The sequence below is a fragment of the Silene latifolia genome, chromosome 2 (genome assembly GCF_048544455.1).
Source record: "Silene latifolia isolate original U9 population chromosome 2, ASM4854445v1, whole genome shotgun sequence".
Taxonomy (NCBI): Eukaryota; Viridiplantae; Streptophyta; class Magnoliopsida; order Caryophyllales; family Caryophyllaceae; genus Silene; species Silene latifolia.
In genome coordinates this window covers 41066627-41137572 of record NC_133527.1, presented here as the reverse complement: position 1 = coordinate 41137572, position 70946 = coordinate 41066627, and the positions used below count along the sequence as shown (strand labels likewise).

The 70946-nt window shown below is 38.3% G+C and overlaps 7 protein-coding genes and 1 long non-coding RNA gene across 8 annotated transcripts; 2 read left to right on the top strand and 6 right to left on the bottom strand.

Annotated features, from left to right (window-relative positions):
- The first annotated feature begins 5517 nt into the window (after positions 1-5517).
- On the top strand, positions 5518-7098 carry LOC141629392 (protein RRP6-like 1). The gene has a single exon (XM_074442405.1). It carries the CDS (start codon positions 5606-5608, stop codon positions 6977-6979), a length of 1374 nt encoding a protein of 457 aa, XP_074298506.1. The 5' UTR covers positions 5518-5605; the 3' UTR covers positions 6980-7098.
- A 30218-nt stretch (positions 7099-37316) lies between these two features.
- Positions 37317-64503, top strand: LOC141642647 (uncharacterized). The gene is made up of 10 exons (XR_012543373.1): positions 37317-37403; positions 37886-37945; positions 42767-42843; positions 46935-47022; positions 47265-47338; positions 52202-52249; positions 52815-53053; positions 56653-58221; positions 59048-59205; positions 64305-64503. It is a non-coding gene; the product is annotated as an uncharacterized LOC141642647 (long non-coding RNA).
- On the bottom strand, positions 38650-41873 carry LOC141626744 (cysteine-rich receptor-like protein kinase 10). Its single transcript, XM_074440411.1, has 7 exons — positions 40887-41873; positions 40484-40600; positions 40175-40308; positions 39879-40089; positions 39534-39771; positions 39209-39359; positions 38650-39114 (listed from the first exon to the last, which is right to left on the bottom strand). The coding sequence occupies exons 1-7, from the start codon at positions 41605-41607 to the stop codon at positions 38815-38817; spliced, it is 1872 nt and encodes a 623-aa protein (XP_074296512.1). The 5' UTR covers positions 41608-41873; the 3' UTR covers positions 38650-38814.
- LOC141626732 (cysteine-rich receptor-like protein kinase 19) lies at positions 42851-46887 on the bottom strand. The gene has a single exon (XM_074440405.1). It carries the CDS (start codon positions 46885-46887, stop codon positions 46084-46086), a length of 804 nt encoding a protein of 267 aa, XP_074296506.1. The 3' UTR covers positions 42851-46083.
- Positions 47366-52045, bottom strand: LOC141642645 (cysteine-rich repeat secretory protein 1-like). Its single transcript, XM_074451503.1, has 2 exons — positions 50105-52045; positions 47366-50023 (listed from the first exon to the last, which is right to left on the bottom strand). Exon 1 carries the CDS (start codon positions 51996-51998, stop codon positions 51261-51263), a length of 738 nt encoding a protein of 245 aa, XP_074307604.1. The 5' UTR covers positions 51999-52045; the 3' UTR covers positions 47366-50023; positions 50105-51260.
- On the bottom strand, positions 55244-56157 carry LOC141626722 (cysteine-rich repeat secretory protein 1-like). Its single transcript, XM_074440396.1, has one exon. The coding sequence runs from the start codon at positions 56048-56050 to the stop codon at positions 55244-55246; it is 807 nt and encodes a 268-aa protein (XP_074296497.1). The 5' UTR covers positions 56051-56157.
- Positions 56731-62117, bottom strand: LOC141642646 (cysteine-rich receptor-like protein kinase 8). The gene is made up of 8 exons (XM_074451504.1): positions 60087-62117; positions 59039-59228; positions 58790-58924; positions 58291-58409; positions 58001-58211; positions 57636-57873; positions 57403-57553; positions 56731-57113 (listed from the first exon to the last, which is right to left on the bottom strand). Exons 1-8 carry the CDS (start codon positions 60732-60734, stop codon positions 56850-56852), a joined length of 1956 nt encoding a protein of 651 aa, XP_074307605.1. The 5' UTR covers positions 60735-62117; the 3' UTR covers positions 56731-56849.
- On the bottom strand, positions 63818-67196 carry LOC141642644 (cysteine-rich receptor-like protein kinase 7). The gene is made up of 7 exons (XM_074451502.1): positions 66107-67196; positions 65875-66009; positions 65587-65705; positions 65303-65513; positions 64993-65230; positions 64757-64907; positions 63818-64503 (listed from the first exon to the last, which is right to left on the bottom strand). The coding sequence occupies exons 1-7, from the start codon at positions 66948-66950 to the stop codon at positions 64171-64173; spliced, it is 2031 nt and encodes a 676-aa protein (XP_074307603.1). The 5' UTR covers positions 66951-67196; the 3' UTR covers positions 63818-64170.
- Between the last annotated feature and the right edge of the window lie 3750 nt (positions 67197-70946).

Sequence of the window (70946 nt, the reverse complement as noted above, 5' to 3'; positions counted from 1 at the left end):
AGGCTGTACTTCTCCTTAAGCCACTTGTTATCCGACAACCCATGAGATTCAACTACTGTTGTCCACCTTTCCTAAAATTCAGGCGGCTCCACATCTGCGCTCCAAACACATCGGTTTATCTTCTTCAGAAACTCAGTATCTTTACATATTACAGGCCCGACCTTCTCAGGCAACTTTTTTAGTATGTGCCACATGCAATATCTATGTTGCACCTTGTCTTTCTAGGCTAATTTCATTCCTTCTTCTATCCCCGCATCTTCATCAGTTATCATACAAACTGGATGACGACCCTCCATAGCCTCTACGAATTTCGTAAATAGCCAAGCAAAGGAGTCCTTGCTCTCATTAATAATAAGTCCAGCCCCAAAGGTCACGCATCTCTTATGATTATCCACCCTCGTGAAAGGGCCAAATATCATCCTATACTTGTTTTTTCTAAAGGTCGTATCAAAAGAGGTCATGTCCCCGAATAGAAAATAGTTTTTAATACTAATAGGGTCAGCCCAAAACACATGTGACAATCGACCTATCTCGTCTACCTCAAAATCAAAATAAAAAGATGGACACATGTGTTTTATCTTCATAAAATGCTCAATAAGCATTTGAGCATCCCCCTCTGATAAATAATTTTTGATATCTCTAGAAAAGTTCTTAAAGTCTTCCAATGACGCACCCACATTCCTATAACCTCTAACATACTCCTTGAACAACCTATACGACTTAAATGGACCTATGTTATTTTTGGAGTTGTCAATTATCATTTTTTTGTGAACTACATTCAACTCTCTCGTTTGTGTCAAATGTACCATTGTTGATGGTGTTTGTGGCATATGATTATGACCTTCATGAAAACCATAAATTTGGTATTTACCCATATCAGGACCTTCCTCCAAAATTCGCTTAAATTTAATACAAGAAGGACATTCTATCCTAGTTCTTTGCCTTCGGTGGTTTTTCTCTTTCGCTTCACATACTCCAGCCTTATTACACACAACTTTTTTATGCTTAACGACACCATTTTTAGACTTTTGTGAGCTTAATCAAACCCACATTCTTTTTCATATGCTTCATAAAACTCAACACCTAGTTCAAGCTTATCGAATAGCATACCAATAACAGGCTTAAGATGGATGAGACACTCAAAAACCCGATTCGTGTTGCTTGAAGGATGTAATACCACTTAAATTTTTAACTGGTTTGATTTTTTTAAATTCGAACTTCGGGGACAAAGTTCTTTTCAGGGAGTAAGATTGTAATACTCCAAATATTATTATATTTTATATGTATATTTACATTAATATTCTTTATTCCAAAAATTTAGGAAATTCTTTGAGATTTCCTTTGTCTTAATTTTATATTAACTTGGAAAACAAAATAAAAAAAAAAACTTTTGATTTGACGGACTCCTTTATATATGTTTCCTTTATTTATAATTCTATAGGCCAAACCCTACTAATCTCATCTTAATTCTTATATATACCGTCTTAACTTGACTCATCTGATTTCTATGTCGCCTCTTTAGTTCCCCAATTCTTAACACACAAATTTATCTACACCAAATCCTATTACCTTGGCTCATACTTCTTCATGCAATTATGCCATTCTTAAATTTGTCATGTTACTCAATTTATTTATTGGTGAGTATCATTCCAAGTCCTTGCCAGTTAGCCTTCTTCCAACGTTTTGGATTTTCAATAAGTATTTTCGGGTTTGCAATTAGTTGCTATTTGGATTCAAGAATGATAATTTCTTTGTGAGCCTTTGAATCTATCTAATAAAAGGTAACACGATTCTACCGATCCTATTATCATATTATTGTTTGGGGTTTCTTGATTATGTGTTATTTATTTGTATTCATCAACTTTGATGATCAAGCTGATTATTTGTAATAATTGTCATAATTAATTTTATTAGTAGTAATAATATTTTGTTTTCTATACTATTTCTATTTTATTGGTGCGACGGGTTAAGACGTTGAGTGCGTATTAAACTTGGGTGTAACATGTTTATAAGAATTGTCTTGCTGTAAGCTTGGTTAATGGTGGGGTAATTAGAAGCAGCCTAGTAGCTTGCTTAAGGCAAATTGTATTACCGTGTAAAGTAAGCATGCACATTGATGGGAAATTGGATAATAAGGTGTACTATAATTTGTAAGCGTCTGTGGTTGTTTCAGTTTGATGAATTGGACTTTGCTTTTCGTATCAGAATTGTTTCGGATTCGGGTGTTGTGTTTTTATTGTCGTTTGCTTTGACCTTGACTCGTGGGTGAGTAGCTTAAAGTTTTGTACTTTTAAGTGTTGAGCAGTTCCTTTAATGGAATATTTGACAATATCGATATTGAAATTGAGATGGAAATTGGTTACTGGTATTGAGTTATGAGTTATGGGGCCTTTGAGCCGAGTTATGTTTACGGTCCAGAGTGACCATGGTTATTGAGTTATTTGAGTTTGAAATCGATATTGAGATGGAAATATTATTTCGCGGTCTTATCCGCCAGTTCACTCACCCTTTGTCTTTGTCTTAGGTTCGACGATGAGAATACGATATCTGGTTACTATGGAGTATTATATTATGAGACGGAGTAATGAGTGAGATGGAGTAATGAGTTGAGATTGAGTTAATGATTAGGATGAGAGTGTCTATTATATTAAAGAGTAAGTTTGAGTTTGAGATTAGTTTATGGGGAGTGTTTTTATTATTATCCGTGTTTTTTTTTATTTTTACATGTCTGTGTTTCCACGCCATGAACAAAAAACTATTCTGCTTATATTGAGGTATTATCTGTTACTCGGCTTTTCGGCTGACGTGTTTTCTCCCTTTTGGGCTACTCGTCATGGGGTAGTTCCTTTCTGTCTTCTGGTTTTGCTTTCAGGTCTTCCGCTGCTGTTCAAAAGGATTTTTATTTCAAGAGAAGATTTTTATTAAAGATTTTGTAAAGTTTTATTTGGTTTCATTTTGTATTATTTCACTTTTAAAAGGATTTTGTAATAGAGACTTTGTATATTAATTATAATATCTCTGTATTTCGGCCAGTTTTGTATGTAAAAGTTAGTTTTAATTTAGCCGAAAATCAGGGGTGTTACAAAGAACCTTCTGCTGCCTCCTCGTCCTCTGCCTCCTCTACTATGATATCTGCATATGTGGTGCAATTAAAGTAAGAAAGATTAGGGATACAAAAGAAGATGAATTACACTCTCACAAATTTGTGTTACATGATAATCCAAGTACACTCCCCCTGACCATAAACATTCTATTACAGCACCGTTCTAACCTTATTTGATGCACATTGAACCTTATTTCATGCACATTTAACCTTATTTCATGCATGTACAGAGGACGGGTATCCTAAAACTAAGCCTAATTGCATAAAAAAAAAAGCTGAAAACATCAAGCAACTATCAGTTGGACAACCAAGAATTGGGATGGCTACCAGCTTTTTTACAATAATAACTAAGACAACCATGAAACTCATAACTTTAGGATGAACAGAATTGTACCTTCAACAAATTCGAAAGTCACAACTTCATCCACATCATGTTCAACTGCTATTGCAAATATTTCTAATATAGGCTGACATGCATTAGCTTCAACAGTCACTCCTTCATTTGTAATGACATTTGAAGAAGTTTGTGATAGTATTGAGCAGTTGTCATTGTCATTATTGCTGCAACAAGAAATGTCAAAAATTAAATAAGCAACAATACAACAGTATAGTTAATAAAATTGAGTTTCTGATTTTAACAAATGTAGGCAATTTCACAATTTCGCCAACCCAAATTTCTCAATTAAGCCAATTTGATTCACAAAAATCACACTTTGATGCGCCTAAACAAGAATTTGATGCACATAAACAGGAATTTGGATGCACATAAACAAGGATTTGATGCACATAAACGGTCTCCAACCCTAATTTCTCATTTTCCCCAATTTAATTCATGAAACCCTAAATTCAGAAGCATAATTTATCAATCCAGAAACTTAATACACGAATCAAACCCTAATTTCATGATTTCAACAAATTTCTCAAATCCTCTAACCCTAATTTCTCAGTTCCCCCAATTTAATTGACGAAACCCTAAATTCAGAAGCATAATTCATCAATTCAGAAATCTAATCGATGAATCAATCCCTAATTTCACGAACAATCTAATTTAATCGACTAATTCAACTAATTTCACAACAAATAATCATTAAGAACGAAATTTACCTCGAATTTAAAGGCTTCATTGATTGAAGCAGCGTCGAAAAGTTGATTGTCGAAGAATTTATCGTTCGATTGTAGAGAAAGTTAAGGTTTGATTATGGAAGAGGCGATGGCGGAAGGTTTTGATAGTCGACGAGATGGATTGAAGAGAGAGAAAGAATGATGAGAGAGAAGCCGAATTAGACAATGACTGAGATGACGCGGGTTTGGGGGAGACGCGCGAAAAAAGTTTGGTGTTTGGTTCAGTTAATCTATGTGTATTATTAGATCCAAGGGTTGTTAAGTGGTTCTCATGGTTCTCATTATATGGGTGGTTCTCACTGGATCCCGACCCAAAGATTATATCCATCTATAACTTATCATGTCCACACAAATAGTATATGCTAAAAATATCAAGCACTATTATAGGAAATATTTCTAGGCGGGAAAAGTTGGAGTTTCGCCTATTCATATAGTAAATAGGGGATTAGAAATCAGTACCAAAATATTAACATTTTTCCACGATAGGTATCAAGTCGCCTTAAACCCCCATCTTAACTTACTCGAAAAAGTTCAAAAAGTCATCATTCAAGTACAAATATCCACTCATTATCACATTATTTAAAACCTCTTAAATCTTAAATGTATTTTCATTAAGTTTTTCATAATTTTTTCAAATATCCCACTCGTTATCACATTATCACTTGTCTAATATAATTTTTTCATTATCACATCATAAAAACTTATCTCTTAGTAGTTATCTTTATGTTTTGTTTTTATAAATACAATAACTCTTCCAAATATATTTTTCTTGATGGATTTAATGGTCTAAGTATTATAACTTTCTCAAAATGTTTTTCTTTAAGTAAATGTAACGCATTGTGAGACACTCACTATAATCATCTATACATATCAAAATATTTCAATAATATAATGGAAAGTATACTCAATTTAAAGCATTTTTCGCAATAAAGGTAATGTTTTACATTTTAGAATTTTTATCAAAACTTTTTTTTATATAAATTTACAATAAATCACCGTAATTGCTATTTGTAATTTTATAATACATTTATTAAACTCTAAAAAAGAAAAAAGAATGATAATAAATAATGAATAAAACTTACCAAAAAGAAAAAAGGAAAGATAATCAAAATAGTATGAAAAAGGAAGGAGGTAAAATAATAGGAAATTGAAGGGATGTGATTTTGGAAAGTACTTGAGCATTACGTTTCTAACTCTAACCTCACTCTTCAGTCTTCAACCACACTATATAATTCCCATGTATCCCCAACATATTTCCATCTGAAATTATTACTTCTCTGTTGATAAAAAATAGTCCCAATTCCCTTCAAAAAAAAAAAAAAAAAAATAGTCCCAATTACTCCGAAAACTAAAATTGTTGGTGATTTTACAGTTTGAATCATGACTATTCCGTTCCATCTTCCCAATTTATCAAAACCCCAAATTGAATACAATTTCCATATTGATAATCTTAAGCCCTTTTCTCACACTCTTCTACCCGTTTCCCGTGACGGGTCAAGACCCATCCACCCCGTCGAAGTTTTCGACCCTCTCGACTTCATTACTTGCCCCGATTCTGACTTCGACTCGATTATTAGACCACCATTGCCTATGGTGTCCACTCCTTTCAAGCTTGTTGATACCGTGGAAGACTTGGGTTACTTGGTCTCCAAGTTGAGTCGAGTTGATGTGTTTGCGGTCGATTTGGAGCATAATTCATATCGTTCTTATCAAGGTATGACTTGCCTAATGCAAATTTCGACCCGGTTTGAGGATTTTGTTGTGGACACATTAAAACTCAGGGAACATGTGGGTGAATACTTGCGGGACATATTTATGGACCCGACTAAGAAGAAAGTGATACATGGGTCCGATAACGATATTATGTGGTTACAACGTGATTTTAGTATTTATGTAGTGAACCTGTTTGATACGATGAGAGCATCACAAGTTTTACAATTGGAAAGGAATTCACTTGCGTTCCTACTTAAGTACTATTGTGGTATTGAGTCTAATAAGGAGTACCAATCGTCGGATTGGCGTATCCGACCCCTTCCCGTCGATATGTTAAAATACGCTAGAGAAGACACACATTATCTCTTGTTCATATATGATTCGATGAGGAAGGAACTAGGTTCGATTGGGTCCGACCCGTTGATGATAGAGGTTTACAAGAGAAGCTATGATGTTTGTAAGAGATTGTATTGTATGGAGGTCTTTGATAGAGAGACATCATACTTGTCCTTGTACGGGTTGTCGGATGCGTGTCTCGACGAGGAACAATTGGGGCTCGTAGCGGGGTTGTATGAGTGGAGGGATAAAGTGAGTAGGGAGGAGGATGAGAGTTGTGGGTATGTTCTGCCAAATAAGATGATGTTGGAGATTGCTAAAAGAAAGCCAATTAATAAGCATGAGTTGCTAGAGATTGTGGGATACAGTAAGGAGTATGTTTTAAGAGATGTTGACTTTATTATTGACTTTATATGGAGGTCAACGCAGGTCAATCTTCATAAGTTTAAGGTGGTGGCAAAGCTTCTGAAAGAAAAAGTCAATCCTAGTGTAATTGTTTCTACTATTGAAAGGTGGAGGAAGATACGAGCACGGGAACAGCACGTCTTTCCGGCATCCATCACCATGCCTGGGGTTCAATATGCTGCTAATTGTGCTCCTCCGGCTCAAGTATTCTCTTATGCTCGTCGCCCTTGTGTGTATCCGTATCGACTTCCCTCTGCTGCTGCTTATGTAAATGGCCCATTTGTGGTTCACTGCTTATAAATGAACATGGGGCGTTGTAGTTCACTGATTGATTACAAATGTATTATACCTGATTGTAGTTCATTCATTGTTTCGTTGATGAACATAACCATTATTATTGTTTATTGATTCAATCTTCAGCATTTGCTTTTTTATATTTTGTTTCATTGGTCTTCTATTGCATTTATAAATTTATAAATCAGTTAGACGAATATATCCGTCGACCACCATGTTGCATGTGTTATGCTTAAAAATGGGTAGATATTTGATCCGTTTATAACTATAAATGGATATCTCTTGTCTATAATGAGAATTTGTGGAAGTTTAATAACCGGGGTGTAGGTCAGTGGCGGATCCAGGATTAGAGTGAAGGGGGGGCACAATAAGAAAAAAAATTTACGGCAACATTTATACATTAAATTCAAATATCGTCAATACATAGTAAATTCTAAGCTACACTAACACTTATACATTAAATTGCGGACAACATTTATACATTAAATTCAAAAAAAATTTGAGGTTCTAATAACAATGGAGAAGAGGTCGATGTGGTTTTTTGTGACTTCCGACTCCACAAGTATTGTAAGCTATTAAGAAGCCATGGTTTCCCTATATTTAGTGATGTGTACTCTGGCTTTCAGTGATTCAGATACTGATATATAGGCATTAGGACTACTCACCAAGTAACACAAATCATTAATCATTCCAGCGCACTTTTACCTCACTTGTGCAGTTGTGGGGATCCTGGAAACTTCTTCGGAGATTGCCCATTCCAAGACTACTCCCGGAGTCATAACAAGGACACTTACAGCTAGTGATGGAGTTGGGTAATAAGCTTGGAATAGAAATTGCACTTTGCAATATGGGGGTGCTATTAATCCCTTAAACTCATCCACCAGTATAAACTTCTTCGGAATAGAAATTGCACTTTACAAGAAGTAGCCTGATAAACGTTTGGCCTTTCTTAGGAGGATGTAGTCATGTATCTCAACTCATCCACCAGTATTGCCCCATAAACCAGACTATGTGCACTAATAAGAAGCCATGGTTTCCCTATATTTAGTTGAATTTGGGGAACAAATTAATCGAATTAATCAAAACTAATAACTAATAGGAACAAATTTGGGATTTAGGGTTTGGGGAACAAATTAATCAAAACTAATAAGAATAAATTAATTGAATTTGGGGAACAAATTAATCGAATTAATCGAATTAATCAAAACTAATACTCCCTCCATTCAACTCCACACTACCATTATCTATTTTGTACACTATTCATAGTTAAACATTCAATTTCAATTTTCTCCCAATACATAAGTGAAAATATATTCATGTGTGATCTTGTTTTATTCGTCTTTACGAGTACATTAAAAATATCTAACTTTTATATTTTTCGCAAATACGTAGCTAACGATATTTAGCGCGTAAAAGACGCGTTGGCAAACGTGAAAAAAGAAAGTGGTAGTGTGGAGTTGAATGGAGGGAGTAACTAATAAGAACAAATTTGGGATTTAGGGTTTGGGGAACAAATTAATCAAAACTAATAACTAATAAGAACAACTTTGGGATTTAGGGTTTGGGGAACAAATTAATCAAACTGGTAAGAACAAATTCATAAATTTGGGGAACAAATTAAACGAATTAATCAAAACTAATACCTAATAAGAACAAATTAATTGAATTAATCAACAATCAACAACAAATAATCGAATTAATAAGATTATAAGAAATTAAGAGAAGTAAGAACTGAGATTCTGAGAACACATACCGAGTAGCAGGCGAGTAGTAGTACCGCGAGTGGTGGAGTGTCGACACTTAGACGCCGGGCGACGGCCGGCGGCACACGGCAGTGGTGGTTGTCTTTATCGTTCTATTGTGTTTGTGTTCTTTATGAGTTTATGTTTATTGTTGTTTTGCCTGTTTCTGTTTGTGTGGTTCACTGGTTTGTGTTTATCGTTTTTTCCAATTTTTTTTTTTTCGCACGTGAGGGCACGTGCCCTCACTTCCTACCCCTGGATTTGGGGGAAGAAAATTGAGTGACTTACTAAGAATTTGCGGAACGATTGAGCGTTGCAGGTGATGCGAGGTGGAGGAATTGTGGAGCAGTGGGGGACGTTCAGTGGTTCAGGTGTACACGTCTAGTTGTTTTATTTTACTGCATTACTTTTCCGGAAAATTCACTTAACTAGTTTGACGTTTTTAAGATCGGTACATATACTCTCGTGGTTTCATTTTTGTGCACATTACTACTTTTAAACCCGTTCAAATTACACGGATTGGTTTTTTAAAGTCTTGTATCAAAGTTGGTAGATAGTACGCGGCAATTCCTATTTAATTGAACCCATATTTAATAATTTCAATTCATCTTTTGCAATTAGTAAAGAAACAAATTTTGAAGACTTGACTCCATCGACATGTTTTATACTTCCTCCCATTCACTTCAAAGGTAACATGGACCCACTTTTCCTCTCACAAAAAGTGGGTCCATGTTACCTTTGAAATGGATGGGAGGAAGTATAAAAAATGGGCCTGTATGTGTCTATTAGACCTGTCAAATTTTGACTTGACTCAATAGACCTGTTTTATGTAGGCAGACCCGTAAATGTTGACATATAACTCAATTGAACAAACCCGATATGACTTCTTAATTTAGTGTTGAAACCTGATCAAATTGGGTCGAATCGTTCAATCAAATGTTTCAACTCGAGAAAATATACTAATATGTTGATAAAATTAAATTTACCTTTGACATCAATGGATGCATCATTAAAGTTCAATATATACTTGTTAATTTTGTGTCGGTATTGTGATATTTTCCCCTATTGATAAATGAGAAAAAATAAAAGAAGGAGAAGAAAACTTTGTTCACTTGTATTTGACTTTAAACTGAGTTGTATTTTTCTTGATCTATATTCTGACCCGACCTAAGACTCGACCCACTCAATCTGTTTGATAGGTATTGTTATGCTATCGTTAGAACCTAGGCTCGACCCGCTCAATCTATTTGGTATGGGGTGCAAACCTGATGCACCAAGTTGTAATACAAAAATATACTTATATTTATTGTTAAACTTATAGGCTTGGAACGGGCTGGGATTTAGGCGGACCCATGTCGGGCATGTTTGATAGGTATAACTAGAGTTGGCATTGGGCCGTGCTGGGCCGGCTCGCGTGCCGGCCTATCGTGCCTTCCCCAAAAAATGGCCGCCCAGACACGGATATTGGGCTGGCCGTGTCGTGCCGTTCCTGACCCACTCACCCAAATCCCCGCCGCGGCCCGCTCCTGGCACGCCCAGTTTCGTGCTCGGGCCGTGCCTGGCCCATGGGCTAATCGTGCTTAGCACGTGGGCCGGCCCAATAACCTTAGTATATTTTTTCTAAATACTCTTTTATTTATATAAATAATGAATATTAACGATTTAAATATATATTTTATTAAATATTAATGTACTTGATGTCTTGAACTCTTGATTAGTTGATTACTTGTATTTTTAATGTACTAGATTTAATTAAATAATTAAAAAATGGAATTTAATTAAATAATTAAGAAACGGACCAAATTAGGGGTGATGTTTATAATTTACTCATTTACGATACTAAATTTCGAATGGGACAACTAATTTGAAATTAAATTTTGAGAAAAAAAAAAAGAATAATAAAAGCGAAATAGAAATAGTCATTATTAGCATAAACGTTGGGCCATTATTATTTCTTTGCAGAAATGGCCCATAGTCAAAGTCATCAGAATAAAGCTATTACAAATTGTTTAATAAGACCGTCTCTTAACATAAGACCAATCCATTAAACAAATAAGCCCAATACCTATGAAAACAAAAAGTCCCGCCATTAACTGCTCATCAGTCAACACACCCTTGTTCGTTCTATTCATCTTTGCAGCCAAAATTACACCACCACCGCCTCTAAACCATCCTCGGAAATCATTTTTTGATAATTTGGTATCATCTGCATCGACAGTCTTCACGCATCTCCTCCCCATAGATATTCATCTTTTAAGTCATGAGTTTTGAACTTTAAAAATTAAGTTGTCAAACTACTTTGTTTTAGAACTAAAATCCTAGATTAATAATTGAAATTAAGCAAAACTCTTAAAACAGTAAGTTATCAAACTAAATTTACTGGTCATTTATTTAAAACTCCTACTCTATAAAAGTTTGGCAGACCCCAACTTCTAATAAATCAAGGAAAATTGGTTTCATCAAAATTTATGCAACTTTCAAATTAAAACTTCAGATTTGAAGTTAAAACTATTAGTTATCAAACTAAATGTATTGGCCAATAAAAAAGATCGGAGTGTAATTTTGAAGTTTAAAGGCTGAAATTTTCAATTTAAAAGCATGAATTATCAAGTTAAAACAATCAATTATCAAAAGTTAGAAGTTCGAATTTCGATCTTAAAATTAATTTTTCAAATCAAAAATCTAAACCTGCTTATCGGTGAGACGGTGACCTCGCTACTATCGACTTTCTACTCCTTTATTGTAGATTGATCGGATTAAGGAGAAGCGGTTGGACGAAAGCACGATGGAGGGATCGGCGGTAGTAGGTTTTGGTCGAAGAGCACGAGTGGGGTATCAATGGTGGTGGCATCGGCGGCAGAGAGTGGTGGACGAGGATGAGGGTGATGGAGAAGGTGGATTGTGTAGTTTTGTGAGACTCTCAGTCTCTGAGTTTCCTACTCCGTATATCATTTTGTCAGTCAACTCTTTTTTTATGGGTTAATCTCTCCTATTGGCCCGTAATATGCTATAGGACGGTCTTATAGGAGAGTTGCTGATGAGAAAAACTACACACTCACCAAATCACCATTAACCTAAATCAATCAAAACATGATTTACGCAGCTCCTATATTTCTCTCACTTTGTCTATCTTCCTGATCAATTTCATAAATGCCCAAACGGCCAACACCATCAAAATCTCACCTCATATAAGTACAAATCTAAATATACCCTATCGAGCATCATATCTATCTCACATCTCTTTATCGAGGTTCATACATGAATCAAGTGTAGATTTTATTAAAGGATTTTAGAAAAAAGAAGCGTAAATTGATCTCAGACGATAATCCAAAGTTTCCAATTAATGCTTCGCATTATTTTATGTCAATGTTGCATTAACACTTTTTTTTCCCAACCGTTTATTTTTCTATGCAATCACTTTTTGTGTCCTTTTTAATTCTAATTCTAATAATTATGAATCCTAAAAATTTATTTATGGTATTTTTCTGTAATTTTAACATTTTTTTCAGAAATTATTTCGGTGAAACTTTACTCGTATACTCTTTCTTGGTGTCCATTTATTTTAATTTTTAAAAATATTGCTGTTAATTTGGTTATTAAAAATATTGATACTATTCTGATACTTATACTATATACAATAATTTTATAGGAAAATACATCTATATTTTTATCCCTTTTAAAACATTTTTCATTTCTCGACTTAAGTAAGGCTTCTCCTTTCTTTTTTTTCTTCTTTTTTTAAAATTTAATTAGTTATAAATATTATTTGATTTTTTTTTGTTGAATATCAAATTATTTAAATTTAATTCTTTGAAATATTTGTTTAATTATAATGATTTGAAATTGATTTTTTATATTTAATATTTGTATGTCTATTAAATGTAAGTCGTATAATTGTAATTGAACAAATGGATGAAATCATGTATTGAAGGCTGTCTAATTAAATTGTATGCAGAACGTGCACCCTGAAATTTAGGAATGAAAAAATTTGTTTTCACTAATTGACTTACAATACAATTCAGCAGCACTGTAGTTGTTCTTTTAATAAAGAAAATACATTTATACCCCTCCTCTACTTTTCTATTAGATGGACGTCATTATAATTTATAACGCCATTATAGGCATATAGCTCATTGAAGGACCTAATTGGCTAATTTGTTTGTTTATTTAAAACACTCCATCACCTCCCCATCGACAACCGACTAACCACCCGGGTATGGCCCTCCTTCTTAATCTATCCATTTCGACTTCATTATTCAGTCATCATCTCGTCACTACCTTATCACTACTTGTTTATTTATTATTCTCTCTGTCCCGATCATTTGTTTATCGATTTCTGTGGACAGCGGGCCGCCCACGGGGGCGCTTGGCGAAGGGGCTCGAAAACAAGCGTTTGCATTTTGTATGGAGTCGCCACCAATTTTTATGGGAAATTGGAACCGTTCGAATACCTCATGTCATGTCAAGACATAAAGTAGTGACATGAACACTAAGCAATCGTTACCCTTAGCATTCTATGTCTAGAATGACTCTCGTGGATGCCAATGAACACGGGTGCTCACGGAGATCTGGAGTAAGGGGTGAGGGTACGTATTAGGAAGCTCTTTTGATCGAACACCTAATCCCGCCCGCCTCGATAGCGGCCTCTACTAATGATTAGGGAAGTTATTCGTACTTGATATATCGTCGGCTATATGCATGCAATGCAACATCCATTAGATTAATCCTAGCATGTGAGAATTAACTAAGTCGGTGAACAATTAGTTAGACATACAATTTGGTCGAAGTAGGATTTAATGTTGAATTACATGTGAAAGCATACAAGAAATGAAAGGGATACAATAACTATGAATTACAATAATGAAAATTACAATAATGAAAATTACAATAATTACATTGAGACAGGTGATTTATGTCGAAAATACCTTTAAAACGGATAATTTGAGAAAAAGAAATAAAAGAATAAAAGGATAAAATTAATGAAATAGACGAACAGAAATTAGCGATATTACGGATAATAGTTAGTTAATTACGTAAGCTAATTAAACTAGGTCAAGGCAGAAACGGAATTCAGGGACAGAAATCACCCTGAACAGGAGCAGCAGCAGACACTGCGCCCTTTGGAAGAGGCGCAGCGATTCTTTGCGTCTCTGTTCCAAGGGTGAGTTCTGGCGTGAAGCCGAACCGCAAATCGTTAATATTAATTGGTAAATTAATGGATTGATTATGATTTTTGACTCGGATGAAAGTGATTTAATGGATTATTTTACATATGAATATGTCATAAAACAGTAGAACATGGATGAGACGGAATTAAACGGATTAATTATGTGAAGGGTCGATGTTAATTAATGAACAAACTAACAAACGATTAACTGATTAAACTAAGCATGATGAATTGAGGACGAATTAGTGAACAAACAGGTGAAAATATATCAACAACGAATTCCAGTAACTCAATATGAACGAATTGAACCCCTAAAACCCGAAACTTGAATTTAATGACGAAAACCCGCAAATATGAATTATAAGGGATTTAAGTCGGACTTGATGACTAATTAAGCATGAATGATGAATTATATACAATACACATATGATTTATAAATTACCGTGATGAAGAATTAAAGAACAAAACGAAAGGAACAATTTTGATACGAATTGCGAGAGGACGGAAGAAGAAGAAAAGAAGCGAGAATCTGCGGCAGCCTCACGAAGAGGCGCAGCGGCCGCGCTCCTTCGAAGAGGCGCAGCGATTCTTTGCGTCTTTTCTCGACGTCCCGTCTCACGGAAATCCGCAAAAACGAGTTTTAAAGACGGTTTTTAGAAATCGATTTTAATGGTGTTTCCGACATAAATCTTACAATTGTTATACAATAATAAAATACAATAAATAAAGAGAATTATACACCCTCAGACTTACATGTTGACGAAACGAGAAGGACTAAGAAGATCGATTAGTGAATGCTCGACGCGAATGCAAGGAAAGAGTGCCCTCGTGAGAGGAAAACGATTTAACAAGATTGATTAATTAGATTGATTGAGTGTAGTGGTCAAATTGGTCGGTCATGCAACGGAGAGGTTGGTACCCGGAAAGATCCGAGCTTACGTGGTCGGAAGTCCAAGCACGTAGGCGCGAATTAGTAAGAACGAAGTCTAGAATGCAAAGGGAGAAGAGAAGGGCGGACACTCGCGTGAGAAATATGAGGAACGAAAGCTCCTATTTATACTAATCACGTGAAGGAATAGGGTTTCGGAGACTCTTTGGAAGTGAATCTCGGAAAGATATAAAAAAGATACGTAAATCATGCAAAGAAGGGCCTGGGAAGAGGCGCAGCAGCCCATGCGTCTCTTGGAAGAGGCGCGACTGTTGTTGCGTCTATTCCCGTGAGGCTTCCTCCCGTTTAAGAAAGATTTCCGTGTTTAAGTTATGGTAGGACGGATTTAATTCGATTATCTTTTGAATATTACGGGATATTGTTTGCCAAAAGATAAAATTTGATAAATATGGAATAGAAATATCCGAACATTCCAACATTCGACTCGGGATTTAACTCGCTATCGAAAAATGGAGACGGTTTTTGACCCGGACTCCAAATGTACTCTAATTATTGCCAAAACGACCGTATCGGCACGTAGATGACAACTAAGAGGTTGACATTTAATATTTGAGCAATCACTTGACGATAATCTTACGATCTGTCACAAATCGTTCCGCGAATCAAACATGCGGCCCAATCATCACCGGGTGGTTTGCGAGGGTGCGAAACGAGGTGTCTACAGAGCCCCCACTTTGACTGAGGCTTGGACAAGGCGAAAGTCAAAGTATAGCCATCAGGTCAATCGAAGATTACAACCTGACGACTATGGCGACGCGAGGCGGCTCAAGGGGTCTGAGCCAAGGACCTGTCGTCGGGAACATTTTAGAGTCTGTCGACTATCGGGGAGGGTCGTTTAAAGTCCATTAGACTACGTAAGGAAGCTCGCCAGCCATAAGAAGAGATCATACCTGAGTCTTAATCGAACTTCGGGGAATAAGAGATATTGAAAAACAAAGGACGTCGGTAGAAACTGGGGGGGAATCGCTTGCGTTGGTCTCAAGCGAACTCTGGCGAAATTTGGAAGTTGAATCTGCTTGCGTCGGTCTCAAGCAAACTCTTGTTGGGGAACATATCGACGACTAGGGACATCTTGATCGTCGTAGGGGAACCTTGAGTGAGCAGTACTGCAAAATACTACTGCGCCGGATAAAATGGTTTGAGCAATACTGCGAAATACTGCTGCGCGGGATAAAATGAATTTGGACAATACTGCGAAATACTGTCGCACTGGATGAAATGCGGGCCGGAACGAAAGGAAATCGTCGAAACGGACCAAAGTGACAAAATGCCATCGAGGAAGAGGCGCACCAAAGATGGGCCCACGAATAACGAACTCATAACGGATTTTTGAAAATCCATATGGAGGGAAACAAAGGAAGAGGCGCAGCAAGAGCTGCGTCTCTTGGAAGAGGCGCAGCACCTGCTGCGTCTGTTCCCCAATTTGGCAATTCTGCGTAAAAACGCGAAAGTCAGAAGGTTTATGTTCATTTTATTCGAAACATAAATCACTCAATTCTCTCTCAAATCTTCACCATTTTCGTCGAGGTTGGATTCAAAAGCTTGCTTGGAATATGACTAATCGAGGTATGTGCTTTAATCTTGCGTTAATCTTCCACATTTGTCGAATTTTGAGCCGCGAACATTAGGGTTTTCGACCCTTTTGATCGAAAATTTGGGGCTTTTCCCCCAAATGGATTCGTCATGCCAAATTGATACTAGAAATGAGTAGTAGGCAATGTTAGGAACATAACCACGTATTTACTTCGAATTTTCATCAAGTTTTGAGCCCTTGAGCGAATTTTGAGACTAGTTTCACGACTAGATCATAAATTGCTTCGAAAATGGCCTTAGGATTGCCCATTGGTGATGAAATTTGATATTTGGGACCCTTGGATGAGGGGTAAACTTTCTACCATCTCGGAAGCTTGGTTTGTGACAACTTTTGCAGGACACCTTTTAGGGCATAATCGCCGTTATAGCGAAATGCTGCCGAATTTTCGACTCGAACCCGGAACTAGGCCTTGACTCGGACTTGACTTGACCCAATTCATCACATGAGTGATTGATTTGGTGGGAATATGGCCAAGGATGGCCAGAAAGGGGCGATTTCCGGGCCTTGAAGGCTCGAAATACTACTTAACAAAGGCTTGTCATCATGTGATGCGGCCTAAATTTACTTTAATCGTTGCAGGTGACGATGCTTCTACTTCCGGGAGAGATCCCATGGATGTAGATGCCGCTGTTGTTGAGGAGGCTTTGGAGCAGGCCTTCACCGCTGCGGTGATGGCTGCTGCAGAGGAGGTTCCCGAGGAGGAGGCCGCTGATGAGGAGGAGATTCCGAGACGGGCCCACCTCGGACGAGGGGGTCGTCACCGAGAGGAGCTCCGCGTGGGGCCGAGACTCGGGAGAGTAGGCACCTTGTGTGGGCTGCAGAGGGTCACTTGTCCTACAGGACGGTGAAGAGCTTGGTAAATAGGAATTCCCTAACTCATTACCTATTCCTTTCATTCTTTTGTTCAAATCTCTTTTTTATTTCAAAACTAAAGATAGCTTTGTTTCAAATCATAATAGGAGGCCGGGAACATCCGGTCGTTCTCGGGGTATACGACAGCGATGGAGCATTACGAGCGGCTGTCGGTGGAGGAGAGGGCCATGATTGATCGCGGAGCGTTTGGTCCTCTTGTTCAGGTCTGGAGGGATATCGTGAAGAGGAAGTTGCGGGCCAACCTTAGCCTGGTCCGCGCTTTCTTGGATCGATTCTGGGACACGACTTCCACGTTTCACCTGTCTTTTGGTGAGGTGGGGGTCACCTTGGAGGACTACGGCATGATTTCTCGTCCGCAGGTGTGGGACGAGGAGATGACGTGGCGGAGACGGCATGAGGGCGGACTCGGCCGAGGCGAGGAGGTTGATCGGCCGGAACCCGTCGCCGAAGGTGTTGCGGTGCGGGTTTGGTACCCAGTACCTATGTTCGAGATTACTTTGCGGGAAGACCCCAGACGGTGGTGATTGATTGAGGGAGACGGCTCCTCCTCCTTGTACAAATGGCCCGAGCGAGAGGGCTCGTCTGTGGCTTTGGTGGTTCTTGTCTTCGATCTACCTCGGAGACAAGGGTGAGAGGTCGACGAAGCTTCTTCCCTTTCTTTCGACTGAGTTCCCTAGGGCGCCGGGACCGGGTCATCTTGCTGGTTTTGCGGTCCTCATCCGCTTTATGAGGGCCATGGTTCGTCCGGAGTTGATGGAGAAGGGGACTTCTCCCGGCGCCGTCGGACACAGGCTCTTGTTGGAGGTATGAACCTTCCTTTAGATTAACGTAATTCCTTTCCTTCATCAAAGATTGAAAGATCGTCATTGACTATTCTGTTTTATAGGCGTGGGTGTACTCCTACTTTCCGGGCCTCGCGCCCAAGAGGACGGAGCCGTTGGAGAAGGCATATCCCGTGGTGAGGGATTGGGTGATGTGTTGGACGAAGAGCAAGCGTTCTTCTCACAACGTCTACCGGCGGGATGTGAACGCCCTTCACCGAGCGGCGTGAGTATCCCATTCGTATTCATTCATATTTTTGTCCTTTGCTTTAAATTGATCATAGGAATGACCTTTGCCTTCATATTGTCGCAAAGATGGGTGCCCCGGACCTTGGGCGGAGTATCTTTGGAGCGCCTCCTTTTGTTCTTTGAGGTCCTTCGACCTAGGAGCTCGAGTCGGCCGTTGTTGTGGACGTCGATGGGTCTGTGTGGTATCCGGGCGAGCGTTTGGCTCGTCGGTGCTTTCGGGCGCGTTGACGGTTCCCGTCGATCCTCCTAGACGATGTTCGGAGCCTACGAGGCCGAGAGGGAGGCGGACTGGCCGGTGCCGATGGCGACGACCTTCTTCTCCCCGGCGAGGATTACTCGGCGTTCCTTTACGGGAGGTTGGCGTGCGGCCGGTAGTGGTGAGTATCCTTTACTTTTCTTTGATTGACTTCGGGAATTACGACGAAAGATCGTCGATTAATGAGAGTTATTTGTCTTTTCAGGAGGTTGAGGCAGCGGGCATCGAGCCCCCAGTGTATCCCGAGACCCTCGAGTACACTGACGCGACCGGGAGGACGACGATCTCCGAGTTGCGTGACTTTGACGTAGCTGTGAGGGATGCTAGCCTAGATGACTGGCGGAGATCGATTCGGAGGGTGAGCCTTCATTTTGCATAGTTTTCGTGTAAGAACACATTTGATTGAATTTGTTTAATTTACTGAGAATTCTTTTGAAATGCAGGTCGCGCCATCTCGGTTCGTGGCACTATGGAGGGTGGCCAACCGGCTACGAGCTACGGCCATTGAGGCACTCGTCGGCGGTCGAGGTCGTCAGGTATGAACCTTGTTTGATTTCTTTTGATTTTTGATTTCCAATTTTGATTGAGTTGATTGATAGGAGCCAATTCGTTGCTGTTTGCAGGGTGACCGCGAGTCGGGACGAGAGTTGGCTCAGGCTCGGGAGGAGACGGCTCGCCTGTCTAGGGAGCTCGAGTTTCGGGATGCCGAGATCGCTGCTCTTATGGCGAGGGTTGCCGAGCTTGAGGGCGCCCAGCAGTAGCTTGTGTAGTTTTGTACATCTGATTTTGAAACCTTTTTGGACTTGGTTTGGGGCGCGAGCCCCCAGTTTACTTGGTCTTTTCGACTTGTTTGGGGCGAAGCCCCCAGTTTGCTTGTACATTTGTACCTTGTTCGGGGCGTAAGCCCCCAGTTTGCTTGTACATTTGCTTTTTGTTGCATATACGACGGCCTGAGTGCCTTTGCTGCTGGGTTGTGTTGTTTGTACCTGCAGGTTAGTTCTTGAACAGGTTTGGTAGACAACGGTTTACGCCGTCATGCTGCCGGAATTTACATAGAAAAATCACGCAACACATACATTTTATATACACGTAAGGCCTTTAATTAGTGCAAAATGAGACTCAAAAGGACTAAAATGCAAAAAATTTGTCGGAAATGACCGGACGGTAGGGAGGGCTACCCCCTAAAAAAAGAGAAAAAGAGAAATCTATAAGTTAGAAAATGGAGAAATATAAATATTGAAATTTTATTAAAATGAAAATAAAGAGAAAAGAAAAAATGTCAAAAAGAAATGATTTAAAGTGTGCTGAAATGGCGGAAGTGTCGATGTCGCCTCGAAATACGTGCCCGCGAATTTAGGAAACCTGAAGCATGGTAAATTTCTCGGATTTACCAAAATAAAATCCCGTAGGAATAGGAAATTATTCGTTATAGAATTAGGAAAGATCCAAACACGGAAATCACGAAGTGAGTGCTGGGAAGAGGCGCGAGCATGAGTGCGTCCCTTTGAAGAGGCGCAGTGTGCCGCGCCTGTTCCCAAGCAGTCGATTCGACGGATTTTTGGAAACAAAGAATTGGTATAAATAGAAGCGTCGACGAAGCTTTAAATCATATAATTCTGCCGTCTCTTCTTCGTCGCCTCACATAAAATTCTCAAAACAAATTCTCAAGAGAAAATTATCATCATGAATACTTTGGAGATCCGCTTGAAGGAATGGACTAATGAGTTTTCGAACATTGAGAAACATGATATGGGTGCTTATAACCTCGGGTCTTTGTTGAGCTTGAAACTCATTAAGGTTGTAAGACCGTTCTTGGATGCTTGCCTTGATTATTGGGATTCAAATTATCATGTTTTTGCGTTCCCAGGAGGTGATATTTGTCCTTTTCCGGAGGAAATTGCTGCTATTGGCGGGTGGGACCCTGAACATTTACCTGCCATCCCTTCTACTGTTCAAGGATATAAGAGCAAGTTTAGAGATTTGCTTGGACTGACCAGACTCGAGGTGGATCGTCTTGTTACTTCGAAGGGCGTGCGGATGTTGGATTTTATAGATCGATTCATCAATAGGGCCGACCCTACTGTCTCCTATGTTGCTAGAAGGAGAGCATTTGGCTTCTGTTTGCTTCATGTATATGTCTTTCAGGGACATGTTGACGAAGAACTGCGAGGTGATCCCCGTCTATTGAATCTTATTGAGCAAATGGAGCTGCGCAGGAGCCCAGCTTGTCTATGCTTAGGGGAGATTATCTTGGGCTTGGACAATAGGAAATCCAACCACGATATTCCATTTTTGGCGAGTCCCGTCATCCAACAGGTAAAAGACACCTTCTTTTTTTTCGTTTTTTTTTTTTTTTTTTTTTTTTTTTTTTTTTTTTTTTTTTTTTTTTTTTTTTTTTGCGGGTGTCTAATACCTGTTTTGGTAGGTTTGGCTTATGGAACGGCTCCGATTGCTCGAGCCTCCTGTTCATGCACTTTCCTATCATGCCCGTATGATTTCGATGAGGACGAGGTTGTACATGGTGGATTTCACTCGGTGCCGTGACTATTGGAAGAACAAGTCAAGACTGATGATGGCCCTTTGATCGGGTGGGTTGTACCGTGGTGGCACCTCAAGTCTCACACGGAGTGTCTTCTTTGGATCCTACTAGGTCCGTGCGCATTCCTGGATTGGAGTTTATGGTATGCATCTTTCCCGAGAGGTTGATGAGGCAAGTCGGGTTGAAGCGGATGATCCCTAGGCTTGACACCGTCCCGAGATCGCTATGGCGTTGACTACCGAGAGCCGAAGAGAGTGGGCTATGAAATGGGCCCAAAGAAACATGTGGTTCCTGAGTTTCTCCGCCAATGCTTTGTGGGTGTCGGATTCCTATCTGAGGTGGAGAAAGGCTGCAACTTCGGAAGAGCGCGAAAGACTGAGGAAGCGTGAGCCCGTTGACTACAAAGTGCGCGAGGGAGAGAAAGAGAGAGAGAAGCATCTGACTGAAGGAGAAGAAGAAGCCGGCTTCCAAGTCATTCATCCTTCGAAGAAATCGAAGACTACTCCTATCGCAGAGATGGTGGTTGGCAAGAACGGAAGAGTCAGGCCTCGAGAAAGACCGTTGGTGATTAGGTCTGAACTGGTGCAAGAGCGCCCGGCTCGAGGTCGTGACAAGAAATATGACAAGAACGACAAGGGCAAGGGAAAGATGGAGGAATAGCCCAAGTCTTATTATTATTATTTGATTATTATTATTATTGTTGTAATAAAAAGGAGGGATTTTTAGAATCCTAGCCTATCTATTTTTATTATTTGTCGTACTATTTTTATTAGAAAATGGATGAATGAAATAAAAAGGTTAAATGGTTATGAAACCGTTGGTATTTTCTATTATTATCCTTGTCGAATTTCAAATGCAATGCAAATGTCCTTCTATTTACATTTTAAATATAACGGTGGGTTGAATCCCGTGAAGGATTGCCTACGTATTCACTTAAAAAAAGCGAAATCAAACCCTTGCGCGTAGTTCGAGTAAATGTAAAAGAATAATTGTTCGAAGCAAGAGCTTGTAATGAATATAGAAAATAAGCATGAGCTTTTGCTTACTCTGGAGGTGCGAATTTAGTTTGTTTGATGATATGAGGATGACAAGTTTGCCAAGATGCTAGAGCATAGTGACATTCAAATAGGCCAGGGGCCGTTTATTTAGTGCCACAAGAGCGACACGTGGGTTTACGCGAGGCGCGTTTCTGTTCTATCCTAGGCATAGTATCGTTTCGATTGGTCGAGATTTGTGGGGTTTGAAAACTCGTTCCCATCTAGGTCTGTGATTCTAACCGCACCCCCGGGGAGTATGGATTTGACTAGATATGGTCCGGCCCAATTAGGCTTGAATTTTCCCCTCGGGTCGACAGGTAAAAGAGCTCTAACCGATTTGAGTACTAAGTCTCCTTCTTTGATGTTTCTTGGCCTAACTCTTTTGTTGAAAGCTCGTTTGATATGTGCTTGATATGTTTGGACATTATGTAAGGCACGTAGCCTACGCTCATCCAGGAGGATGAGTTCTTCGTATCTATCTTTTTTCCAATCGGCTTCCGGGATTTGACTTTCTAGTAGAATACGCAGGGATGGTATTTCTAGCTCAACTGGTTGTACGGCTTCCATGCCGTAGGTCAAATAGAAAGGAGTAGCCCCAGTGGGTGTCCTGACGGATGTTCGATACCCCCACAAAGCGAAGGGTATTTTGCTTGGCCAATCTCTATAATTGTCAGTCATTTTCTTGAGAATTGTGACGACATTCTTGTTAGCCGCCTCTACTGCACCGTTAGTCTGTGGTCTATAGGGCGATGAGTGATGATGCTTGATCTTGTACTTGGCTAGCAATTGTTCGGTTTCGGCTTGGAAGTGTGACCCATTATCGCTGATGATCTCATGTGGGCAACCATATCGACAGATGATGTTGTTCTGTATGAACTTTGCCACATTTTTAGCTGTAAGAGCGGTGTAGGAAGCCGCTTCTACCCACTTGGTGAAGTAGTCAATTGCTACTAGGATGAAACAGTGACCTCCTGTTCCTGCTGGGTTTATTTTCCCAATTATGTCAATTCCCCATGCGGAGAATGGCCAAGGAGATGTCATCGTATAGAGCAACGAAGGAGGGACATGTTGTACGTTCCCGAAGATTTGACAGTTGTGGCAATGCCTCACATATTTGATGCAATCGGATTCCATTGTGGTCCAATAGTACCCTAGACGTGCGATTTTCTTTGCCATCATGGGTCCGCTCATGTGAGGACCGCATTCTCCATCGTGGACTTCTTCCATCACCTTTCGTGCCTGTGAATGATCAAGGCAACGTAGGACTACACCAAGAGGTGTTCTTTTGTACAATTCTCCTTGCATTAAGATGTATTGGGAAGCTAGTAGGCGTATAGCTCGTTGTCCCCTTTTGTCCATATTTGGTGGATAGGTACCATTAAGCTTGAAATTCAGGATTGCTTGGAACCAGGGTTCTTGTGCGATTTCTTCTTCATTGGTAATTTGATGGACATACGCTGGCTCCGACCGTCGTTCGATACACAAAGGCATTTCCATCATGTAATCGGGCATGTTTATCAAAGATGCAAGCTTCGCAAGAGCGTCCGCAAATTGATTTTCTTCTCGAGGTAGGTGTAAGTAGGTTACATGATCGAAGAATTGAGCCACTTGGTCTATTCTAGCCTGATAGGGTGCTAGGCTTTCACTTCGGATTTTCCAGGATCCCGTAACTTGGTTGATGATTAGTGACGAATCTCCATGCACTCGGAGGTTTTTGATGCCTAAGCTTACTGCCGCTTGTAGTCCAATGAGACAAGCTTCATACTCTGCAGCGTTGTTTGTCACTTCGAAGTCGAGTTTGACAAATGACGGTGTATGCTCACCTTCAGGAGAAATGAGCAACACTCCTATCCCAAATCCTCTTAGGTTTGATGCTCCATCAAAGTATAGATCCCAAGAGTCTACATCGGTTTGAAGTATATCCTCGTCGGTAAATGACCAAGTATCTATGGTTTGTGCGTCGTTGATGGGATTTTCTGCGAAGAATTCGGCGACGGCGCGACCCTTTATTACTTTCAGTGGCACATATTTGAGGTCAAATTCTGAGAGCATCATGGTCCATCTTGCCAGACGTCCGTTGAGAACGGGTTTCTCGAAGAGGTATTTGACTGGATCCATTTTGGAGAATATCTTGACAGAGTAGCTAAGCATGTAGTGACGTAGCTTCTTTGTTGCCCACACAAGAGCGAGGCATGTCTTTTCGAGTTGTGAGTATTTGCACTCGTATTCCAAGAACTTCTTACTTAGATAGTAAATAGCTCTTTCTTCACTTCCTACGGTTTGGGCTAGCATAGCACCCAGGGCAGTTTCAGTTACTGTGAGATATAAACCAAGAGGTTGATCTCGTTGTGGTGGCATGAGCACTGGTGGTTTAGCCAATATCTCCTTGATTACTCACAAACGCCTTTTGACGATCGTCGTCCCACATGGTGTGCTCTGTTTTCTTGAGTTTCTTGAAGATAGGCTCGCAAATCATCGTAAGTTTCGATATGAATCGACTTATGTATTGCACTTTTCCCAGGAATCCTCTGACTTCTTTTTCTGTTTGAGGTTGTGGCATTTCGATCAGAGCTTTGATTTTGGAAGGATCTATTTCTATGCCTCGTTGGCTAACGACGTATCCTAGGAGTTTGCCAGACATTACCCCAAATGCGCATTTCTGAGGATTGAGTCTCATGTTGTACTTCCGTAGCCTTGCGAAGAACTTGCGAAGGTTCGCGATATGTCCCTCTATTTCCTTGGATTTGACGATCATGTCATCCACATATACCTCGACTTCTTTATGCATCATGTCATGTAGGAGTGTAGTCGCGGTGCGTTGGTATGTAGCTCCGGCGTTGATCAATCCGAACGGCATTACTGTATAGCAATAGGTTCCCCATTGGGTGACGAACGCGGTCTTATGCATGTCTTCCATGGCCATTTTGATTTGGTTGTAACCCGCATATCCATCCATGAAGGATAGTAATGCGTGGTCTCGCAGATTTGTCTACCAATATGTCAATGTGAGGTAGAGGGAAGTCGTCTTTTGGGCTTGCTTTGTTCAAATCCCTAAAGTCAACACAAACTCGGATTCTCCCATCCTTTTTGGGTACGGGTACTATGTTAGCTACCCAATCAGAATACTCGGAAACTTTGATGAACCCGGCTTTGAATTGCTTGTCAACTTCTTCCTTAATCTTTAGAGCCCATTCTGTTCTCATTCGTCAAGCTTTTGTTTCACGGTTTGAAACCTGGCTTAATCGGAATCCTATGTTCGGCGATATCCCCGTCGATCCCTGGCATGTCTTTGTAGGACCAAGCGAAAACGTCTTTGAATTCATTTAGGAGGTCTATGAAGTCGGCCCGTTCGGTAGAGCTCAAGGTAGTCCCTATCCTAAGTTCTTTGGGTTCTAGTTCGGTTCCTACATTGATGGGTTCGGTGTCCTCAATTACAGGTCCCCCTTCCCCTTCCCGTAGTATTTCTTTGGCTACGTAGGGAGGTATTTCGGTCGAGTCTGGGTTTTGGTCATCCTCGGTATCATCATAAACAGAATTGCACTCAAGATAACGCAAAGAGTAAGCAGAAACTGATTTATTCATATTAAGATTTGAGTAAAGTTGAAACAAATGAGCCAACCGATCGATGGATAGTGGCGGCAAAGGGACATGAATGGGGCATTTCCCGAACTACTGTGACTACTTGAAAATAAGCTAGGAGAAACGAAGGGAGTGGGGATGACGACAGAGTAGAATCTCTAATGACTTCTCTAGACACGACTCGACTCCGACTCCGACTCTGATTCGAACTCGTCGTCTTCTGGTTCTTCTTTGAACATCTCTCCTTCTCCAGTGGTGAGCTTGAAGAGTCTTCCTTGATTGTTGGTCCATTTGATTGATTTCCTCCACCCTTTCTGTTGCTTTGTGTCGATTTCCGTGATCAAGGCGGTGGGGTTGAAGCGATCGTCTTGAAGTATCGTAGTAATGATCTCATCTGCGCGCCCTAACAAATCGGTCCTCTCCAAATAGGAGGCTAACAGCTTGTTCGTCTAAGCAAGGTGCTTGACGGGTTTTGACGGTAGGAACCGTTTCTGGAGGGATGAAGTAGCAATCGTGAAAGATCTCGATTCCGGCTAACTTCTTCTCGAGGTAATGCCAAGGTTCGGGAAATCCATGAAAGAGTTCCGAACTTCCTTCTTGAACGAAGTATCCATTCAAGGTAGGGAGATATGGCCTCATTTGGACTCCTACATACTTGCGGTTTTGGACTTGGGCGAGCATTTCGAGAACCTCTTCTGTTGTGGGTTTGTACCCTAGTCCAAGTGGTATTCTTGATGAGTTGCCTTTCTTGTATGGCGCGAAGGTGTTCTTCCGAACTGGGTTCAAAGGCATTCCAGGGAAGTATACCTGGTTTTTGAGTATGTGGTTGACCACCAAGTTAGAGTAGGGATTATAGTATAAGGGTGCCAACTCACTTTCTATGACATTTACACTTTGGAAGCCCCCAAGTTCGTATATGGGATCCGCAAGGACTTGATTATTTGATTGCTTCTCGATTATGGCCTTGATGGGTGACGAAGTGATCGTCACAACCTTGCCATTTAGTGGGATCTTGATCTTTTGATGAAGGGTGGATGTTCTTTGCTTTGGAAGCATGAATCCAAGGCCTTCCCATAAGTATGTTGAATGAAGCTTCGATGTCCACTATTTGGAAGTTGACCTTTCGTTCGATTGGTCCCGTTGCTATGGTTAGGTTAGCAAGTCCTACCACTTTTCGTCGTGTACCGTCATATGCGCGTACACCTTGATTTGTAGGAGTCCAGTCCGACTCTTTCATGCCTAGTTTGTATGCCGTTTTGAGGGGTATGACATTGACCGCGAGCCATCATCTACCAAGGTCATTGGCACATTCTTCTTTAGACAGATGACGGTGATGTATAGAGCAAGGTTGTGACTAGCGCCAAAAGGTGGCAAGTCTTCATCCGAGAAAGTAATAGGATTACTTAGCTTCGGTGATTCTTGGAAGACCAAGTTGACTACATCTTCGGGAGTAGAGTTATGTGCTACATTCAATTTGGCTAAAGCTTGCAGTAAAGCTTGGCGGTGCGGAAATGAGCTTGCCACTAGTTGCCGACGAAAGATCAGCCTTGGTTCTTTGTAATTGCTTGAGCAAATGATCAGTGGGGTCATCTTCGTTGTCATTTGGTGTGATGACATTGGTTGGACCGTTTTGAGTGGTGTTTTGGTATGGACGACCCGAACGAGTTAGGTGATCCACATCTTGGTCTTTGCCATTTTGGACTATCTCTCTGACTACGGAGTTTTCAATGAGATACTCGTCCTCATCATCATCGGCCCAAACCCCGTTGATTGCGGCTAGTTCTCTCATTCTTATGATGTCACTTTCTAGTTGTATGATTTGATCGACTAGCTTGTCGACCACGATGACTACTTCTTGCATAGTAGCATTTTGAGAGAAGATCAATGGTACACGTTCTTTAGGCGTTGCATTGGGATTGCGCAAGGTTGTTACCATGTTTTCTAGTTCCCACACTTGCCTATCTACACTCCTTGCCCATGCGATGAAGTCGGAAATGGTAGGGGAGATGGTAGAGTAGAGTCTTTCTTTCTCAATTGCATGAATTTCATTTTCGGTGGGAGAAATGAGATGTGAGCAATCTAAGGTAGATTCATCACTTGTAATCACTAGAACTCCAAGAGGATTCTGAGTGTTGTTGGGCTTACCTCCTGGTGGAATTGGAAGTCGACCGTCTTCAATCATATCCTGAAGCACGTGTTTCAACTTGTAGCATTTTTCTGTGTCGTGCCCCTTGCCCCTATGGTATTCACAGTAGGAATTTTCATCCCAAAACTTGGACTTCCTTTCGGGTTCGGGAGTAGGTCCGATGGGTTGGAGTTTGCCTTGCTTCATTAGCCTTTTTAGAGCATTGGAGTATGTGTCCCCAAGATTTGTGAACTTCCTTGGCGGGCTAGTTTTCTTGGATGGCTCGAGAAGGTTAACTTCGTCGGTCTTGCTAGTAGAGCCGTATGAACGACTTGTGGACCCTTGGTATCCTCGACCTACCGTTTTGGACAAGAGTCCTTTGCGGATGTCATCTTCAATTCGTGTCCCTAATACGGTTAAGTCCTTGAAAGTCTTGATATTTTGATATCTCAAATGGTTGGCATATATGGGCTTGAGATTGTCCACGAACTTCTCTACAAGAGTAGCCTCATCCGGGCGTTCAACTAATTGAGTACTAGTCTTCCTCCACCTACTTAGGAAGTCGGTGAATCCTTCCTTGTCATTCTGGGTAAGAACCTCTAGAGTGCGCATATTAACTTGGATCTCGGCATTATCCGCGTATTGTTTTGAGAATTCGATCGCGGCGTCCTCCCAAGTAGCGACCTTTTTGTGGTCTAAAGTGTAGAACCATTGCTTTGGGATGGTGTCAAGAGATGAAGGAAAGATCCTTAAGAACATCTCGGGTTTGATGCCTTTGATAGACATGTAGTCCTTGAAAGCTCGGATGTGGTTCAAAGGGTTCTCGTGCCCCTTGAACTTAGGGATATCCGTCATGCTAAAGTTAGTTGGCAACTTGGAATTGACGGCTTCATACTTACGATTGTTCTCTCTGTAAATGTCATCCCCCTTAAGGTACATCAATTGCTCCTCTAGGTATTGGAGTCTTTTCTCACCATGCGGTTGTTCCTAGGACAGGATTCTCATCTTTAGACTCGTCATCGGAAAATTGTAGTACTTCACCTTTAATGGGAGGCAACTTTCCCTCTACATCAAAGATACGGCCTTCGATAAGCTCAAGGCGGTCATAGGTTTGTTCTTGGGTAATTTGCATTTGGGCTATCGCGGCTAGGATTCGATCATTACTTTCTTGAATTTGCTGGAGGTTCGTATCATCACTTGACCCAGGCATCTTGGAAACTGGACAAGAGATCGGCGACGAATCAAAACACGATCGACCATTCTATCACACTTGCTAAAAGATTTGACTCATGAAGTGGGTGTGTGCCACTTGTGTTGAGTGAGTTTTGAAGAAAGACAAGGTCTTTGAAAATGTGTGTCCTAGTCAACTGTAGTGTAGTTGTAGGAGTGGACTCGAAGTGAGATTTTGAAATGGGCTTGTGGCCCGAATTTTGACTTGACAAACGGACAGAGTTTTGACCGGATTTTGCGCTAATTAAAGGCCTACTTTTTCGAAATTTTTGATTGAAATTTGGGTTTTGATTTTTTTGAAAATTCGTCATGGTTTTGTTTAGAAGTGGTGATCACGTAGGGTTTACACATTTATACGGGCATTATAACGGGATCTTTGAGTGCATTTAGAAGGGTTTTGGTTTAAAGGGTAGGTTGCCATACCGAACCATCAAACCCGAAGTCTGTGGAGAGGCTCGTGCCAAACAAGAGTAAGGCCGATTCCTAGTCCATTTCCTCAAGTAGTGAAGGCCCTTGATACAAACAAGAGTAAGCATCATGGTATGGATGACGTCAATCGCTATCCATCCTTAGGCCCAAATAAGAATTAGGACCGTTTAGACGGGACGATTGGTCGAATGGGTTGGGTTGGGCCTAGGAAGGCCGAATTAAACGGTCTAGGAAGACCGAGTTATGAAAACCGACAATTGTCTTGTACAAACTTATTCCCTAACCTTGTTCGAGTTTCACCCTTTTGACTACACGTAAGTGTATTATCCCCAGCGGAGTCGCCAAACTGTGGACAGCGGGCCGCCCACGGGGGCGCTTGGCGAAGGGGCTCGAAAACAAGCGTTTGCATTTTGTATGGAGTCGCCACCAATTTTTATGGGAAATTGGAACCGTTCGAATACCTCATGTCATGTCAAGACATAAAGTAGTGACATGAACACTAAGCAATCGTTACCCTTAGCATTCTATGTCTAGAATGACTCTCGTGGATGCCAATGAACACGGGTGCTCACGGAGATCTGGAGTAAGGGGTGAGGGTACGTATTAGGAAGCTCTTTTGATCGAACACCTAATCCCGCCCGCCTCGATAGCGGCCTCTACTAATGATTAGGGAAGTTATTCGTACTTGATATATCGTCGGCTATATGCATGCAATGCAACATCCATTAGATTAATCCTAGCATGTGAGAATTAACTAAGTCGGTGAACAATTAGTTAGACATACAATTTGGTCGAAGTAGGATTTAATGTTGAATTACATGTGAAAGCATACAAGAAATGAAAGGGATACAATAACTATGAATTACAATAATGAAAATTACAATAATGAAAATTACAATAATTACATTGAGACAGGTGATTTATGTCGAAAATACCTTTAAAACGGATAATTTGAGAAAAAGAAATAAAAGAATAAAAGGATAAAATTAATGAAATAGACGAACAGAAATTAGCGATATTACGGATAATAGTTAGTTAATTACGTAAGCTAATTAAACTAGGTCAAGGCGAAACGGAATTCGGGGACGAAATCACCCTGAACAGCAGCGCAGAGACATGCGCCCTTTGGAAGAGGCGCGCGCGATTCTTTGCGTCTGTTCCAAGGGTGAGTTCTGGCAATGTGAGTTTTAACCGCAAATCGTTAATATTAATTGGTAAATTAATGGATTGATTATGATTTTTGACTCGGATGAAAGTGATTTAATGGATTATTTTACATATGAATATGTCATAAAACAGTAGAACATGGATGAGACGGAATTAAACGGATTAATTATGTGAAGGGTCGATGTTAATTAATGAACAAACTAACAAACGATTAACTGATTAAACTAAGCATGATGAATTGAGGACGAATTAGTGAACAAACAGGTGAAAATATATCAACAACGAATTCCAGTAACTCAATATGAACGAATTGAACCCCTAAAACCCGAAACTTGAATTTAATGACGAAAACCCGCAAATATGAATTATAAGGGATTTAAGTCGGACTTGATGACTAATTAAGCATGAATGATGAATTATATACAATACACATATGATTTATAAATTACCGTGATGAAGAATTAAAGAACAAAACGAAAGGAACAATTTTGATACGAATTGCAGAGGACGGAAGAAGAAGAAAAGAAGCAGGAACTGCGGCAGCCTCACGAAGAGGCGCAGCAGGCGCTGCGCTCCTTCGAAGAGGCGCAGCAGTTGCTGCGTCTTTTCTCGACGCCGTCTCATCGGAAATCCGCAAAAACGAGTTTTAAAGACGGTTTTTAGAAATCGATTTTAATGGTGTTTCCGACATAAATCTTACAATTGTTATACAATAATAAAATACAATAAATAAAGAGAATTATACACCCTCAGACTTACATGTTGACGAAACGAGAAGGACTAAGAAGATCGATTAGTGAATGCTCGATGCGAATGCAAGGAAAGAGTGCCCTCGTGAGAGGAAAACGATTTAACAAGATTGATTAATTAGATTGATTGAGTGTAGTGGTCAAATTGGTCGGTCATGCAACGGAGAGGTTGGTACCCGGAAAGATCCGAGCTTACGTGGTCGGAAGTCCAAGCACGTAGGCGCCAATTAGTAAGAACGAAGTCTAGAATGCAAAGGGAGAAGAGAAGGGCGGACACTCGCGTGAGAAATATGAGGAACGAAAGCTCCTATTTATACTAATCACGTGAAGGAATAGGGTTTCGGAGACTCTTTGGAAGTGAATCTCGGAAAGATATAAAAAAGATACGTAAATCATGCAAAGAAGGGCCTGGGAAGAGGCGCAGCAGCCCATCTGCGTCTCTTGGAAGAGGCGCAAAGACTGCTGCGTCTATTCCCGAGAGGCTTCCTCCCGTTTAAGAAAGATTTCCGTGTTTAAGTTATGGTAGGACGGATTTAATTCGATTATCTTTTGAATATTACGGGATATTATTTGCCAAAAGATAAAATTTGATAAATATGGAATAGAAATATCCTAACATTCCGAACATTCGACTCGGGATTTAACAAATATCGAAAAAATGGAGACGGTTTTTGACCGGACTCAAATGTACTCTAATTATTGCCAAAACGACCGTATCGGCACGTAGATGACAACTAAGAGGTTGACATTTAATATTTGAGCAATCACTTGACGATAATCTTACGAACTGTCACAAATCGTTCCGCGAATCAAACATGCGGCCCAATCATCACCGGGTGGTTTGCGAGGGGTGCAGAAACGAGGTGTCTACAATTTCATATATGAGTGTTTCATTTATTTATTTATCTTTCTATATTAAGAATGGACTGTCTGTTTAGCTTCCCTAACAACTCCTCCCTAACAACTCCTCCAAGCCTATTTCATCACCATAAAAATGGCTGCATCCGTACTTATTTTAATGAAATCGCTTGTAAATTCATTAGCGTGATTGAAAGATTACAAGATTTGAAATGTTCATCGTCTAGGTAAATGATAGAAATATTACAAATAGTTTTAATAAATGTCTTGAACTTTCTGAATGAATTATCTTCATACACTTTGCTAAGTCCTAACGGAATTCTAAAAAGAAATAGCAAACTTGCGTTGCCTTCTACAGGTCTACTGACCCAACAACCACTCAAGGGGGATCAAATGCTTTGATCAGTCATAGGAATGACACGATCCTTGGAGAACCTGACGTAAGAAGCATTGCAGTAATCAAGACTATCCAACATCGCGGAATTAAGACATAAACCTTGAATATATATATATATATATACATAAATAGGATCTCGTGCGAACCTAAAGTTCGGTGCGAACCGTACGAACTGACTTAAAAACCAAAACACACACAAACACGCGCTCACAATTCCTCACCTCACCTAAACTTTACAACACTCCCTGACATTAATTATTCCCAACTACTTTCCCTCTCACCCCGACACACAGACCTCCTCGCCGGAGTTCACCGGAAAAGCTTGCCGGCACATCAACCGTCGGTAGCCTTATGTAGTCGCCGGAGTTCACCGAAGAAGCTTGCCGGCACACCACGAAAGCACCACTTTCACCTCCCTCTCATTCATGAATGCCACAACGCACCACCTCTTACCACCACCACCATACCATCGTCGGAGATCCGGTATCAGTCTCGCCGGTGAAGCACCATTACTCCTCGATCAAATATCGCTCTTACCCAAAGTCGACGGTGCTCTTTAGCCACCCTTCTAATTTCGAAAATTTTGTAATTTGTCTTAGATCTACATGAAACGAAGTTGATTTTAAGAAAAAAAATCGTAATAATGGCACATTCGAAAGATTTTGAGTCAGAAAATGCCCTCGGTTGAAGATGAGTCAACTAGTGTGGTGGTGGTGACAGTGACGGCGTTCCGGACTTGGGTGGTGGAGAAACGGGATGCGTGATGGATTTACGAAGCCAAACGTGGTTGTCGGTCGGAATGGGCTGGTCAGGAGTCGCGGCCACGACTCTTAGTGGTCGGAGTAGTCGCCGGTGTAGGCATTTCTCGCCGGCAAGGAACTGATGGTGGTATGCGTTTCAGAGGAGTTTTGGTACGTTAATTCATTATCCAGATACTTCTTCAAATTAACAATGGGGGTCCTGGTGGTGGCGGCGACGGTGGTGATGCTGGTGATGGGTGACTAGAGGTGGCCGTTGTGTGAAAGTGGTGGTGGCGACGGAGTAGTGGTGGTGGTTGTGGCAGTGGTGGGGGTAATGACGCCGGTGTTGTTTATGGCATGGTGGTGGTAGTGGTGTTCGTTGGGGTCAGCTTGGTGGCGGCAGTGGTGGGGACAGTGGGGGTGGCGGGGCTTTGCGGATCATAGTGGGGCGGTAGATACACATAATACTAGCCCGGATACACATGGTATTAGTACGGGATACATGTGTATCTAGTAGTTATACCATGTGTATATGAGGGTAGTAGTATGTGTATCCGGAAGTTATAACTTGTGTATCTAGAAGTATTATACTGTATTGTGTTCCTGAGTAGTTCGTACGGTTCGCACCGTACTTTAGTTCGCACAGGACCCCGACCCTATATATATATATATATATATATATATATATATATATATATATATATATATATATATATATATATATATATATATATATATATATATATATGCGAATGGATAGGGGTTCACACATTATTTATAAGTAATTACAAACTCCCAAGATAGATGGAGTTCAAACATTTATAATACGTACAAGCCACAGTTGCAAAGAATCATATCTACATTGTAAAAACGTACTACAGTATTAGTATTATATATAGTTCCGGAAAAAGAAAAAAAAAAAACAATTGATTCTTCTATGGACTTTTCTATCTCACCTACTAGATGACACGAGCTGACCTTGTCTTCCTCTGCTCGTAATCAAGGTCATCGGTAGGCAACTCAAAACGACATACCGGGCAAGTGTTCCTAATCCCGAGCCAAGGGATGATACAATCCCCATGGTAGAGATGGGAACAAGGCAACTTCTTTCCCTCCTCTCGAAATTGGCAAAGTGTTTTAGCCTTCAGACTGAATAGGCCATCTGAAATGAGAATTTGTGAAGATACAAGCCATGACTGACTTCCCTGCCCACCAAGGATACTTCATTTATTAATCTACTCCATTCAACTAAGGAATAACTCATTTGCTCTCAACAAAACATTAAAAATGGGCACAACGCCACTCGGAAATATATTGTGTTCACTCGTATTTAGGCTTGACATAGATAAACCAATCAATCAATACTCATACAAAACGAGTGGCACAAGTGTTTTTACCCTTGGCGTTATCATTCCCCAAAGTAAAAAATTTGGATTGCATCATACATACGAAAAACAAGAGCAGGTAATAAATTCGCAATAATATCAAAGCTAAATTAAGCAGTCAGAAAAGTAAATATAACAGAATCATAACAGAAAAAAATATAGCACCACGAACAAGAGAGTTGATGAAACTAGTTGTGGAGGTCCATGATGCTCTTAACTTTGGGAGCGTAAAGAGAGTAAACAACGGCTTGACGCTTGGCTATTTCAAGTCGGGAACGAGCATCGAAACGGCGAAGAGAGATAGGCAAGGGTCATCTAGGGTTTTGTTTAGACGAAAAGCATCCACGGTTCTACGCTTGACATACTCCCGATGTTGTAGTCCGAATTTGCGAGTTGTTCTTTAGAAGTGATCGGTAAAGGGTGATTACTTCGGCGTGTGGCGAAGCCATGGTTTTGGAAATCACGGCAAAACGCCAACAATATAGCAAAGAAACTCGTTAATGCTAAAAATTGATCGATCATTACAAAACATAGCATCAAAAAATTACGAATACTAACGGAAAATCTAAAACCACCAGATGAAGATTTCATGTTTTGAAAAAGAATCAATCTAAAATGAAGCATAACATATACGGAGTATTAAGTTTCTTTGAAATTGGTAAAACAAGATGAAATTAGGGTTCTAAAATGATAAATTTTGAAATTAGGGTTTATAAAATTGGGGGTAGGAGTTGAACTAACAAATAATTAAAATTCACAGCAGAAATAGACCATAAGGAATTAAAAGAAAACAATTGATAGATGGAAAATAGCAATCTAGGTTAGAAAATTGGGGATTTGGGCAGTGGCTGATCCAGGATTTGAGTGAAGGGGGGACACAATAAGAAAAAAAAATTGCGGCAACATTTATACATTAAATTCAAATATCGTCGATACATAGTAAATTCTAAGCTACACTAACACTTATACATTAAATTGCGGACAACATTTATACATTAAATTCAAAAAAATTTTGAGGTTCTAATAACAATGGAGAAGAGGTCGATGTGGTTTTTTGTGACTTCCGACTCCACAAGTATTGTAAGCTATTAAGAAGCCATGGTTTCCCTATATTTAGTGATGTGTACTCTGGCTTTCGGTGATTCGAATCGATATATAGGCATTAGGACTACTCACCAAGTAATACACAAATCATTAATCATTCCAAATAAGCACTTTTACCTCACTTGTGCGATTTGTGGGGATCCTGAAACTTCTTCTGAGATTGCCCATTCCAAGACTACTCCCGAGCCCCGAGTCATAACAAGGACACTTACAAATAGTGATGGAGTTGGGTAATAAGCTTGGAATAGAAATTGCACTTTGCAATATGGGGGTGCTATTAATCCCTTAAACTCATCCACCAGTATAAACTTCTTCGAAATAGAAATTGCACTTTACAAGAAGTAGCCTGATAAACGTTTGGCCTTTCTTAGGAGGATGTAGTCATGTATCTCAACTCATCCACCAGTATTGCCCCATAAATCAGACTATGTGCACTAATAAGAAGCCATGGTTTCCCTATATTTAGTTGAATTTGGGGAACAAATTAATCGAATTAATCAAAACTAATAACTAATAGGAACAAATTTGGGATTTAGGGTTTGGGGAACAAATTAATCAAAACTAATAAGAACAAATTAATTGAATTTGGGGAACAAATTAATCGAATTAATCGAATTAATCAAAACTAATAACTAATAAGAACAAATTTGGGATTTAGGGTTTGGGGAACAAATTAATCAAAACTAGTGTTTGGTTCACGCGTGGGTATGTGTTTGGAATCGGGAATCATACCTGGGTGGTATCGGGTTGGAACTTGATACCTCATACCTTGTGTTTGGTTCAATTTTGGGGGTATGGGGTTAGAAACTAATCAAAGCTAAAAACTCTTCAAAATACAATATTTTTAATAATAATTTTTATACTATTAAATCATGTAGAGAAAATTTAATCAAATAAATATATAAAATGATTTTTTACAATTGCTTTTATCACTTTTTAATATTTGTAATTTGATACTATGGGTATCAATCTCATACCCACCCCCCTCCCTGGGTATGAGAAACCCATTCCTCATGGGTTTGAGGTATGAGTATCAAACCTTCAATTTTGTCAACCAAACACATTGTATGAATTTGGTTCATTCCAAACCCATACCTCATACCTATATTGGGTGAACCAAACACCCCCTAATAACTAACAAGAACAACTTTGGGATTTAGGGTTTGGGGAACAAATTAATCAAACTGGTAAGAACAAATTCATAAATTTGGGGAACAAATTAAACGAATTAATCAAAACTAATACCTAATAAGAACAAATTAATTGAATTAATCAACAATCAACAACAAATAATCGAATTAATAAGATTATAAGAAATTAAGAGAAGTAAGAACTGAGATTCTGAGAACACATACCGAGTAGCAGGCGAGTAGTAGTACCGCGAGTGGTGGAGTGTCAGACACTTAGACGCCAGGCAGACGGCCGGCGGCACTGCGGCAGGTGGTGGTTGTCTTTATCGTTCTATTGTGTTTGTGTTCTTTATGAGTTTATGTTTATTGTTGTTTTGCCTGTTTCTGTTTGTGAGGTTCACTGGTTTGTGTTTATCGTTTTTTCCAATTTTTTTTTTTTTTTTTGCACGTGAGGCACGTGCCCTCCCCCCCCCCCCCCCAATCCGCCCCTGGTGTAGGTCATCAAAAGATGATGAGCATGGAAGCAAAGAACTACTAATGAATCATGATGGTAAAAGTAGTTTACAATTTTACATCGTTGAAGCGTCAAAAATGAACAAGTTTAACGAAATGTGTTGCAGTAAGACTGTAAGAGGGTAACTTAAAAATATCATCTTTGTTGCTCAATGCACATGATGGTCACAATGCGCACCAGGTGTTCGACATAATGCTTGTATGAGAATCGGGTCTTTGATTCTCTTACGTTTAACCTCCCAAGTTGATGGATTGATTCATAGTATGCGCGTTCACCAGGTGATCGACATGATGGTCACAATGAGCTAATCAAGGTTGTGTCAGAACTCACATGTAATGGTATGCTTCTCTTTCTTCATCACCTTGATTTATTTATACTTGACATATCATCATAACCAAACAAGATTGTTGTGGCACTCAGTGTATATGTATTATGCCTCTCATCTTGCCTCGGATACTGCCCACATTTCTGATTTTGAAAATGCTGTTCAATTTTCAGATTTTCTAATTCATCCAATTTTGTGATTTTTACAATGATTCAGTATTGTGTCCACTCTATTTTCTTATATCTGCTATTTTAGATGTGTAACTGAAATACATCGACCGGTTTTGTCACCTTTTACTGTGTTGTTTGGAAACATGTATACAGTATACATAGCAACTAGAATAGCATTAATAACCAGCGTTCGTCATTGTAGCCGGCACCCAATTCCCGCCAACATTTTAGTCTCAAGAGATATGTCGTTGTTTACCTAAAGAAAGCAGATATCTATCTTGTGGAAACTCCAAACATTCCCAAGTAGTGAAGCTTCTTTTTTTTTTTTTTTTTTTTAAATTGCTTTGAACTTTAACGAGCTCGTAGAGTCGTAGCCTAAAGGTTCAAGATACTACCAATTTTCCGATGTCTTTTTTCTCGGGATGTTAATATTTGTCTTACTAAAATCCATATATATTATATTGTCTTACTGAAATCAATATATATTATATTCCATAAAATAATTAAAAAAATCCACACCCAAAATCCTTTAGCTACGCCAAGACTCTTGAAACAAAGGGTCAAACCGAACAATCAAAGAATGATAGTTTATCAGCCTTAAAGGTAAGCATTAACTGAACTGCAATGCATCTTTTTAAAAACTCAAAAGCTTTGCAGCTTCCAATGTTTCACCAAAATATCAACAGAACCTTTGAATCTGCTTTCCCTGCCTTCATCGAGGCGATAACTCAGTGATCAATTCTTGTGCCCGAAGACCTTGACTTTCATATGAAACAATTCGTCTTTCTGGTCTATAAGGAAAAGATGGAGGGCGTGAAGGCGGTGGCAGAGAAATAGGTTTGGTGTGAAGCATCAGCAAGACTGATGCTGTTGTTGGCCTTTTCGCTGGATCTTCCTGGATGCACAGTAGGGCAACATGTATGCATCTTTCAACTTCATCTTTTGAGAAATCATTCCCTAGTGCTTGATCTACCAACTTCAAACAATTTCCTTCATCCCAAAGTCTCGAGGCCTGTATTTGAGAAGAACACAGGATCTAATTTATTTTAGTGCATTACTTTTAGCTTTTAGAAAGTAAGGATATTGAATTAACCTCCTCTGCTTACATAGTTTAGAAGGTTCTCATCTTCAGTATATGGATTCGAGGAATAATTTCTCAGGCCACTTATAATCTCCAAAAGTATGACACCATAGCTAAATATGTCCGACTTGACCGAGAATTGTCCTGTTATTGCATATTCTGGAGCCATATAGCCACTACATAACAATATTTTGTCTCCGGGTTAGCGTCTGTTATTTACCCTTAAAAACATGGATCCTAGAGTGTGAATCCAGTTTGGACTTTGCACTTTAGAGGTGGCTTGCTGTCATCTCATTGAAAAGAACAAATATATTTCTTTAGTAAAACTGAAATAAAGTATGTAATCTTACAATGTCCCTGCCACTCGACTTGTATTTCCTTGGGTTTGATCTCCACCAAAAAGCTTTGCCATGCCAAAGTCAGCTATTTTAGGGCTCAGATCTCCATCTAACAAAATGTTGCTTGGTTTCAAATCACGGTGAATAATCTTAGGACGTGAATCATCATGTAGGTATAAGAGCCCTTTTGCAATCCCAACTATAATTTTGTAGCGCGTCTTCCATGTCAATAATGCACTTCTTTTCGGATCTGCCATTTGTCATCCACAACCAGTTTAGAAATAATACTCTTATATGTAAACACAGTATATTGGTTCTTATTAGAATTAGGAGCGTACAGTGGAAGTAAATCATTACCAAATAAATAGCGATCAAGGCTTTTGTTCGGCACAAATTCATAGACAAGTAACATTTCGTCTTTTTCCAAACAGAACCCGAAAAGCTTGACAAGATTTTTGTGTTGAAGTTTTGCAGTTAAGCATGCCTCTGTCTTAAACTCCCTGATCCCCTGTCCTGAACCATTTGAAAGCCTCTTCACTGCAAATGCTTGACCATCTGCGAGTAATCCCTGAAACGCTCAACATCTGGTTTACAATCTCAAAAGCATCTTATTATTTGGAGCTGCATGTAATTAATGAAATAAATAAGCGTACCATGTAAACAACACCAAAACCACCTTGCCCTAGCTTGTTGTCCGCAGAAAAGTTGTCTGTGGCTATTTTGATCGCACTAAATTCAAAATGCAAATTTTCCATGGTCTCAATCTCTTCAAGCGCTGCAACTGCAACTACAGAAATTACTTCAAATTATCTCTTCTAATTACAAGTCTAAGCTTCGTAGATGTTTATATCTTGACTCGATTTCTAATTTGTGCTTCTTACAGCCTTTCTTACTCCCTTTTCATAATGTTCCATGTTTTCATCTATGTCATTAACATGCGATTGTATTAACAAGGTAATTACCTGTTGGCTTTCTGGCGACCTTTTTTCTTTTCAAACAGATCGCAATAATTAGGAGTAAAGATGCCGCTGTAACTGATGAAACAACTCCCAAGGCAATGTATAATCCCTTACTCGCAGCTACAATATGAATAGGTAAAGGTTAGTTATTGAAAATGTAACTAAATCCTACATGCGTCAAACTTTGTGTTCGCGGACTCCTAATGTTACCTGGCATACCCGTGGGTTCGACACTCGGCACTCAGATATGGTTGCGACACTTGGACACTTCATTTTGAGCCAAAAACACAATGATTTTTTAACAAAATAGCAGAATCCAAGATTTAGACACGTACTTATGTCGGATACTTCTAAGTAGAGTTCTAATCAAGTCTAAGTAACATAAGTCAAGCTGGAATTCATTTACCTGTGGTTGGTGGGAGAAATTCACCATCATTGAAAGTAAACATCAGTCTACAGCTTGGTTGCAGAATAATCTCTGATTGAATACCATTCATCTGAAGCCTTCCTACTGCAGTTTGTAAGCATTTATCACAATTCGAAGGGTTTAAATCTGGAGTGCAGTCTACAAAACAATTCAATGATATCCCCTTTGTAACATAAACAACTGTTGCAGCCGACATTAGTGACGAGTTCCCACTGCTAGCTTGATTTGAAAGGCTGATAAATGTGTCTTTCAAGCCTTGATTGAACTGACTATAGTTTGCAGGACCCCTTTGCAGAATATAGAACATAGATATATCGCTAACAGAAAATATGTCACGTTTGGCATAGCGTACCATGCATTCTGTATACCAAATGATAGCTTCTACGCTAGATGAGCATCTGCTTTTAACCTCATCTTTTGCTGTCAAGATACAGTCTTGACAATTTTCATTAATGTAGATGTTATTGCAAAGGAAAAGGCCATAGACCTTATTAGTGCCTTTTCCAGTAGTGAAGTTGTAGAAGTCATTTGTTCTAGCTTTTGAGGTGAGATTTGATAACAGGAGGTTGAGATTTTTTTCGAATTCGCTTCCCTGATCATAGTTCCCGTTGTCTGCACAGTAGCTCTCTAAGTAGGTGGCTGGGTCCCCGGCATTTGCGGATTTGATTAAAGTGATCGAAAGAAAAAGGAGTATATACATTTAAGGGTTATAGAAATCTACTGGTTTACTTTGCTTCAGTGTTTCATTCCTCAGGATTCTTGTAAATAGGTGAATTTTGTAATTTGCAGCTATCATGGGCTGTTGAATTTGGTGCGTTACTAGGAAATGACTATTGGCAATTGAACACTTGAGTTTGATGCATTTCTGGGAAATGACTTAAAAAGTCAATGGTCTACCCTTTATGAAAGGCATATTTAGCTGGATGTTTTTGACTTTCTGTGATTCAGCATCCTTTATATACCAATTATAGGTGAAATGGTAAGGATCGTACAATTTGTTGACAATGTTAGTTGACTTTTAGTTAGAATCCAGAAGGAGCTGTATTGCATCCAATTTTGAAAACTACAGTAACCAAGAATTTAAGAACTAAGTAATCTATATGCTGCTAAAAAGGAATAACATTTTTTTTCCTTGATTCCTGCAAATAACAAGTAAAATAAAAACTATGAATCAATTTTCTCCAAATTATTTGGGGTTTACTAATCTGTATCATCTTTTGAAACCATCAGTAAGTGATAAAATAACAAGTAAAAAAGAAGAAAATGAAAGAAAAATGCATTAAAAATGGAAAAAGAATACACAGAACAAATCAATAGATGATTAAAGTGTGAATACCAGTTTTTCTCCAATTCAACGCGAATTGGCGAAATATCCATGTGCCTGACAGTAACATGAGTGTTCTATTTACATGTACATGTTTATTCGTGTTTTAAGTTTGTGGTCGTATGATTTATACATAGACTTTCATAGTTCTTTGTCATGACAGAGTTATAATTCCAGGAACCAGGGGTGTGTGAACTGTATCCTCAGTAATTGGCAAAATCGAAAATTGTGAATGCCACGCTCTTCAGAAAAATCTTATGTTATGGTCAGATAGATGGATCATGTACCCCTAATTTCGAATATGTAGTCCAATGTTCATGAAAATGAATTATTCCCTGTCAGAAATCAGAATGACTAATCTACACTTTGTTAATGTTAAGTCCTTATATTAGTGTCTTGTATAGTGAACGAAGGTAACTTTTTTTTTTTTTTTTTATACTTTTGCATTGAGTGACCTTTATGTATTTGCAGAACACTATTTTAAATTCGCTTTCCTTCACTTGGACTCAACAAATTCTGCCCTTGATGAATGCAGGTTACTGATAATGACCTACTATACATGCTTACGGAAGAACCAAGGAAAGACCGAAGACGGAAGACGGAAGCCCAGTGGTATATTCTTCTGTACCTTATAGTTTTATGTGTCATTTCATAAAATCCTGTGTGATGTAGAATGTGTAGAGAAGTATGCCTGGACTCCTAGCTAGTACTTTTGTTTGCTACTTGACAACATGACATAATATTTCCTTTAGTCGACTTAGTCATAGCGATATTCGTATGAGTTATGACACTTAATGTGTATTTTAGAAATACATCTTCATAATTGTCAATATTTCAATTGTACGACTCTAATGAAGAAGTACTATTACAACAGACTAGAAGGACTTGGTAATTTCAACATGAACGAACACTCACAAAACAGGAATCATTTCTAATATCCAACTATTCCACCTAATAAAAGTAGACTTCATAAATTCCATTAAAGCAGTGAGGTTACATATAGTTAAGACTATATGCCATATTACGGGGGATTCACTATCACTGATACAGTAGTTTATATCACTCTTTTTCATGCTCTCTATGAGCGGGCCTGTGCGCTCTCTACATTCACTGGGGAAATAATTCGGTGATCGAATTCTCTTCCGCATCATTGTAACATCCATGTGAGATTGTTTGCCTTCCTGACCTATAATGGAATGTGAGAGGTAGTTCAGGTAACGGCAGAGAGGTAGGTTTAGTATGAAGCATGAACAAGATTGATGCAATGTTTGGCCTTTTTGTTGGATCTTCCTGAATGCACAATAACCCAACATGTATGCATCTTTCGACCTCATCTTTTGAAAAGTCATTCTCTAGTGATGGATCTAGCAACTTCAAAAGATTTCCTTCTTCCCAAAGTCTCCAAACCTATATGTTTAAGTGTTTAACGCCTTACAATTAGTGTATAAGAGTTTAGCAACGCAGGGGAGATATTGAATCGACCAAAGACTTATACTTACATAGTTTAGAAAATTTTCATCCTCAATTTCTGGATCCGGGGAGTTGATTCTCAAGCCACTCACAATCTCCAGAAGTATGACACCGTAACTAAAAATGTCGGACTTGTCCTGTTGTTACATATTCAGGAGCCATATATCCACTGTGCCACAGTTAACTTTTTGTAAGTGTTACGAATTTTTGCCAGTTTAATATATAGGTCTCTTTTTTTCTTTCTATCCTAGAGAAAACAAAAACACATTGTTCTTCGAATAAGATTACAATGCCTACAAGGGAAATAGATACATTAAACTGTTTGCACTCATTATATTTTGAATTAAAAGTCTTTCAATAGATTCTAGATGCAATTTTCCTAATTTGAACATGTGGAAACAACTCGTTTGGGCGATTAATAAAGTGGTAAGGTTGTGCACTTATGACCAGTATACTCTATCATTTTTGGAGGCCGAGCGCCCCTGAGGTATAGGTGTGAATGTGTGATGTAGTTTTCATTTAAATTGGCACACTTCTAAGATTGACCTTGTGATTAGTTTTGTGAAATTGAATTTTGAGATCTTACAATGTCCCTGCCACTCTACTGGTATCCCCCTGAGTTTGATCACTGCCAAAGAGCTTCGCCATGCCGAAATCTGCTATTTTGGAGCTCATCTCTCCATCTAGCAGAATATTGCTAGGTTTTAGATCACGATGAATAATTCTAGGATGTGAATCTTCATGTAGGTATAAGAGCCCTCGCGTAATTCCCACTATGATCTTGTAACGAGTCCCCCACTTCAAATCTGCTCTTCTTTTTGGATCTGTTGGTTGTAAAACAGCTTCTTGTATCAGCTAATAAGCCACATATCTTCATTCCAAAGATGATGTACTAATCCTGTTGGTTTATATTGGTACTTGTAAGTAAATCTTACCAAATAGATGTCGATCGAGGCTTTTATTGGGTACAAATTCATAAACAAGTAACATCTCGTCCCTTTCCAAGCAAAATCCAAAGAGCTTGACAAGATTTTTGTGCTGAAGTTTGGCCGCTAAACATGCCTCTGTCTTAAACTCCCTGATTCCTTGCCCTGAAGCATTTGAAAGTCTCTTAACTGCAATTGCTTGCCCATCCGGAAGTGTTCCCTGAAATCATCAAATGTGAAACCAATCAACACCTATGAAATAGTGACTTTATATTGTGACGCTATCCTTCACTGGCATAATAGATCATACCATGTAAACAATGCCAAATGCACCTTGACCAAGCTTATTGGTTGCAGAGAAGTTTTTTGTGGCTGATCTGATGGCATCGAATTCAAAATGCAAATATTCCATGGTTTCTATCTCTTCTAGCCCTGAGAAAATAACCATTAACATCCAAATGTTAGCTTCAGATGATGCCTTTGTCCCAGAAGTCAGAACTGTTCACAGATGGACTTATTTTTGCTGTTTAAGCTTCGTAGTTATTTCTACATTACTTTTCATTTTTGTAACTACTACTGTCTAGACATACGATGTTCTACACACTACTACGATACTGGTTTATGATCCCGATATTTGAAACAACTAGGTTTTATCGCCTGTCATTGCCTGTATTTGGAACAAAATGTTGTCCTATAAAAGTTACAGGAGGTGAATTTACCTGCTGGCCTTCCTGTGATCTTAGTTCTTTTCAGAGAGATCACGATATTCAAGAGCAAAGATGCTGCTGCAATTAGTGAAACAATACCCAAGGCGATGTATAAACCCTTCACTGCTGCTACAACTTTAAAAAGTAGTATGTTAGTTTGATAATCACTGGGTATATGGCAAATTTGAATGCATTGTAACCGAACAGGCGAAGGGGGATAGATAAGTATTAATTCCACCATCCCATTTATACCTCCCCATTCCTCACTTGACTATAGGTCATAACTAAGATTTATCGATGAAATATTATTATTACCCCATGACAAAGAATTTACATAAAGTGATACCTCATGAGAGTCATGACCCTAACAATCCCTTTCTGTTTGAAGTATCAAACTGATGGAAGAAGTATATTATGGAGTACTTGGCTAGGGATTGTGTAGCAAGTTCACTTTTTTTATGTTTACAGCATATAGAAATTAAAGAGGCTGGTTAATTTGGGATGGAGTGATGTACTAAAAAAGAAATGGAGACATTATATATTGACTGGAGGGATTATTTCCAATTTCATAGGAGTCAAAATCGCACTAATCTTTTGCTTTGGAATATGATGGTATAAAGTAAAGGGTTCACTAAACTATAATTGCTTTTGTCATTGGGAAGTAGCAGTCAGTTAATGCAATGTGATGCAATTTTCTATGTGTCACTCGAAAACATAGGTATAGTTGTGTTACTTGTGTAAATCCGAGCTCAGACCTCCCATGGGATGGAGCCTTTTGAGGCACTGGTTATTGTTGTTTTTGGATAAGTATTGTGACTACCTGTTGGCTGAAAACCAGCATCACTGAAACCATACATCAGTCTGCAACTTGGTTGAAGCAACACTCCTGATAGGGTACCATTTGTCTGAACCCTTCCGATTCCTGTCTGTAAGCATTTGCCGCAGTTTGAGGGGCTTAGATCAGGAGTACAATCTACGTAACAACACAATGATATCTCCTTTGTGACATACACGACTGTAGTTGCCGACAGCGTAGAGAAATTTCCACTGGTAACCTGATGAGATAGACTAATAAATGTGTTCGTCAAGTCTTGATTAAACTGGTTGTACTTTGCAGGGCCCATCTCCACATAATAAAATCTCGAGATGTCATTGATGGAGAATATATTGTGATTTGCATATCGTAACATGCATTCTGTATACCACACAATTGCTTCTTTGCTGGATGGGCATCGTCGTTGAATTTCTCCTTTTGCAATTAGAATACAGTGTTGACAAACCTGGTTGATATAGACGTTATTGCAAAGGAAAAGGCCGTATACTTTATTGGTGCCTTCTCCAGTGGTGAAATTGTAGAACTTATTTGTGGTGGCTTTGGAGGTGAGATTTGATAGTAGGAGGTCTAGATTGTTTTCAAAAACTCTTCCCTGATCATACTGCCAATTCTCCGAGCAGCTGCTCTCTAAGTATGTCACTTGATCCTCAGCATACGTAGATTTGAGTAAAAAGATTGAAAGAAAGAGAAGAATGGTAGTTGCTTTAGTTTGTTCCATTATCTTTAATTTGGAACTGTCTCTTATTCTCACCTGTTATTTTGCAGCTTACATTAAATATAGGTAAGTGAATTTTAAGCATTTCTAGCAGGAGGTTTGAAGGTCTATTGTTCAACAGTAGCCACTAGCCAGCAGGTATTAAATTATGAACTCAATGATCAAACTTCTAAAATATTGTAGTTCTGCTGAGGAATGCTTTTGTATTCTATTGATAAATGTCGCTTGCAGTTTCTGTGATTCAACTTCCTAACTTATTTGATTAAAAGTTTGGTGACGGAGACTGCCCATTGTCGTTGAACATTACTTCAATATATGTTTTTTGAGGGGGCTACATGCCAACATCTATCTTCTAGTCTTCTAATTAGTTTAAACTGCAGATTTAGGTGGATCTTTTGATTGGACCATCACAAAATCCGAAAGCCGCCATCTCTGAATACGATCTAATAAAAAGGTCTGGTCTGGCATTTTTTTCTGCAATATCATAATTGTGATGTGACTGTAGCAACTTCTGAGCTCTTTCTATTTCATGTTTGATTTTTTTTTTATTTGCGGCGCACCGGTTAAGGTGTTGCTTTGTGACCGTGAGGTGGGTTCAAGTCCTTGGAGCAGCCTCTTGCCAAAATGGCAAGGGAAGGCTTACCCCAATTACACCCTTGTGGTGGGACCCTTCCCCGGACCCTCGCCTAGCGGGGACGCCATTCTGCACCGGGCTGCCCTTTTTATTGAATAATAACATACACTGCCCAGTTTTCTCCGTTCCCATACATTTTGTTCAAAATATGTGAGGAAAATTTTGAACAAATGGATGAAATTGAAACATAAAACTACGATTGTAGTAATTTTTTGTTGTTGTTGTTGTTGTTGTTGTAAATTAGTACTATGTAGTCTGTACCTTTCAAGTGCGTTTTCATCTATGAATACTGTTTTATTTACATCTACAGTAGAAATTTAATGGTATGAAATTGATTTTAACATTTAAGATCATTGTTGTCAGAATCCCGATTCGATCCTACGATTCTACGATTTTACGATCTAAAAATGTTTGGCCGATCCTCGATCCTACGATTCTGTCACGGTTGTAGAATCTTACGATCCTACTCATTTGAGATCCTACGATTCTGTCACGGTTGTAGAATCTTAGGATCCTACTCATTTGAAAATCTCGGGAGATAGAATCATAACACGATCTTACAATCCTACCATCCGATTCCATAGTAAAAATATTAATAATAATTTTTTATATCATGATATCATAAAATTGAACTTTCGTGCAAGTTATGTTTATGGGTAAATATTAATAAATAAGTGATTTGATCTTCAATTATATGTTTTTACCAAATAAAAAACTATATTTAGTGAGTTTGTAGGATCTTACGATTCTACGATTCGATTCTACCGATCCGATCCTACCTCCCCAATCGATCCAAAGTAGAATCCCGATCCTAACAACATTGTTTAAGATCCTAAGATTTCTTATACTTTCGGATAAAAATTCTATTTTTTTTAACCTACTGATGATTGATAGGGAGAGTGATACAATGAAAGAAGAAAAGAAGAGAGAAACTCTGACAATTTAGAAAAAGTGGAAAATGGGGAAGAAAATAGGATCTAGATGACATTAACCGTAAATAACATTATCCATCAGTAGGGCCAAAGATGACATTAATGGTAAATGATATGAAGTTTTCTTTCCCAATTTCATATAGCAAAAGTGCAAAACAGAAGTATATGTCAAAGATGACATTATCCGTAAATGATATGCAGTTTAATTAAAGTTAGTTGTCAATCTTCACTTAGTATACAGCCCAAATATCCGGGATCTTTGAACACTGAATACCCGATACTCCTGAGAATGCCAACATATATTCATCAAGATGCATTATCATTTGGCTAATGGAGAAGCCAAATATTTTATCGGTGATCCACTTGCTTCACACTCTCAATAAACACTGTAACTTCCATATGAAACCACTGCCTTTCCTGTCGGTTTTCCTGGTTTGTAAGGTAAAGGCGGAGGTAGTTCCGGAAGTGGCAGAGAGATAGGTGCAGTATGAAGCATGAGCAAGACTGATGCAATATTTGGCCTCTTTGATGGATCTTCTTGAATGCACAGTAGGCCGACATGTATGCATCTTTCAAATTCATCTTTTGAAAATTCATTCCCTAGTGCTGGATCTAACAACTTCATATGATTCCCTCCGTCCCAAACTCTCCAAGCCTATATATTAAGCAGGGCATAAGTTTTGAGGGCATTAGTGTTAGCAAAGGTAGGCTACTGTAGCGACTTATACTTACATAGTTTTGAAGGTTTTCATCCTGAATATTTGGATCTGAGGAGTTATTTCTCAAGCCACTCACAATCTCCAGAAGTATGACGCCGTAACTAAAAATGTCACACTTAACTGAGAAGTGTCCTGCTGTTACATATTCTGGAGCCATATATCCACTGTGTCCCAGTTATATTGTCTCGTCAGTTTCACACTTATGAACATTGATGATGTTATATAATGGGGTTAGCTTCTAGGGGTAACTTTGCAATTAGATTTGTGAAATGAATTGAATTTCGAGATCTTACAATGTCCCTGCCACTCTACTGGTATCCCCTTGAGTTTGATCACCACCAAATAGCTTCGCCATTCCAAAATCTGCTATCTTTGGACTCATATCTCCATCTAGCAAAATGTTGCTTGGTTTTAGATCACGGTGAATTATCTTAGGGCATGAATCTTCATGTAGGTACAAAAGCCCTCTAGCGATTCCCACTATGATCTTGTAACGAGTCCCCCACTTCAAATATGCACTTCTTTTTGGGTCTGTAATTTGTAGTACATCTTCCTATTAGCATTTTGCGATATAACTTTGTGCAAAAAATGATGTACCCATCCTCTTTTGAACTATAAGTATATATTCAGAGTAAATCGTTACCAAATAGATGTCGATCAAGGCTTTTGTTGGGCACAAACTCATAGACAAGTAGCATCTCATCTCTTTCCAAGCAAAACCCAAAAAGCTTGACGAGATTTTTGTGCTGAAGTTTGGCGGCTAAACATGCCTCTGTCTTAAACTCTCTGATTCCTTGCCCTGAAGTATTTGAAAGCCTCTTAACTGCAACTGCTTGCCCATCTGCAAGTGTTCCCTGTAATGCTAGGTTAATCACCGCCTATTAACATATATACAGCCTTAATCCTTCGTCGCCTTAATGCCTTGATATACATACCATGTACACAATGCCAAATCCACCTTGACCAATCTTGTTGGTTGCAGAGAAGTTATCTGTTGCTGATCGGATCTCATCGAGCTCAAAATGCAAGTTTTCCTTGGTCTCAATCTCTTCAATCCCTAAAAAATCATCCAGTCACTGTTGAATTTAAGCCTAAATTCACAAATTTGCTTCAAATATGCAGTTTGACTTCCTACTCTCTTTATGCCTTCTCATTATGTAAGCAATAGTTTGTCCACTCCTTAAGTTTGTTATCCTTGTATTATGATCCCAAGAATTCAAATTATAAAATTTGGAGAAGCAAAGTTACCTGTCAGCTTTCCAGCGGTCTTACTTCTTTTCAGACAGATAATATTCATGAGAAAAGATGCTGCTGCAGTTAGTGAAACAATGCCCAAGGCAACGTATAAACCTTTGCCTGCAGCTACAATTAGAAATATGGAATGTTGGCTTTGAACAGGTGAGCATATGGAAAATTTATATCTGTTTTTTCCCTAACCCAAAAGAGACACTAACGGCTTGTAAGAAAGAAAGGGATACAAATTTTCCAAATAGGGTTGGGGGAATGAAACTCTTAACTCCAAAAATCCATCGAACATTGGAATGATTTGGAAGAAATTTATCTTACAGCATTCCCCCTTCTTCCCCTGCCCTTTCCGTCTCTTTCGCTCCACAAATAGGGTGTATGGATAGAAAAATTGGAGGGGAGTGAAGGGAGGGGAAGGGGAGAGGGAAGGGAGGGGGTAAGTTTACTTTTGTTGGCGGATTTTGATTAGGCTTGGAGAAGGCAAAATTGGATCCATCCATTTCCTCTTACCCTTCATATGCTAAACAAACTTGGGATTTTGTATCCCTTCCTCCCCTTCCCTTCTCTTTTCCTCCAAAACTCCATTCCTTCCATATCCGGACAATTGGTTAGGGCACGTTTGGATACATCTGTAGGAGAAAAGGGGAGAAAAAGGCCAGTCGTGCAAAGATTCTTTCTTTTCAAATGTTTTCTATGTTAGTAGGATTTTAACTTGGTTTGTATAAGGGAAATGGGTTTTGTCCCCCACCCTTCCCTTAAAATCCCTATATTTTAACATAAGGTAAACAAATGTGAATTGAAGACAGATAAGTAGTGTCTTCTTCAAGGGTTAGCTTCCTTTAATTGTTAAATACCTGTTGAATAAAGTCCAGCATCATTGAAACTATACATCAGTCTGCAACTTGGTTGCAGAAGCACTCCTGATTGGGTGCCATTTGTCTTAACCCTTCCAATTCCCGTCTGTAAGCATTTGTCGCAATTGGAAGGGATTAGATCTGGAGTGCAGTCTACATAACAAGCCATGGATATATCATTTGTGACATATATTACTGTTGCTGCCGATAGCGTTGAGGAGTTCCCACTGGTAGCCTGGTGGGAAACGCTGATAAACGTGTCTATCATGTCTTGGTTGTACTGACTGTACTTGACTGGACCACCCGCGGCATTATAGAACACTGAGATATCATTGACAGAGAAGATGTTGCGATTTGCATACCGTAACATGCATTCTGTATACCACACGATAGCTTCTTCTGTAAATGGGCATCTTCGTTGAATCTCTCCCTTTGCAATTAGGATACAGTCTTGGCAAACCTCGTCTATGTAGAAGTTATTGCAAAGGAAAAGCCCGTAAACTTTGTTGGCGCCTTCTCCTTTGGTGAAATTGTAGAACTTATTTGTGGTAGCTTTGGAGGAAAGATTTGATAATAGGAAGTCGAGATTGTTTTGGAATTCGCTTCCTTGCTTGTAGTGCCCGTCCTGGGAGCAAAAGCTCTCTAGATAGGAGACTTGATCCTCAGCAATTGTAGATTTGATTAAGAAGATTGAAAGGAACAAGAATACATAGGTCGGTTGATGCATCATGCATGTCAGGATGTGACCAAAGTTTTCAGTTTGCAGAAACCATGGCAGGTGAGATGTAATGAATTTCTGGGAAATTACTTAAATCAGTTGAATGTCAATGGTTGTAAAGGAATTTCAAATTACCAAGTCAATGACTGTGCTTTAATGTAAATTAGTTTTTGTGAGGAATATTTATTTATTTAATTGATAAACGTCGCTTGCAGGTTCTGTGATTCAGCATCTTTCCTGTTGACTATAAGTTTCATGGCAAGGTACTCAATCTCGTTGTAACATTAGTTTACATTGCATAGTGGTTTTTTGATTGGACAAGCTCGGGATCAGATAGCTGACATGTGTAACAAAACAGGAAAAAAATAACAGAAGTTGTTCTAGATTAAAATGGAACAAATAAAAAATCTCGGTAAATTGGTTGCACTTTTTTTTGTTTGATGTGGTTGTCATTCGATGCGATTGTCGGTGCAAATTTTGTGTTTGTTTTCCATCTGAAATCACCCTTCCTAGTTGTTAAGGCAGAAGTAAGGTTGAACTCATTTGACCAATCCCCCTGTCCTATAATTTGCGGGAACCTTTGAGGTAGTATTACCGTTGCATTATAAGTATGATCTTCATGTAATTCCTCTACTTTAAAGTAGAATGCAAAAGAAGCATATTGTTTACTGCTTCTGTGAAGGTGGCTTGCATTCAGCAAACAAATTTGAAAGTACAAAGCCAACATTTCTAAAAATGCCACCATATTTTCGTCAAGATGCATTATTTTTTTGGCTAATGGAGAATACCAAATATAATTGCTGATCCATTTGGTGTTACTATTTACAGGAGACTCGCTTTCACACTTTCAATCGACCTGCTTCACCTTGGAGATAATTCAGTGATCAAATCGTATCCATAAGCATTATGACTTCCACGTGAAACTGGTGGCTTTCCTGCTCTATAAGGGAAAGGCGGAGGTAGTTCAGGTAATGGCAGCAAGATAGGTTCAGTATGAAGCATGTACAAGACTGATGCAATATTTGGTCTTTTTGATGGATCTTCTTGAATGCACAGTAAGCCAACATGTATGCATCTTTCAACTTCGTCTTTTGAAAACTCATTTCCTAGTGCTGAATCTAGCAACTTCATATGATTCCCTTCGACCCATAGTCTCCAAGTCTATATATTAAGCACAGCATAAGATTTGAGTTCATTACTTTTAGCAAAGGGAGGGTGTAGTAGTGACTATACTTACATAGTTGAGAAGGTTTTCATCCTGAGCATCTGGATCTGAGGAGTTATTTCTTAAGCCACTCACAATCTCCAGAAGTATGACGCCGTAACTAAAAATGTCAGACTTGACTGAGAAGTGTCCTGTTGTTACATATTCTGGAGCCATATATCCACTGTGTACAGTTATATTGTGTCTCGTCAGTGTCTATTTTTTACTCTTAATAAACATTGATGATGTTATATACTTATATATGGGGTTAGCTACTAGGGGTAACTTTGCGATTAGACTTGTGAAATGAAATGAATTTTGAGATCTTACAATGTCCCTGCCACTCTACTGGTATCCCCTTGAGTTTGATCACCACCAAAAAGCTTCGCCATGCCAAAATCTGCTATCTTTGAGCTCATATCTCCATCTAGCAAAATGTTGCTAGGTTTTAGATCACGGTGAATAATCTTAGGGTGTGAATCTTCATGTAGGTATAAGAGCCCTCGTGCGATACCAACTATGATCTTGTAACGAGTAGCCCATTTCAATAATGCACTTATTTTCGGATCTGTTGTTTATAACACATCTTTGCATTAGAAATTGAGCCACATACTTTCATGCAAAAACTGGTGTAGTAATCGCGTTTTGAACTGTAAGTATATATGTAGCGTAAATCCTTACCAAATAGATGTTGATCAAGGCTTTTGTTGGGCACAAACTCATAGATAAGTAACATCTCATCCTTTTCCGAGCAAAATCCGAAAAGCTTGACGAGATTTTTGTGCTGAAGTTTGGCAGCTAAACATGCTTCTGTTTTAAACTCCCTGATTCCTTGCCCTGAAGTATTTGAAAGCCTCTTAACTGCAATTGCTTGCCCATCTGCAAGGGTTCCCTGAAATAATTACTGGCACATTAATCTCCTTCTATTAGCATAATATAATGACTCTCTCCTCATTGGCATAATAGATCATACCACGTAAACAATGCCAAATCCGCCTTGACCGATCTTATTGGTTGCAGAGAAGTTATCTGTGGCTAAACTGATGGCATTGAACTCAAAATGCAAATTTTCCATGGTCTCAATCTCTTCTAGCCCTGAAAATTCAGCCAGTCACTATAGAATTTGAGGCATTTCAAAGATTCACTTGAAATCTGTACTTTGAGCTTTCTACTATCTTTATTCGTTTTCATATGCAAGCAAGATTTTTTTGTCCATATTTCACTGTATTATCCTTATATTATTGTGCCATATGGTAATGCTAATTACCTGTCGGCTTTGCAGTGATCTTTCTTCTTTTCAGAAAGATTACAATATTCAAGAGCAAAGATGCTGCTGCAGCTAGTGAAACAATGCCCAAGGCAATGTATACACCTTTGTTTGCAGCTACAATCAGAAAAACAGGATGTTAGTTTTTGATCGTTAATATGGCAAATTTGAATGCATTTTTTCCCTAAGAGACACTAAGGGTGTGTTTGAACACACAAAGACGAGGGAAAAGAAGGGAAGGGAGAATGAAGCAATCAGTTTTCCCTTCCTAATGTTTCCATCTATTTTGAGCGATTTTAATTTCTTGTCGGAGGGAAATAGAGGGATCAATTTTCCCTCCCCTTAAAATTCCTCAACTTCCAGTTTTCTAGCCAAACAAGCAGCCCTCGTTTTCCGTCCCTATTTCCCCCCTCCAAATCCTTCAGTCCAAACAAAGGTAAGGGCTTGTTTGGACACAACTGTAGAAGAGATGGAAGGGGAGGGGGTGGACTTCTGTGTTTTTTCTCCAAATGTTCTATGGTGGATGGATTTGAATTCTACTTGTAGAATGGAAAGTAGAGACCTCCATTTCCCTCTCCCTCCTTCTGCCTCCAACCCATTTAGCTATCTAAACAAGGGAAATTATCCCACCCCCCTTTCCCTCCAAATCCCTCCGTCCAAGCAATGGACAAGGATTGTGTTTTTTCACAATTCTTATCCATTTTTGTCTACCTTATTTCCTCCAAATCTCTATACTTTAACATAGGGAAAAAAAATTCTAATGGGGATAGATAAATAGTGTCTTATTCAAGGGTTAGCTTCCCTTAATTGTTGAATACCTGTTGGGTGTAGTCCACTATCAGTGAAACTATACATCAATCTGCAACTTGGTTGCAGCAGCACTCCTGCTTGGGTACCATTTGTCTGAAACCTTCCAATGCCCGTCTGTAAACATTTATCACAATTTGAAGCGCTTAGATCTGGAGTGCAATCGACATAACAAGCCACTGATATTTCCTGTGACACATATACTACTGTTGTTGCCGATAATGTTGATGACTTCCCACTGGTAGCCTGGTGGGAAAGGCTGATAAATGTGTCTATCAAGTCTTGATTGTACTGACTGTACTTTTCAGGACCGCTTGCTAGATTATAGAACTCTGAGACATCATTGACAGAAAATATGTTTCTATTTGCATACCGTAACATGCATTCTGTATACCACACAATAGCTTCTTTGGTAAGTGGACATCTTCTTTGAATTTCTCCCTTTGCTATCAGGATACAGTCTTGGCAAACCTGGTCTATATAGTCGTTATTGCAACGGAAAAGGCCATAGACTTTGTTGGTGCCTTCTCCGGTGGTCAAATTGTAAAACTTATTGGCGGTAGCTTGGGTGGTGAGATTTGATAATAGCAGGTCTAGATTGTTTTGGAATTCACTTCCTTGATTATTATTCCCATCATCTGAACAAAAGTTCTGTAAATAGGTGACTTGATCGTTGGCACTCGTAGATTCGAGTAATGAGATTGAAATAAAGACGAGTAAATAGGTTATGGTACGTCTACAAAATTGGAAATCTGCAGAAACCATGGGAAGATGAATGTTATGCATTTCCAGGAAATGACTCAAATGCCAATTATTCTAAAGTAGATATTAAATGTTAAATTACTAAGTCAATGATCTATAGTTTATGTATTTTATTGATAAATATCGCTTGCAGTTTCTGTGATTCAACATCTTTGCTGTTGACCATATGTTTCGTGGCAAGCACTGCATAATTTCGCTGTAACATTAGTTTAAATCCCAGCATTTGCTGGTCTTTTGATTGGGTGAACCCAGAACTATAGTGTTGTTAATGCAGAAGTAAGGTTGAGTACATTTGATCAATTTCCTGTATACCGTCATTTGCGGCTGTCCTTGAGACATTAGGGTAATATTACTGAGTGGCTTGATGATAGATTTAGGAGGAAAAGTTTTTCTCGTTACTACAGTAATTTTTGCGCTTTAGGAGGAAATGGTATAATAACATGAATATAAGAAACCTATTGTTTCACTTGGTTAAAAATTGCAGTCATATATTCCATTGTAAGCAAAGTTTGTTTATCAACTTCAGTAATTTTTGCGCTTTCATATTAGTTCTATCTATTTCGTTTTTTCTGTTTCGTCTTCTGACAATTTCAGGAAACTAATCGTTTTTGTGTCAATTTATACAGATATCCCTGCAGGAATCTTGTTTAGAATTGAGAGCATGAACTGTATGTTGGAACACAGAATCCCTGGGACAAAATAGGGAAAAAAAAATAAGCAGGAGTTGGATAAGTACTCCCTTCGTTTGATTGGATTTACTATATTTACGACTTTGAGCATGCTTATTGAGGGTACAGTATGTAACTGATGACCTATTAGTAGACTAATCTGAGGTAGTCCCTTGTGGAGGTGCATTAGATGGTGTGCTGCTCTTGGTGAAAAACGCAGGCTGTGAAGGAATTTGAAGAGAGACTGACTCACTACTCAACATCAAACCGACTGATGACATTGTCGGCCTGTCAGCTAAATTATGCTGCACGCACAGCAAACCAATGTGGATGCATCTGAGTATTTCTGTGCTAGATGCCCCTTTAAGTGTTGGATCTACCAGATTCCAGGCCTTCCCTTGTATCCAATTCTTCCATGCCTACCATGTCAGAAATTAAGTGTCAGATATCTAAAGAAGTTGGAATTCGCCCCTTTCATATGAAGCTGCATCTGTGTGTCCAATACTACACTCAAAGATTGGGTTGCAGACAGTGATATTCTTACAAATGAGACACTTCTATTGGAAGAACCCAAAAAGGAATCCGACATGACAAAAGTAGAAAAAAAGGCAAACATGCAGTAACATAAGAGATAATCTATAGCAATTGCACCCAAGTGAGTGTAACATAAATAATGATCTGTAGAGACTGTAATTGTATCAAACTTACAAAACTCAGCAAGTTTTCTGGGTTTACTCCAATCTGGAAACAGCTGATTCTCTGGCCGCTAACAATCTCCAGCACAAGCACACCAAAGCTGAAGAAATCGGACTTCACTGAGACATGACCATGAAGGACATACTCAGGCGGCATGTATCCACTGCAAACAGTTCGCGGTCACTTAGAAATATCGAAAAGAGTGACATACTGAAGAACATAGTTTCAATGATAGGAGTACTCACTAGGTACCAACAATTTTGCTTGCCACTGCTTGACTCTGGTCAATGTTAAAAAGCCTTGCCATCCCGAAATCTGCTATCTTTGGATTGTGATCTACATCTAAGAGCACATTCCCAGCTTTGAGATCACAATGAATTATTCGCAGTCCCGAATCTTCATGAAGGTAAAGAAGCCCTCTTGAAATGCCATTGATGATATTGTAACGTGTTTCCCATTGCATAGAAGCACGCTGTACTGGATCTGTGAGGCATTCGGGTTCAGATACTCCAGCATGTCAACAATTTATTGCATAGAACGGTGGAAGGTCCTCGTAATTCTAGTGAGATTGTCATAGCGCAAAAGCATTTTGGTAGACGGAGTTACTAACCGAATACAAAGAGATCGAGGCTTGTGTTGATAACAAATTCATAAACAAGGAGCATTTCTTCGTCTTCCAAGCAAAAACCTAGCAACCTAACCAAGTTTCGATGTTGAAGCTTGGCTAATATCAGAATTTCATTCTTGAACTGTACATCACCCTGTGCAGCATTCTTGGACAGTCTCTTCACGGCTACTGCTTGCCCATCAGGCAACTTACCCTAATGAAAAGTAAGCTTTTTTTTTTAACCCTCAGTCAATTGTGTTATGTAAATTTAAGCATTTAAGATCACAAATTACCTTATAGACGTTGCCAAATCCGCCTTCCCCTAGCTTGTTGTCTTCGGAGAAATCCTCTGTTGCCGCCTTCAAGGCGGCCAGAGTGTATTGCAATGACTGGAGAGTTTCTATATCTTCCTCTACATACGTACGTAATTCAGCAAGAGGAATAAGTGATTAGTAGTATCCGATTTATTACATGTAAGATGAGGTTATAAATTGAAGAATGACGGTAGTTTGTGTGGATCGGTTAAAATGCCACAAATGGATGTCCATGGTAATGGTAAAACAAGGCAAAGATGTCATGAATAATATAATAGATGAGCATTTCCTTGGGAATTCAGGATAAAAATGTTTACAAGTAGTAACTAGTCAACAATGACAAGATTTTCTCAATGCTCATGTTTCGAAATGATTCGTAATGAAATTTGCATGGATAATCAATCTAGAATTCCCTCATTTTTATGACCTCATACCAAATCAGTTGTAAATATTAGAAATATGCGGTTTTTTTGCTTACTATTAAACTTTGACAAGGAATGCGCCATTTTCTTCTTATATAAGAGACAGATGCCAGCAGCTAAAAGTATTGCTCCAACAATTGCAATGGGGATAACAATGGCCGCTATCGTACGAGACTTCCTGCTCTTTCTGGCTAAGGACCAAAAAACCAAAAACAGAAAAATAAAAGAAAAATTTCCTTGTCAGTATCTGTTATAACATTTCTACTCCTACATTATTAAATAGATTACTTTTATCTATTTGTTACCTTGTGCAGAAGCATTACTTTTATCTGATCCCGGTGCTGCTGACAGCTGCGGTGGAGGTGCAAGCGGTGTATCAACATCAGACACATTACCATTAAAAGAGTAGACCTCATACCTATAATTACAGCTAGGGGTAATTACCCTGGCTCCAGCAGCAGTAAAATTAGAGGTAACAAAATATTTTGGTACTAGGTTTGGTGCCCGGCTTCGCCCGGGCTACCTCTATTTACCGTTAAATTTTATTTTCAATGAAATAAACTATGTTGGGGTTGTCTAACTCACACGTTTACTATTAGTCTATTAGTATAATATTTTTCTATGACATATCTTATAATTATGATGAAATGTAGAACTTATTTTCAAATTATGAGACATGTTCACTACCCCGCTATTAATATTATTACTTTCACGACATTCTTTGTTAATATCATTACGTTCACTACTCCCGTGGTTACTATTGTTTCTTTTACTAAGTTCTCTATTTTTTTTTTGTTAAATTCATTATTCTCGTTAATTTTATCCGGCCTATATTTAAATAAATAAAATATTTCCTTGAATCGATTGGTTATTTAATTGTTCATACTTTTTCTCATCATCAAGTTTTACTTTCACTACATTCGTTGTGTTGTTACATTCACTACTCCCACTGTCATTATTATAACTGTCACTACTCCCACATTAATACCGTTAATTTTATTAATCTCGTTGCTGCTACTATTACTTTTACTACATTTAGCTTAATTTATAAATCTATGATGGTACTAATTAATTCCATAAGTGGGGCATGTTAATTTTAAGGAAAATCACTATATTATTGTGTTTTCTAAATTTAATTATTTTAATTTAATGTAGTTTCCATAAATATTCTTCATCAAGGCATCTTTATATTATACTTTTAACCAAAACTATATAATATTTACATTGAGGTCCCTTTATCAGGTCCATCACACGGTGCTATCGATTTAAAACTATATGGTATATTTAATTTGTATAAATTTCTTTAATTACAAAGAAGTCCCTTGGTTTCTGGAATTAATATATAGTATTGATTAGCCCAGAAATATTATGCACACACTCAACACATTGACTCTTAGATATATCTGGAGTACACTGAATCATTCCATACAAGGTTTGATTGGAAGTGAGATTAGTGTTTCCGGTCGCAAATTTAAGCTGACTGTCGCCTGATGACGCGTTTTTTAGTAAGCGATTCATTAGCTTACTAAGCGTAACATTGTATACTGGTATATTAGAAACATCACGTTTATTATATAGACCCCATCTCGGAACAACAGTCAGAGTGTGAAAAATGGTATTATTTGAGTAAAATATTATGCAATTATCCGAGTACCCAAAAGCTTGTTTTTGGTTTGGACAGACTTGAGGGAGCGCCGAGGCTGAGCTCTGGACACAAAGCCGGCAAGCACCTGGGGGAACATCACCCCGGCAAAGAGCCATGGCTTGGACTTTGTTGGGGTCTGTTCCAGCGCTAAAGTTGTAGTAGCCATAGGTAATGAGGTTAATAGATGAGAAAGATTTAAGGACAGTGTTAACGTTGGATTGGTAAGTAGAGTTGGGTGTGACGGTGGTGTTACCACATCGACTGTGAAGGAATTGGTATTGAGCTAATGCTTTCGGAATGATTAGGATTAGGATTAGTCGTCGGAGAAGTAAGAAACATGACTTTGGTAACCTCATGTATGTGTATGCTCTGATCGGTGTAGTATGGTTGCGTTACTGATTAACTGATTAAGTAATGTAGGATCATTGACCATATAGTTGAAGTTGGTGTGCACCAAAATAATGGGTTTACTAATAGAACAATAAAGAGGACATTATAGATTAAAAAACCATGCTAGAGTAATCCTCTTGGGCAACTTGATATAAACAATTTGCTCATTTTATAAAAATGTGCTAAAATGATTGCTGTTACATACATGCACCCACCACTAAAGTACACTGTTTTCTACGTATCTACACTACATGATTGTATTTAACAAGTGGTCTAAAAAAACAAAAAATACTAACACATGGTAATAATAAAGACAAAACATTTGACATTTTCTATGCAATTTGTTACTTGGTATGTACTCCCTCCTATTCTCTATGTTCTTCCACAATTGGTTTTGGGTAGAATTTAGTGGGAGTATGATATGTGGATGTAAATAAAAGTAAGAGAGAGAATGTGGGGTCATAAGATATTGTAACCACAAAAGATAGACAAATAAGGAAAGTGGAAGATCTTAGTGAATTTGTCGTTTTAGGAAATGTGGAAGATGTTAGAGAATAAGAGGGAGTATTTGATTCACGGGGTGAATAGACTGGGACACCGGATTTGTTATAACTTGACTAAAATACCCCTGCATTAATGGAAAAAAAAGGCTCTGCTGCTTTTTGCTCTCCAAAGTCACAACACTTCAACTTCTAATTACCCAATTTCTTTCTCTTCCTCGCATACATATAGACAAGCTAGTGCAATTTATCACGGGGAATGACAATCAACCCAGTTATGGATTGATCCTCCTATTTATTTTCAAATGCATTCAATCCAGCGCGTGGTGGTGGTCGAATATGGCTGCTTTTATGGTGTTCCACGGTAGTTTATGGCTGGTTGCAGGATCTGGGCATGGTTGGTAATTTCAAATTCGTGGATTTGATTTTCTGGTGGAGATTAGTGGTGATTTGTCACATTTGTGGTAATTTTAATGGTGAATTGGTGACTAATAATGTTGAAGTGAATGTAAAGGTTGATAAAATTGGCTTTTCCATGGTGGATTGGGTAGTGTGATTTGGAATTGGATAAGGAAGGTGAAGTTAATATTGGGTCTGGCTAAGGATTGAAGATGAAGTTTGGGCAAACTTTGACCATGGCTTTTCCTTTTACTTTATTTGCTGTTTTTTATTTCATTTTGCCATATTTTGACCCGGCTCGCTTGCATCATTTTTACTCGATTCGAAACTTACAAAATTAAACAATTATTCTTGCCGGTTGCATCATTTTTACTCCGAATCAACTGTCCCGCGTTCAATACCGTGTCGGACACCGATACTCCTCGGACACACGTTGAAACGTGTCGGACACCTATAAAGCCGTGTCTAACTTTCTACATTTATTCGGGCACGTGTCCGACGCGTGTCTATGGTATTTTGGCCGTGTCCGACGCATGCCCATGACATTTGAACATCATTTGGTGTGAATATTGTTCTTTAAGCGTGAATTGAGCTGTCGAAGGAGATTGACTAGAAGATTCGTTTGGATGGTAAGTGAAAATGAGTTATAATCTAGGACAAATTTTACCTTCACTTATTTAAATTTAATATCAAATACTTTTATAAAAATAAAATCGAACATTTATATTTATAAAATATATATTTTATTAAATTTAATATCAAATACTTTTATAAAAATAAAATCGAACATTTATATTTATAAAATATATATTTTATTAAATTTAATATCAAATACTTTTATAAAAATAAAATCGAACATTTATATTTATAAAATATATATTTTATTAAATTTAAATAACGTGTCCCGTGTCCTAAATTTTATGGAATGCCGTGTCGTGTCCGTGTCCGTTTTGGTGCTATTTGGGTTGTGAGCTGACCACCTCCTATCTATTTCTACATTATTTTAATTGATTGTGAGACATCACAAATAATAATTTATGAAAATTAAATACAAAGAGTATTAGCAAAATCCCAAAACACATATGACGTGATATTAATAGTAACAATTCAACTACTATGCTATTTCATCACAAAATAAGTTCATTTTTTTTTAGAAAAGAAACTGAGTTAATTATTAAACCAAATAATGGGTCATTTACATCCATTTTATATAAGAACAAGCATTTTTACACATTTTTATTTAAGACGGTATTATTAGTCTTGAGCTTAAGATAGTTAAATATCATACCATTTCTATATATAAGACAAATATATTATTTTTTTTATATATATTTTTATATACACAAGTCATAAGTGGATGATATTTAACGGTCACAATAAAGACTTGTTGCAATAAGCGATAGGTAGTAGGGAGGGAAATGAGAAAATAAAATAAAAAATGCTCACTGAAAAAGTGTTGAGGATAAAGGATGTGAATAGGTGGCCCACCTAGCCCTACATAGCTACACGATGAATTGATGAATTGATGAATTGATGAAATGATGTTACACGTTATCATAACTATCTGAAATTGAAGGTAAATTCCATTTCTTTCTCTCCATTTCCTCTCACAAACCCGTTTAATAATATTTTCCCCTCTACATCCTATTAAGCCTTTATTTTCTTGCATAAATTGTGAACCGTTCGATATTAACAAGATGCAGTTCGTTCTGTTGATAGAAAATGGCCTCTTCATTTCTTTTTAGGAAATGGAGAGGATCTTGACTCGTAAATTCCATAGCCTTTTTTCCATGAAAAATAAAGCAGGGTATTTTAGTTAAGCTACAACAAATCCAGTGTCCCAGTTTATTCACCCCGTGAATATATGCGCACCCTTAAGCTTAAGACCGATAGTGCTCGTCTTAAACCGAGAATTTGCATAAAAACAGTTAACAAGCTAAATGCAACATGTATTTAGCATTATTCATGGCTCTTTTGAAAATAAAAGTAATAGTGCTAGCTTTTGGTAAGTCCTACTACCTTCATTCAACTCCACTCTACCACTTTCCTTTTTTACATTTGGCAACGCGTATTTTACGCGTTAAATATAGTTAGCTACGTATTTGCAAAAATTATAAAAGTTAGATATTTTTAATGTACTTGTAAAGACGAATCAAACAAGACCCCACATGAATATATTTCCACGTATCAAGAGAAAATCAAAATTAAATACACAATTGTAAATAGTGTACAAAGTAAAATAGGTAGAGTGGAGTTGATGGAGGAAGTATATATGGTTACAACTTACAAGGGCTCTTTTGAGCCGACGTAGTGAACATTTCGGATTTGACAATTACAAATCCTGTACCTCGGTACAAATAGAATCACCGACGAATAAAGAGTCCGAATTTGTTTTTCGGTTGACCGGCTTTGATTAGTTTTCAAAACCGGAGAATTTACAAGCGAAACGTCTCCTCATCTAGAACAACTGAACAAAGTACTCGTACTCCCTCCATTCGCATGATTATCGAGAGTGCACCTGTGTCATAGTAACCTCGTTTATCGAGTATGTAACTGGTGACCTATTAGTAGACTGATCCGAGGTGTTCTCGTGTGAAGGTGCATTAACTGGTGTGTTGCTCCTGGTGAAAAATGCAGGCTGTGAAGGCACTTGAAGAGACACCGACTCACTACTCAACATCAAACCGACTGATGACATTGTCGGCCTGTCAGCTGAGTTATGCTGCACACACAGCAAGCCGATGTGGATGCATCTCAGTATTTCTGTGCTTGATGCCCCTCTAAGTGTCGGATCTACCAAATTCCAGGCCTTTCCATCTATCCAATTCTTCCATGCCTACCATGTCAGAAATTAAATGTCAGATATTTAAAGATGTTGGAATTTGACGATACAACACTTGAGGATTGGGCTTGCAAAAGGTAATACCCTTGCAAATAAGGCACTTCTATTGGAATAACCCAAAAACGAATCCGGCTTGACAAAAAAAACGAAAAACATGCAGTAACGTAAGAGATGACCTCTAGTAACTCTACCCAACTCCGAGTAACATAAATAATGCTCTTAGAAACCGTAATTGTATCAAACTTACAAAAGTCAGTAGATTTTCTGGGTTTTCGCCAATTTGGAAACAGCTGATTTTCTGGCCGCTAACAATCTCCAGCACAAGTACACCAAAGCTGAAGACATCGGACTTCACTGAGACATGACCGTGAAGCACATATTCAGGCGGCATGTATCCACTGCAAACAATTCGCGAACACATATTTAGATATATAAAAAAGAATGACATACTCGAGAATAAAGCTAAATGATAGGAGTACTCACTAAGTACCAACAATTTTGCTTGCCAATGCTTCAGTCTGGTCAATGTTAAAAAGCCTTGCCATCCCAAAATCTGCTATCTTGGGATTGTAATCAACATCTAATAGCACATTCCCAGCTTTTAGATCGCGATGAATTATTCGCAGTCGTGAATCTTCATGAAGATAAAGAAGCCCTCTTGAAATGCCAGTAATGATATTATAACGTGTTTCCCATTGCATAGAAGCACGCTGTACTGGATCTGTGATGCATTGAGGTTCAGGTACTCAAACAAAAACGGTGTCAACAAAGTGTTGTATAGATAATTACTAACCAAACACAAAGTGATCGAGGCTTGTGTTGACAACATATTCATAAACAAGGAGCATTTCTTCGTCTTCCAAGCAAAACCCTAGCAACCTCACCAAGTTCCGATGTTGAAGTTTGGCTAATATCAGAATTTCATTCTTGAACTGTACATCACCCTGTGTTGCATTCTTTGACAGTCTCTTCACGGCTACTGCTTGCCCATCAGGCAGCTTACCCTAATGAAAAATAAAGTTTTTAACTCGCATTCGACAGTATCAGTAAGTTTAAGCATTTAAGATCACAAATTACCTTATAGACGATGCCAAATCCGCCTTCCCCTAGCTTGTTGTTTTCCGAGAAATCATCTGTTGCCGCCTTTAAGGCAGCCAAAGTGTATTGTAATGACTGAAGAGTTTCTATATCTTCCTCTACGTACATAGAAACACATTAGTATCTAAAAGCCAGGGAAGGGGGTCGAACATACACTAACCTTAACCCATTCCAGGATGATTCATTATAAAAATCACTTTGAATTCCCTCATTTTTTTAAGACCTCGTAAATATTAGTCTGTAAAGGAGAGTGGCTTTTTTGCTTACTATTAAACTTTGACATGGAATGCTTCCTTTTCCTCTTGAATAAGAGACAGGTGACGGCAGTTAAAAATATTGCTCCAACAATCGCAATGGGGATAGCAATGGCCGCTATGGTACGAGTCGTTTTGCTCTTTCCAGCTAAGAACCAGAAAATGAAAGAAGGAAAGGGAGGTCAGATTTATGCAACATGATCCCTTTGAACCCGAAAAAATAAATGAAGGGAAAGAATTGTTACCTTTTACAGAAGCATTACTTCTTTCTGATCCCGTTGGTGCTGACAGTTGCGGTGGAGGTGGAGGCGGTGTAGTAACATCAGACACATTGCCAGTAAAAGAGTAGATCTCATACCTATAATTACAGCTAGGGGTAATTACCCTGGCTCCAGCAGCAGTAAAGTTAGAGGTAATAAAATATTTTGGTATTAACCCAGAAATATTATGTACACACTCAACACATTGACTCTTAGATATATCTGGAGTACACTGAATCATCCCATACAAGGTTTGATTGGAAGTGAGATTAGTTTTTCCGGTCGCAAATTTAAGCTGACTGTCGCCGGATGACGCATTTTTTAGTAAGCCACTCATTAGCTTACTAAGCGTAACATTGTACACTGGTATATTGGAAACATCGCGTGTATTCCATAGAGCCCATCTTGGAAGAACTCTCAGAGTGTGAAAAATGGTATTATTTGAGTAAAATATTATGCAATTATCCGAGTACCCAAAAGCCTGTTTTTGGAATGGACAGACTTGAGGGAGGGCCGAGGCTGAGCTTTGGACACAAAGCCGGCAAGCACCTGGAGGAACATCACCCCGGCAAAGCGCTATGGCTTGGACTTTGTTGGGGCCTGTTCCAGCACTAAAGTTGTAGTAGCCATAGGTAATGAGGTTAATAGATGAGAAAGATTTAAGGATAGTGTTAACGTTGGATTGGTAAGTAGAGTTGGGTGTGATAGTGGAGTTACCACATCGACTGTGAAGGAATTGGTATTGAGCTAATGCTTTCGGAATGATTATTAGGATTAGGATTAGGATTAGTCGTTGGAGAAGTGAGAAATATGAGTTTGGTAACTTCATGTTTGTGTATGCTACTATGCTCTCATCGGTCTAGTATGGTGGCATTACTGATTAAGAATGTAATAGTAATGGGTTTGAGACTGCATTACGACGAATTTATTTATAAAAATAACATATAAGGAGTACTCCATACTCCGTACTAGGTACTGCTAGTCTTCCTTAGAATAGTCTTCCTTAGTGAAGATTGAAAAATCATGGTAGAATGAATAATCCAGCTTTAGGCAGGCAACTTGATAATATAAACAACTTGCTGATATTCCGTCAAGGCTAAAGGGGGGCTGCTAAGTGCTAACCACTAAACTACACTGTTTTTCACGTACCTACTACGCTACTATTCCATTCAACTTCACTTTATCTATTTGTGTTCTGCACAAATATTAAAAAGAGTGGGGTTAGGTGGAAAATATTGTAATTAAATAATAGGGTATGATGTAAATAAGTGGGGTATGAGTGGAAAATAGTGGAGTTTGATGTAAAAGTAGTGGGGGGTATGAGTCACAAATATTGTAAATAAGTAATGAGATATAAGGATAAAATGGTCATTTGGTTTTCCTTTTTAGAGAATAGGTGTAGAGTGAAGTTGAATGGATGAAAAATGGATTGTATAGCATACTGCATACTCCGTACAAGTTACATACATTCACCCAACACTAAAGTACCCTGTTTTCCACGTATCTGTCTGCCCTACATGATTGTATCTAATAAACTCAACTAAATAATTGAGAATCTTGACCCCCATGCTTCTACCCTTCTATCTTTTTATCCGTGGTCTGAAAACAATGGACAAAACCATTTGTTATCAATAAGTCTCATTTAACACGACATTATCTATCTTAATCTTAAAACGGATTAAATATATACAAGTATCATTTATGTAAGAATTCATAGGAAAAAGCAATATGTTTGTCTTATATACGCAATCGGCATAATACTTGACTTGTCTAAAATTTGACGAATAGTGTCGTCTTAAATGAGAATTCGTGTTTTGATTGTTAAATTAATGTAGGGAATATTTTGAATTTCACAATTATATAATTCGGTACAAATAAAATCACGGACAAAAAAAGAGTCCAAATTGTTTTTCCTATTGACCGGCTTTTACTTTATTGTGCTTGTCACAATAGTTGACTCATACTGCATACTCATTTTATATGTAAATTAGATTTTGTGTCCGTGCGTTGTACGGGTTTTAAATGTCCTTTCTCTAATTATTTAGACCATTTAATATCATTTTGAATTATATGTAAACGTTGTATTTAAATTACTCAAATAAGGTACTCCATATAAATCTTCCTACTCCCTCTATTTTTTTATATATGACTTTCTCACATTTCGAGACACTCCCTTCTCTCTTCAATATCTCTTAAAATATAAGACTAAATATTATGATATGTATACTCATATGAAAGAGTTTTTCGTAAGGAGTTTAATGGTATAATTTTTATATTTTTTAAACAAATATATTTTTGTAAATATTAAAGTCAAAGGCTTACCTCGTAAATGCAAAACGTCATATATAAAAAAGTGGAGGGAGTATCTTATTAATTTGAACACCTTTCAATAAAGTTTCTTTCTTTTTCAAAAATTTATCTTATTAATTTTATATAAGATTAAGAAGTACGTTTATGTAAGGATTCTAGGAATAGGAATTACAATTTGTTAGAATAAGAGGATAATTACAAATTATTTTAAAGTTTTATCCTTTAAATTTTCACTTTTCAAATTTATAGATAAATTTTTGAATGGAATATAATTTAGTAATTTGTAAATTAAGTTAGTTATCCGTACGTAAAACACCATATAGTTATAGTAAATGAAACTTTCATTGAATACTTTGCTTATCAGCCAAATACTTAGCTCAACGATTGTCATCACCTTATTATACAAATACTTAGCTCAACCATTATCATCACCTTATTATACAATGTAAACTCCCCAAAACTCCAAGTCGTTTACCTTACTATGTTGTTTATCCCCATTGTTTATCTCCATATCAAATTAATAAATGTACAAACCCCTTAAAACTCGTAGCTGTTTACCAATTTCTTTGGACTTTTTGGTTAATTAAGGAGCATTAGAACGGTAGAACTGTAGGAATGTCAAATTAACGGGAAGAGCTTCATCCAATAATGTAATTCTATTTTTTAGATAAATGGAAAAATATAATAAAATATTACACTAATTGTGTTCAATAATTGTGTTCAAGGAAAAATCTAAAAAAAAATGATAATAAAATGATAATTTCTTTTATTAGAGAGGTCTTTTATTTTCGTATAAAATTGTAGGTTGAAAAATGAAATATTTTTATAACAAAACAAAATCAATAAAAATGAAAAATATTGTTACACCACCACAGTAACTCCGTCATCCTCACTATTCAATTGTGTGCAATTAGGGTTTGATAATTTTATTCATCTTCTTAGAGTATTAATTATTTTGACCCTTTCAATTTGAAGGGTCAAAATTCAAAAAAGCAAGCTTGTGGAATTTATATTCTTATATACCATACTATATTCCTTGTAATTATGACTATATATTGGTCGACATTGGACTGAAATTGAATTCCAATTGGAATTTGTAAAGTGTTGGAGCTTGTTTGAAGGGTTATTCCAAGATTACAATAATATGAGACTAAGATGGTGTTTGGGCGTCTGACCATCAAAATACAGGGAGAAATTGTTAGGTGTACTACCTTGAAACAAATTGTAAATATGAATTCCATCTTTTGATGGTATATATAGCCATATAAGTTTATGATTTTCCACTGGTACATAACTTATAAAACTCTATTAGATAGAATTTGCATAAATATTAGATAGAATTTGCACAAATATTGGGGATAACTAACTATACATAAAATTATTTTAAATAAAAATTAATAAAACCGTATGTAGATAGAATTTGCATAAATATTGGGATAATTATACATAATATTATTTTAAATAAAAATTAATTAGGTAACTTTAAAAAGTTCGAGTCTCTAGAATTGCCTGAAAAAAACCTCTTTTATATATATATACTAGATTTAATGCTCGTGCGATGCACGGGCCTATGTGTAATATTCTTTCATGTTTAATGTAATAATGATTATCAAATGTTAACGTTTGTAATCTACAATGTAATTCTTGTAAAAAATTATTTTGTAGCTTTTTTAAGTTAACTAAACATATCTAAATTGATACATATTCGATGATGCACTTCTAATATACGTAGCTGATGACCTCCTATTTCTACTACATTTTGGCACCATTTTGAGCTCATTTGGTAATATTTAGGGGTGGTTTTTGACGATTTTTACATTGTTTAGCCAATTCCGAATATTTCACCATTTAGCACAATTTCAAGTGAAGATTAAGAAGCCAAAAGATTGAGAGAAGTGTCCAAGGAAGGGCCAAGAACAAGCTTGAAGAAATGCAACAAGAAAGCCTTCCAAAGGATCAAAGGAAGAACGAAAGGAAGACGCACTCCAGCAGCAAAGCCGCACCGTGCGAGTTTCCAGACACCAGAACTCGCACGGTGCAAATTTTCTGGGCTTGATGGCGTTTGTTAGCGTTTTGTATTACGAGCCTTCCCTTTTGTTAAGCCCATAATTAATTAGGTTACGGTAGATTATAAATAGAATGTTTGCAAGTAGGTTAATCATCTTTTGTTCACTTTAATTAATCAAGGTTGTAATTTGGGAATATTTTCATCTTTTGAATTGGGTTTTAGATCTAATTATGGAGAACTAATCTCCTATCTTAATCCGACTCAAGGTTTAATCTTTGGTTGTAAGACTCTTTAATCCTTCTTTAATTTTCATTATCATTGTTAATCCTTTTGTGTTTATTGTTTGAATTTTGGAATCCTTGTTTATATTGAGTAATTAAGTGTGATTTTCTTGTTGCTTAACTAATCAAGTTCCTTAATTTATTATTGTTGGGATTATTAAGTGTGATTTCCTTGTAATTCCATCTTTGCAACACCTTGTTATTATGCTAATGAATGTGATTTCTT

What these genes read in the sequence shown, in the direction of transcription:
- LOC141629392 (XM_074442405.1), top strand. Translation starts at nt 5,606, where the DNA reads ATGACTATTCCGTTCCATCTTCCCAATTTATCAAAACCCCAAATTGAA.
- LOC141626744 (XM_074440411.1), bottom strand. Translation starts at nt 41,607, where the DNA reads ATGTATATACTCCTTTTTCTTTCGATCACTTTAATCAAATCCGCAAAT. An exon ending in AGTCGAGTGGCAGGGACATT is followed by an intron (nt 39,360 to 39,533) that starts GTAAGATTACAT and finishes ATTGTTATGTAG; the next exon opens with TGGCTATATGGCTCCAGAAT. An exon ending in ATGAGAACCTTCTAAACTAT is followed by an intron (nt 39,115 to 39,208) that starts GTAAGCAGAGGA and finishes TCTCAAATACAG; the next exon opens with GCCTCGAGACTTTGGGATGA.
- LOC141626732 (XM_074440405.1), bottom strand. Translation starts at nt 46,887, where the DNA reads ATGGAACAAACTAAAGCAACTACCATTCTTCTCTTTCTTTCAATCTTT.
- LOC141642645 (XM_074451503.1), bottom strand. Translation starts at nt 51,998, where the DNA reads ATGATGCATCAACCGACCTATGTATTCTTGTTCCTTTCAATCTTCTTA.
- LOC141626722 (XM_074440396.1), bottom strand. Translation starts at nt 56,050, where the DNA reads ATGCATAACATTCATCTTCCCATGGTTTCTGCAGATTTCCAATTTTGT.
- LOC141642644 (XM_074451502.1), bottom strand. Translation starts at nt 66,950, where the DNA reads ATGAAGTTACCAAACTCATATTTCTCACTTCTCCAACGACTAATCCTA. An exon ending in AGCAAAATTGTTGGTACTTA is followed by an intron (nt 64,908 to 64,992) that starts GTGAGTACTCCT and finishes AATTGTTTGCAG; the next exon opens with TGGATACATGCCGCCTGAAT. An exon ending in CAGAAAATCTACTGACTTTT is followed by an intron (nt 64,504 to 64,756) that starts GTAAGTTTGATA and finishes CTGACATGGTAG; the next exon opens with GCATGGAAGAATTGGATAGA.
- LOC141642646 (XM_074451504.1), bottom strand. Translation starts at nt 60,734, where the DNA reads ATGAGGTTACCAAAGTCATGTTTCTTACTTCTCCGACGACTAATCCTA. An exon ending in AAGTAATGCTTCTGCACAAG is followed by an intron (nt 58,925 to 59,038) that starts GTAACAAATAGA and finishes TTTGGTCCTTAG; the next exon opens with CCAGAAAGAGCAGGAAGTCT. An exon ending in GATTTGGCAACGTCTATAAG is followed by an intron (nt 58,212 to 58,290) that starts GTAATTTGTGAT and finishes ACTTTTCATTAG; the next exon opens with GGTAAGTTGCCTGATGGGCA.